This window comes from Amblyomma mixtum, chromosome 9 (genome assembly GCF_055824585.1).
Source record: "Amblyomma mixtum isolate Tamu chromosome 9, ASM5582458v1, whole genome shotgun sequence".
In the NCBI taxonomy this organism is placed as follows: domain Eukaryota; kingdom Metazoa; phylum Arthropoda; class Arachnida; order Ixodida; family Ixodidae; genus Amblyomma; species Amblyomma mixtum.
Genome location: NC_143020.1, coordinates 93419863 through 93475733, shown reverse-complemented (window position 1 = coordinate 93475733; position 55871 = coordinate 93419863). Strand labels below are relative to the sequence as shown.

Genomic DNA, 55871 nt, shown 5'->3' with positions numbered 1-55871 from the left:
AGGATGGCTCCTGGTAAGGGGCCTCCCCTACTTATGAGACGCCTTGAGGTCTATGCACTGTCTGCTGCCAAATCAGGAAGTAATTATTCCGGTTTTACATTTACGAGTGCAGCCTTTTACAAAAAAATCCTCCGTTTCCCCTCCCGAGATGTCATGGTCGTCAGTCGCATGTAATGACGTCATCGAATAGCGACGTCGCATGGCCCTCTTGTCGCTCCAGCAAGATCGGACTAATGCTGACTCATGCTTGTAAAAGCACGAATGCGTTCTGGGAACAACTCCTGGAAAATACATTACGCTTAGTCGCGGCTCAGTGTACCGAGGCTGGGCCAGATACCATGCCTTTAGGGGTCGCATACACACAAACAACTGTCGCTCAAAACTCGTAAATTATGTAAGCGCGCTTTCAACTTTTTTCTACTGTTATATCTTGCCTGACCTGCTTTTCAGTTGGCTGTCAATATCACCGTTTCTAATGACCTGGCTTCTCTGGATGATCTTTTTGCACTGCGTGTGTTAAGGAAGCTTCTGATTGTATTGACAAGGTTTTCATAGCTGCCCTTAATTGTGCTGTAAATGTTGTTATGTACATGATGTCTTTCCTTTTTTTTAAAGAATTCCGCAAGCAGCGTCATAATGTCTTCCAAATATTTCTACCGCGACTATGGAACGGCCCTATCGCAGCGTCCTACCAACAACTGACGCGTCAAAAAAGCTTTAAATGTGCCTTGCAAAGAGAGGCATCGCTGAAACGCAGGCTTACCTGTTGGCTCTGAAAAACCTGTACCATTTACCGGCATCATTGACGTGTTTTCTCCTTAGTTTTTTTCGCAACCGAGTTGAAGATATCTTCATGAAAATGTGTCACATGAATAAAAAAAAATCTCAGCACCTGTGTTACTCCACAAACGTTTTTCAGCCTTCACGACATGGCTCTTAGGATTGAAAAATCAGAAAAATAAGAAAAAATCAGTTTTTCAGTTGCTTCATTTCTCTATCTCCTGCTCTGCCTCTAGGCTTCGAGTGGACAGGAATAAGACCTCAATTCCAATTTTGAAAAAGGATGAGATTAGTTTGTGTCAAGAATTCCACTACTATGCAAATTACTCGCTGTATATGGCAAGTTTCAAGCCCCATTTGCTGTCTGTACTTTCTTCTTACTCTAAACTGACTTTTGTTCGATAAGTGTGCTGCTGTTGGCTATGTTCTTAGATTTTTCTTCATTAACAAGCTTCTTGGTAGAAGGAAGAAGTAATGTCCCAAGGATAGGACGTCTGGAGGTTTTCTTCAGCACTCCCTCTTTGCGGACGTTAATAAGCACTGAGACATATCGGCACGGCACGGGCAGTAATATCGTACAACACATACAGATGTGCGTCTGTATTGACTGCAGTCTTTCTGCCTTTGCACAGTCATTCAAATCGGGAAGCGCCTCTTAGAAGACTGCTTCGAATACATGAACACGACGAACCCAGCTCTGCAACGCGACATCTCCTCCGTACTGGATGTGGTGAATGTGACATTCCTCCTGGCAAGTGAATCGTCCAGCACTGCCCTTGTGCGTGCCTCGGCCATCTCATTCACCACCGGCCTCCACAGCGCGATCGTCATAGCTCGCAGGAAGCGTGACCGAGGCGCATACCTCCATCTCCTCAACGCGCCGTCGATACGCCAAGAACTGCGAGCGGAACCGACGGACAAGTACGTCGAAGCTTACGTCAAAGACGTCGTCCGGCAAGTGTCAGCAGCCAGCGATGCCACTGTCATCGCCCGAGACGTGCTGGACGCCGACAGCGAGGTGGAATCTTTCGCTGAACTGGACGTGCGGCACCAGTGGCTCACATATGGCAAGATCAAGGAGGATGCTGAATTCCCAAAGGGCGTCTGGAGCAGTGTTTTCCAGCAGTTCGGAGAAGCAGGCCTTAGCGCGGCAGACACTGATGTCGTCCTCTTCACCGGCTATGAGCCAACGCAGAGGGTCTTTCAGAACCTCACCTCTGCTCCCGTTCGGACAACGGTGTGGTACCTCACCGTGACCCTCCTTGCACAGGTAAGAGGCAGCGTGGAATTTTACTGCGGAGCGAGGACTTATAGATGTGTCACCATTTTTTTTTCGACTCAGGTGGCAAATTGTTTTCGGTTTCTGCTTCAAAGAATGTTCTTTGTTGAAGCATGTTTAAGGTCTTCTTTCTCTACACTGTATGCAAAAATACACAAAATGAGACAAACCCCACAACTTTGCCCTATGACGAACAGTCAGTCTATAAGGGCAAAAAATAAAGATAAGCTCTTCTTGTGCCTGATTTTAAAGGGAACAATGGCGGTCCTTTGAAGTGCTAATAGTTGTGGCACCACAGTTAGCCCCTGAAAGAATAGCTTAGCATCTTTTTTAGTCCTTCTGGCTCAGAATCGGAGAGCCTTGCAGGGGACGGAGTATTTACTGTTGTGCTGCAATTTAGATAGTTGTTTAGGGCGGTATCTATATGAGGGCCGTGTAATAGACTAAGCGATTCCTCATTGTCATCGCAGTACCTCTAACTCTACCATTCACTTCCCATACAGGCTCTCCGCTACGACTTCGCCAGGCGCTTCCGGTCCGCCTACTACCGTGAGACGTCGTACCTCTGTTTCGACGCCGTCAGCCGCGCCCTCCAGCTGCAATGGCACTTCGTGTTGCGTGAGCTGGCCGTTGGCAACCTCGTTGATGGCATCAGCGAGCTTAGCTCTATGTTCCACCAAATCCATCAGATCTCCCTACCGGACTGGTTTGACAACGACACAGCGCATAAAGCGCACCAAAAGATTGGCCAGACGTCTTTAGAAATTTTGGCGCCGTCCCGGAGCGCAGTCAGCGGGGACGTCAACACGACGTACCTGCAGCACGCTTCAGAATCTATAGCAAGATCCGACCGCCATTTTACCGGAAGTTACGTCACATTGCGCGTGGCATCACAGCGGGAGGCCATGCTGCGGGAGCCTCCGAACGCGGTGACCGCCCGCATGACTTCGCTGTGGGCTCACAAGGGGCCCGTTTACGACGTTCTTTACGACAAGGTTTTCCTTCCGCCAGTCTATCTTGCGGCCCCATTGCTCTACGATGACCACAAAGCGCCACCGTTTCTGTACGGCACAGTTGGAGCAGCGCTGGCCAAGGCCCTGGCTGATGCCGTTGGTCCTTACTCAAGGTTAGTATGCTTATCTATGGCGCGGTCAGTTTTGGTTCTTCGAGTATGGCTTCAACAGTCTTTTTCAAGTTCATGGTCTACTCCCGTAACTTTCAAGTTTATATATGTTTTTTTTTTCACTTTACCTTGAGCAATAAATAGCCTCTCTGATATCTAAAAGAAACCCTGCTTTTCAAGAATGTGAACCACTCTGTATTCGAGGACAACTCTCTGTTGCACTGGGGCCAAAACTATTGGACCGAAGCGCCAGCGTGACTGTCCGGCGTAGTACGGTCCCGAAGAGAATTTACCTTTGCCTAGAGGCCCGTGTACTGTGCGTTGTCAGTGCACGTTAAAGAACCCCAGGTGGTCGAAATTTCCGGAGCCCTCCACTACGGCGTCTCTCATAGCCTTAGCCGCTTCGGGACGTTAAACCCCATAAACCAAACCAAACCTTTGCCACCTCATTTCAGGTGTGAAGGCCAATAAAACTAAGCTACTTGTTGACATGTTCTCAACGTGGGTTACCAAGACATAACCAGCTAACAGTAGTGATATTAGTAACCTCCTTTTTTCTTTGCATTTCTCGCCGAGTCGCGCCTAGAGGCTGGTTTCCTCGAGCATCGCGAAGGGCCCCGGCCTCGCTCAGGCAGACCCGTTTTAACTAGAATCCAGCTTAGCGGCAGAATACGCACCTTTCCGAGAGCTTCACCTTGCAGACTTCTTTGTAAACAGTACTTAGCTTTTCCACCTCGGACCTTAAAATAAAGCTGGGAACGGACGTACGAAAAAAACTGAACAGAAAGAAAACTTTTACAGGCAGGACTACTTGGCACACTGACACAGGGGAAGAGGCATCGTCCCTTTAGTGCTTACCCTTGCCTGCATGGCTACAGAATGTTGGCCCGCAAGTGCCGGCTCTCTCTGCAATACTAGAAACATAAAATTTCCTGAAACACAGCCGGTTAATATCTAAGCATCCACATGGTTTAAGTTGTCCACAATTGTCATATAGATGTAATCGGAAACAGAATATATCATGAGCATTCTCCAGCTGAGTTTGTAACCTTATTCCTGCAGCGTAAATGGAATTCCCACACATATGTACCCCCTTCACTTTTCGACAAATTGCAACCGGCAGCATTTTTGTTCCACATCCTTCACTATCATTCTGTTCATGTAACTTTCCCGGAACCTTTCTTATATACGCTGCAGCAAGGCAGGACCAAGATTCAATATGGCCACCTTCTCTCCTCCAATTAAATATCCACCGCTTTTTTTTCTTTAATGAGAGCTGCTGGCCAAGCCAGTGTTATGGTTTTTTGTCACTGAAGTGTTTCATGTGAGTTGGTGGCCAACGAAAATCTTTGCACAGCAAGCGCTGTAATAAGGAGCCCTCCCCGAACGATTCACGACGCACACCATAAACATTTTGTCAAGCGACCACCACGTGATTGGTCAAGTGATGGTCAAGTGTTCAGTGCTGGACACCTGACCATGCGCCCGTTTCAACTGATGTGATAGCTCTGGCTATCACAAAGTGTGTATGTTGTAAACTTTGCTTTAGAAGTAAGTCATCATCAAAAGCCGGAGAAAACACAGCGAGGGCTTTCGCTTAGTTTATATGGCATTACGCAGCACAGCCTAAGCACTTGGCAATTTTCTTTATAGCCCGAGCCACGCGCGGAAGGCCAAGTGCGGTAGAGACCGGGAGCACCCGACAGTATTTCATATGCAATCATATGATCGTGGATTGCTGGGAGTCTGCTTACTAATGAGGGAAAGAGAAGGCGATAGGGAGGACACAACAGAGCTGTCGGGAGAGGGGCGGAAAGTAGCGAAACGCCTCCACTTAGGCTTTTTCCTTTTTCAGGTGGAACGCTACCGCACCACACACGTCACACAAAACTTGGTGGACGTGGAGTAAAGTGTTCGACACCCAGCTGAGGCTGGGTTGCCTGCGAAATCGCGCCGACGAGGACGTGCTCCGCCACCCGCAGCGGGACATCCACCCGAGGACGTCGGAGGCGTTCAAGAGCAGCGCCTTCGGGTGGCTTCGTGCGGCCAGGGTAGCTCACGACGCCATGAAGGCCGCCCACTACGACCGCGGAAACAGGTTCACGCGCGACAAGTACTGGCCCAGGGCTCAGAGGCAGTTCTTCAAGCGTTTCTGCCTGCTGTCCTGCGGAACGGAGCGCCAGGACCCCCTTAGGCCCCGAGAGCGTTGCTCGTGGCCGCTCATCAGCATGCCGGAGTTCGTGGCGGCGTTCGAATGCCGCAACGAGACTTACAAGCTGTTGCAAGAGTCGTGCAACCCTTTTTGACTCGGCCTGTCCGTCGCCTGCTGTTCACAAGTTCCTTAGACTGCCGGTGCTTGTAAATTATTTTACTTCCTCAATAATTTCTGCGCAGTTTATTACATAGTAACCTGCATTACAAGAAAATATAGGTGATTAAAAACATTGACACTGCCATGTTTCTTGCACACGGCGTGATTTACTGATGCAGGAAACCACAGGATCGACGGGGATATATCAGAAGCAGGTGCTCGAGTTTGCGCGTCTTTGAGGCGTGTTGCATGATTACCAGTCAGAATGTTGCGCCATAATTAAAGCATAACTGCACATGTGCACAAGACGCTATTCGGATTAAGGATGCCACGGTCTTGCTGTCCGTAATTCCTCGCCTGTGCAATTCTTGCATTGTTCAGAAATGGAAAATAATGCCACCAAAAATCTTCCTGGATGCTTCCGAAGCCAAAAATGCGTGCTTAGGTTACCTACTTGAAGGCGCTGGTATGCGCGGGATGCACAGCCATGTTCGGAAAGGCTGTTTTGTATCTTGTGAAGAACGAAAAGGGCGTGGTCGAAAACGTGACAAGCTTACATAATCGGTCGGGTAGGTCATGCATTCGGCTGGGTACCGAAGCGTGTCACGCAGTCGGCGCTGCAAAGCAGCTTTCGTAGTTTAAGGCCAAGCGTGTTCCTGCATATACTTAGTGTGTTAAAGGTTGCTGTCTATCCGCGACAAGTCCAACGTCAGCGTTTACACCCTCTTTAGTCACAACTACGAGTGTTTGTCCAGGGAGCGCACTGCTACTGAGACCTCTGTTAGCTATGAAATGTTAATTTTGTTTATACTTCAAAAATCCTCAAAAAATTTAAGGCTCATACATCCTCTAACAGTAGGACATCACGACTGCGCACAGCCATAAGTTGAAACTTGACATTGACCAAAAGTGTGCCCATTCCTCCACCTCTGGTAAGTGCAGCATCATTTTTTGTGCAAAGAAAGTGCAAATTCAATATCTGTTATGTTTGTTTGCTGGAATGCAAGGCCATTCACGATAGCTGTCAAAGCTATGACTGCTGCCCAAACCCCAATTCCTTTAGAACGCATTCCAAAACCAGCACAACCTGTACTTTTTTTGTTAATGCAAGCCGCAGCGCTCGCTTCAAAATGGGAGCCCTCTTGACACCCTAGTTCTCTTAGTTGCCGCGGCACGGCGCTAGTCATGTGAAGCGATTTTACGTTTTACGATCCCAAATGAAAATTGTATCAGAAGATGGCGGGTCTGAGTCACACGGTGTGGGCCTTCCCAAACAGTCCGCCTGACGATCGAAATGCAGTGCCAACAACTAAAAGGTGGGAGGCTGCCCTGTTTAGCTTTGAACTCGATGACCAAAATGCCCTCTTATCACGAGCACGGACAGAAGCGGCAACCACTGGAGTCCCGCAATAGGGACTCCATCTACACATCCCCTTCCCAGATGTCCCCATAATGTTCTTCATTCATGCATTTTAAGTGTTGATGCTTGTACCAATATCCGAGGTAGCTTCCGGTCACTTGCAACTGCTTGATTACATCGACGTTCCGTCGTAGGGCGCCACCAAGAGACCTCTGTCCCTCACAGCCGTGAAGCAGGCGTGGAGACTAGCCTTCATGCCAGGTTAGGGATGGAGTTTTGGTTTATGGGGTTTAACGTCCCAATGCGGCTAAGGCAAGGGATGGAGAATATAGGAGACGGCCTTGATAGCATGTATCAACCGCATCTGGCTGGCACTGAAAAAAATTTAGAACGTGTTGCCTAAACATACGAAGACTGATTTTCGTTGCTTAACGCCGTTTCGCTAACCGGCATTATTGCATGCGGAGGTCTTGTAGGGCTCCGCAATTAGAGCAATTCTTCCCACATTTGTTTCACCCTGTTTGCTTTCACTCAGTTAACACTTCCGTAGCTTCCATAGTTGCGACAGTTTATTTGTACCATTCCAACGTTTTTATTTATTTAGATTCCAGTTAACACACACTACCATTGTCAAGAAATCAAGCTGTGAAACACTAGAGATGTGTTCGGCAATTCCTCTCGCTGCTTCCCAGAAAGCTGGCGCCGTTGCGTAGAGAGCAATGTCGGCTACCATTCGACACCGTTCTTCAGCTCTTCGCAAGGTAAATGTGGAACATCTTGCACTCGTTCACTTCTTTGCCGTTAATGGCTTGGAACTTGACCCGAAATGTGCCGTTCTGCAAGAATACCAAAAAAAAAGTAAATGTTTTTTAAGAAACCCATTACGAGATGTTCCTTCGAAGCAATAGCTAGCATTGCATACTCGGGCGTTATTTATTTATTTATTCAAAATACCTTACAGGGCCCAGAAGGGCATTGAGTAAGGGGGGCAAAACAATAGATTAAGCAAATAGGAAGAATAAATTAAAAACAACACGTGATACCAGGCAAAAATTAAACACAATTATAAATATACAGGGCAAAACGAAACTACAAGACATACATCACCGCGGGCAACAAAAATTAAAATAGTAGCAAGAATGCATCGCATGTGCCCACAAAATTGTCTCTCTGCTGTATTTTTCTAATCTTATTCTCTTTTTGTCACTCCCCTTCTGTAATGCATCTGGAACTGAGGGGTGTGATAAATAAAAAATAAATAAATTATTAGGGGAAAAAAGCACGAAAGGGAACACACCGAAGAAGAAAAAATTACAAGGAAAGTCCTTAGCTCTCAACGGGAGTTTATTCGAGAAAGAGAGGCGTATAAATAGGAACACAAAGTGCAAAACAAAAAACACAAAGGCAGCAATCGTCACATGAGACACCACGAGAAGAAAACTAAAGCACTAATAGATTATCATTGACACCCAAGTTAAGAAGCTAAATATTCGAATCCTTTTTTTTTTTCGAGAAGTCTGCCATGAGGCATAAGTACAGAAAGGGGGAGTGGAATGTAGGATATAAAAAGTTAAAAGAAGGCGTGGAGACAAGTTTCGGCGAGGTAGTCGCATAGGTTGCAGGTGAACCAGTTGTTGATAGACCACTTCCCACAGTCTCCCTATCAGCCAGTCCTACGGAAGTTTGACTGGTACAATTAGCACTATTTAAGCGCATGTGAAAGGCTTCCATGAGGTCTCGAACCAATTAGCCACTGTCCCTTAAGTCTGCATTCACTATGACTTCACTCAATCTTCCTTAGGACTGACTGATAGGTAATACGAATTTATAGCCCCATCACTTGGGTTTGAAAGATAATTTTTAGTGCTTTGGATTTCTGCTCGTTCTGTCTAATGTGGTAATTGTTGCCTTTATGTTGCTTTTTTCTGTCGTGTGAGTTCCTATTTTTCCTATTTATACGCGTATTCATTTTAGCTCTTTTTTTCAGATATTCATCTAAACCAACTTGCCCCACTTTCCGCTCTTATTATTAAATAAGTTCATAATATATAATAAGTTATCTAATAAGTTTATAATCAGTTTATAAATGCCTTATAATAAGTTTATAATAAGCGAACCTGCATCTTTTTCCTCCCTACCATCGCAATCGGCTTAGAGCTGAGGAAGATCGTGGAGCAGATGGAGCGCCACGGGTTATACGTTGAGTACTATATTGGAATATCGTCAAGACTTCGTTAATGCAACCAGCAGATCCCATTGTTTATCCTACTAAATATTGTCCCAAATTGTGTTGAGATTTTCAGTGTTATTGTCTTATTATTCTCTATGAATTCCGTGACACTTACCCCTCGTACATACTTGGCCGCGGCAATCACTGGCAGTTTCATGAATATCATGTACATTCCCGGTTTGATAGGACAAGTGTTGTTCCAGCTTTCGCTGCCCATTTTCTCAATTTCCGTGGTTCCGTCGCAAGCCCTGTACGTGCTGCGCAAAAACAAGGAAAAAAAACGACTTTGCTTATCGCACCCAAACAGAATGTAAGCGCGGTACGGACGCAGAAAGAGTTCACAGCGTGTATCCCATTTTCCATGCTCGTGTCCTGTTCCAGTACTAGAAATAGCCTTCAGAACTGGATACTAAGAAATAAATTATGATACTCAAGTAATTTTTAAAATAAATAACGGAAACCACAGAGGAAAAGGTGCGGAAGTATACTTAATTTATAACGCACTATTTCTGTCAACACCTAACTACTGCTGTGGCACCTCAAGGACAAGGACGGAGACGGAGTGACGTCAACACAAGTGCTCACTAACAACTGAAGAAATTGATTAAAAGCACAAAATACATAAAAAAAACAACGGTTGCATGCACAGTCTTGAGCAAGGTTACAAAAGCACCAGGCAATTACACTTTATTACGCGTAGACTTTTAATAAATTTTTGTCAGTTGTTAGTGAGCACTTGTGTTCTCGTCACTCCGTCTCCGTCATTGTGATGTCACAGCAGTATGTAATCTAGTCAACTACGTCAAAAGAAAACGTAGACAAACTTGAAATCTTTCAGAAGCGTGCCTTGCGTGCAATTGCGTATATTCCTTGTTATTCACATAGTTCTGATTACTTCTTGCAATGTAAGCTTCTTTCCGTGGAATTCATCTACCCTTACCGTCTAACTGACGCATGTCGCTCGTCCATTTCGGCGCTTAATTACAGCATCCTGAATTTCATGAACGTTAGCCCCCGCACTTACATCTGCTATACACGTCATAAGGAAGCATGAGTGGTGCTTGATTGTCGTACAGAGTACGGTCGCCAGTCCATTTCTTACCATGCTGCTGTCCTTCTAAACAGCCTTGCACTCATCGATATCTACCCGGAAGAGATGCGAATACGAGCAATACATGCACATTTCCTTATGGCCAACGTCTCATGATTTCTTATATACTTATGTTTGTACTTTTTTCGTGTCCTTGGGGCCTCTATTATTTCACGCTTATTTTGATGTCGTGCTTCGATTTGCTTTAAATGCCTTCTAATTCTAAATGGCTATAAAGTTTACCAGAATTTTAAAACTTATGTTTCTTAAGCTGAATATGTTTCAAACTGAATATGTTTTCAACTTTGTTATATTTAAAACCTAATGCTATTCAGATTGATAGTGTTTCTGATGTACTTTGAACTCAGTTTGTTTTCTTCTGAAATTTTTTGATTTGGTTTGGTTTATTGCGGTTTAACGTCCCAAAGCGACTAAGGCTATGAGAGACGCCGTAGTGGAGGGCTTCGGAAATTTCGACCACCTGGGGTTCTTTAACGTGCACTGACATCGCACAGCACACGGGCCTCTAGAATTTCTCCTCCAAAGAAATTCTAGCCGCCGCGGCCGGGATCGAACCCGCGTCTTTCGGGTCAGCAGCCGAGCACCATAGCCACTGATTTTTTTATTTCTAAAGGGCTGTTTTGGTCCTCCACCTGAAGCATGAATCTCAATCCGGTATAATGTCGTTTCTAGCATTTTACTAGACTTACTGCCTTACTGTACATAGAGGGGCACAGGCTCTGTCAAGCCGCAGTTATGCGGCTTTTACTTGTCAGCTCCTTTTCTACTTGACAGAAAAAATAGTTTTATTTGGTTTGACTGGAACTTCCGCATGCAGCAAAACCAGTTTATGCACTTACACTGCAGTCCATTTTGAGCCCATTGCATAGGGAATAAGTCCCTAAGTCGTTTCGCAGTCTACCCATCCCCGTGTCTTTCACATCGTTTCTAAACAGCCCTTTAACCTAATATGCTTCAGCGAATTGGTAACGAAAAACAGTGGTGCATAAAGTGCGCTTTAAGATATTCTCATAGACTGTGGCGCCAGCTTTTCCTCTAGGACATATTGAGAAACTATATGGTTCACCCGAGGCGAAGTTTTTAATGACGGTATAAGTCAATTCTGGCGCTACAGATCACAAGGGGTGAAGGATACAGAGCGCGGCCTTCAACTAAGAGAAATTGGAGGGGTCACTTAAGTTCCGCCTTAAGGGTACGACGCGATAGAGTATTGGGTTAATTGCCATTATATGCAGAAGGCCATTCTATGCTTTTAATTCATAGATCCATGGGAGTCCTCATACTCATTCTGGCACAGTGAGAGAGAGAGATAGACTTTAATGAATAATGGATAGGTCTGCCTGGTTATAGGCCTGGCATGCTACAGTGGTGGAGTGGTTAAGCGATGTGCCACTGCCCTGCAATGGCAGCTGCTCCCAGCGGTAGGCCTTGTGCGGCCCAGGCTGCTCTTCCTGAGTGGCCAATCATTCACTGCCATCTCCCATAGTGGTCAGTTTGATCACTACCCAGGGCCCAGGCCGTGATGACGCTGCAAGTTCACGTGCCCTAAGGGGTCCACCTGCCTCCTAGGTTGCTCTCTGGGGACCACCTGCCAGAGTCATGCTTGTGATTTTTCGCTCAAAACGCAGACGCCGGAGTTTCTAGGAAACGGGGCCTTTAAGCCCTCTCCTTTAACTCTATCACGTTGAAATGAGAGAAGCAATTTTGTGAAGGCAGGAAACATTAAAGAATCATGAAGTTCTTTTTTTTTCACTGACACGATTCCGGCCGGATCCTTTCATCGCTTTCCTCCTGCCATAGCAAAAAAAACTTTCAGTCCTGTTCTCTTTCGAGCAAGCGGCACATGAGGTGCACTGTAGTGGTGGTCGCCATGCTATTTTAGACCGCGCGGGGTAATTAAACAAGCACTGCAGCGTAAGACCACAAATCTATTGCATTCCGGTCCCATAAAGACGCAGCGACTGCCGTGTAGCACACCGGAAACAAGTAACACTGGACACTGAGGCAGACAAGATGCTCACAGGCAGCGGTATCTATGTACGCGCCATTAGAATTGAACTGCCGTTACCAGCTGCCGTAGTCTGCGATACAGGGCATCTGTAAGTTGTTTGAATTCCACATGGTGAACTTCAAAGCCGGCTTGCCATTGGTCTCTTCGAGCAGCCGACCGCTAAAGTTGATCTTCATATCTCGGCCCAGTGCAAGATCTTCTATGACCAAGTCCTCGAGCTCCAAGGTCCTCTTAGTGGCTGTTGGCGGCGAAGGAGATGGCAGTAAAGCAATATGAATTAGTCATAATGCACGCCTTGGTCACAGGTAAAAAGCCCACGTGGTTTATTTTGATTGTGCAGTGAGGCCTTTGCAGAATCTGTTGATGTCCTAACTTTCGGATAGGGGAGGAAGGTAGTCCACCCACGTTTATGGGATTCGAAGCACTGCTGGTGCATAATGAGCACGACGTCTAGGCCCAGAATAAAAACAGCTTGAATGGCTGTACATTGCTCGCACAGTTCTTGGGCTCCTTTTGGGCGTGCCTTGATTGTGCCTAATGCTTTAATTAACCCTACGTTGGTTGCAAATGTTGCTTTCCTAAAGCCTTGATTGCACCTAACGCCTCCCCGAAGAACTGGCTCTACCCAACACCTTCACAAGTTCTCCGGGTCATAAAAAAATTAAAACTGCGAACCTTCATTCATAGAAGCGTCTCTTTCCTTCAATTCCGGTGTCTTCACTCGACTCAAGGCCGCTCTGGAGTTCCAGGAATTAGACTGTGCTCTCGTTGTAATATAACTAGAGTCACTTTCCCAATGCGCTGCCTATTATCATTTACTACGCCAGGCATTACCTCACTACCCAGCAATTGTGCCCACTCTTCCCACCTATTTCACGCAATTCAACGTTAGCCCAACGACTGTTACGAAGCCAGTCCGCTGGCATATTTTCAAAGATATCCATGCCCACAGTTAGTGGTGCACGCCACCTGAAAATTTTTTGAAAGTGGCATCCAAGCTCATCTCAGTAAGCACGTCTGGAGACGAGGGCTTGAACATGAGTAGGCCATATTATCTATTTGCCTCTCGCACACTTTTTTCGCCACCGCAAAAGCACAAAAACCACGAATGGCGGCATTTTATCTTAACTGGCTGCCCAAAACGACGCTTCATTACCACTAAGTATCGCCTGGTCTAAAAAATTGCAAGATAAGTTTTACTAAAATTTTCGCTACGCATTAAAAACATTTCAGCCATTCCTCAAACTGTGGTGTAGAAGATCTCAGCCGTCCTGCGGTCTTTGAAAATTGCCTGTGTCACGCAGACGTCTATTTCTTAGCATCTTATCACGAGTCAGGTTAAGCTTGCAAGCCAAATAAGATGTACGCATTCATTCAACCTATTATAAGGGAAAAATCAATTCGGCAGATACATAAGACTTCTTGCGTGTGGGGAATGCAGAAGCACTGCTGTTCCTGGGTGCATTGACACCTACGGACACACAGACGCGTATATCACCCGGAACTCTGTACCATGAAAGGTGGCACTACGAGCACTGGTTTTTGAAGGAAGGAAATGGCGCAGTAATCCTCACATCTTGGTGGACATCTCAAATGCGCCTTAAGGGAAGAGGTAAAGGGTTTGGAAATGCATACAAATGAAGGTGCATAAGTCGTCGGTTTGAATCCCTGTCGCAAGTTAGCCTCTAACGTGACTGTGACACCACCGGGAACAGTATAACCGTTTGTTGCACCACAATTTTATTACGGATGTTGTCGAGAAATGTGCGCCACATTGAGGCCGGCCCATGGGGAGTACGTATAGAGGAATGACATGTATAGGATTCTCTGTATTGGCGGTGCTCGGTTTGCTGTGTGTCATACGGCCACTTGATGACGTCATCCTATTTTTCTTGCCATCGCCGGGATTTTCTTTACCATCTGCTACTACACACACTAACACACACACGCCACCGGCTGTTATCGTAATGGGGCTAGTATTGCTTTCGCATTAAAAAACAACTTCTATTCGCTTTGCCTAGAGGGTTGCGGGGAGATGTGGGTTTTCTTCAAACGTTTCACCAGCTGTACACATGTTCCAGCATCCAGCTGCTTCTTTCTAGGATGTGTGACAAAACACTCGAGACAGCCCCTTGTCATTAGTGGTGAAACTGAAAGCCTGCGGCATGAAAAGGGCGCCCATTGAAGTGCTTCATGGTGAAATCGTCAACTTTATTTAAACAGGCTGAGCCCTCCTGACGACGTTTTTCATCGGGTTGTTTTGAACGATGTGTTTTCATGGACTTATCTGCCTACGGTTGTACTTTATATACCTGGAAAAAACATTGCAGCCGTACCGTTTCAAGAAGGGGCTTTTACTTTTTTTTCTCGTTTTTCCTAAGCAAGCCATCCCCTTGAACGCAATAGCGCGACACCTACAAGTCTAGTTTGTAGCCAAGCAAAAATTTCGCGAACTATCCGCACGCTTGTCAACCATGTAACACATGCGGGCCCAGAACTCACTCGCACATTGAGTCATCGCTGGTCTCTGGACTGCGCAGAATCCCATCAACATCGTAGCCGCCACAGTGACTGCACCAATCCACCAGAGTGCTGCCATCATCGAGCGGTGAGCATCACGAAATGCGCAGCAGTTGTAAGCGAAGTCTACGCCAAAGGCGAGATAGTTGCTGACAACTATCTCGCCGAAGTTTCATTGACGAAAACAAGTGAATAAATAAAATAGCCCTGCGCGTGCGACGCCATAGAATGGAAAATACTACCGGCACGATTAACGACGGCGACGTCGCTTGATTAACGGTTTCCAAGACAGCCGCTTCGTCATTCCTGTTTTCGTTCCCGAGTGGAATTTTCAAGTTCCTGTGTCGCCCGGCCGCCTGTGTCCACGCTGTCGATACGGTGCTGGGTCGGATGGAATTCACGGCACCAATCGAGCTATGCATCTCCGCTCCTGAGCCTTTTGTCAGAGACAGGTTGCATAATGAGTACTGACGCGGCACTGAACACTATTTATGCTGCATAAAGGTCGCTGCAACTGCACCAACACGGCATGGCTTATTGTGGTTGGAAAATACTGCCTCGTTCGTACAGAGCCAGGTGCAGCGTATTTCATGGTCCTTATTTTGGTACAGTATATATATCTCAAGCCGCCATTACGGCTTTATTTCGCTGTAGTAGAATGGAAAGTTGGGCCAGTTGGTATACGTTCATTTTGGGTGAAAAACACAGCGCGAAAGGGACGGAAGACAAAGGTGAAGGAAACCACACGGACGAGCGCTGACTCGCAATTATCTTTTATTCAGAAAAAACAGACATTTATAGTTAAAAAAAGTCACATGACCTGACGTCGCCCGCGCACATGCCCAGAGTACAACAGTCTAAGAACTATGTCATGAGTCAATAATAAAACCTTACAACAGGTTAACTGTAAATGTCTGTTTTTTCTGGGGGTTTAATGTCCCAAAGCTATCTCAGGCTATGAGGGACGCCGTAGTGAAGGGCTCCGGAAATTTCGACCACCTTGGGTTCTTTAACGAGCACTAACATCGCACAGTATACACGGGCCTCTAGAATTTCGCCTCCATCGAAATTCGAACGCCGAGGCCGGGATCGAACCCGCGTCTTTCGGGTCAGCAGCCGAGCCCAATAACCAATGAGCCGCCAAGCGGCTGGCATTATTTGAGATTGTCTTGAATAACTTGAGGTGATGAATAATTTAAGACGTATAACGCAATCCTCTTCAAGCCAAACAAAGGCAGAGGAGTATTACGCGATGAACTCTGACATCACGGTTTTGTTCGCAGAAACAACATTTAACCATTTTGAAGGGGCTCAAACTTTTCTTATCTCCTGACAGCCGGCTATGGAAAATCAGTTGAATATACCCATAAATGACAATGGAATTGCAGGCACAGCAGCTATTGATTATGGAAATGTGGTTAAGCGCAGTACAGTTGTAGCTGTCAGCTTCTCTCATGACATGTGCGCTTATCTAGTGAGTACGATCAATGTTGTTCTGTTTACCTCCTTTTAACGAGCTCTAAAGAGTTTGGAGTTTGCGCCTGCACCTTGTGGATGGCATGCAAACAAAGCAAGCAGATTCACAATCAAACCAACAGGCTTTAAATTACTTTTAAGCCCTCAGCACGCTACGGGCATAAAACCATTGAATCTTACGTAATGTAGGACAATTTAACAAAACTTGTAGGACAAACTGTTTTGTTTTTCTGCCGTGACGACAGATTTTTGTAATATTGTAGTATTTTTGTGAATTACAATATTTTTCAGAAATATTTTTCAGCAGCTCTGTCGCGGCAACCACGGGCACCACAATGTTTAAGATCATTGTGTTGTTACAATGTCGATTTGGTTATAACTGCAAGTTGATGGGCCAAAATAGTACGAAAAGTTTGTTGGGACGGCAGAACATTTTCTTTTGCGTTTTTCGACCGAGTAGGTCTATTAAAAGTGCTACTATCGCACTTGAACGCACATAGCAGCGAAGACAGGAACTTACTTGTACCATATATTTGAAAATTTCACTTGTTTCCTCATAAATGACGTTCCCCAGCAAACAGCCAAAAGTTGGAAACTCAGCCGAAGATATCTCAGCCATGCTTTATAAGTTAAGTTGCCATACCTAAAACGTTCGAACAAAACTGTGCACTCAATTTGCACTCTGCATCTCATGAGGCTACCACGAGCACAATTCTTGAGGCTTCATCTAAGCAAGCCTTATACCATCCGTCTTAAGTACATTAGGTTAAATGTGTTATGGGAGCCTGTCCGAGCTTGCCTTCCCTATTCAGTGCATTTTCAGGCGAAAGTCTTTGATGGCTCATACTGTCGTCCGTTAGCAAAGCCTGTCGCACGCGTTTAACTCGGGAACTAAAAAAGATATAATAAAAGCAATGGTTGCTTCAGATAGAGGGGGAAAATTCAACATAGAAGCCAAGTTTGATGACTGTAGTTACATTAGTTAATTAATTATAGGACAAAACTTCGAAATTGCGTCGAAATAGCGCTTTCGTCGATATAGCTGTGGGAACGGTGTGACGTCACATCCACCGGAAGTCGTCACGGCATAGTGAAAATTGTCACAGAATGGCCGCAAAAACTACAGATTTGTGTCAAATTAGATGGAGAAATGTGTAATTAAGCGTAATTACAACTTAAGATCTCCGAAAGATGTACAATTTGGGTATCGATATAGCCACAGGAACAGTGTGACGTCACATCAACCGGAAGACGTCACGGCATAGTGTCCTCGGCTTTCGCCTCTCAAAACTTTAGTTGCCAAAGTGTCCACGAAATTTTTAAACAGCCCCAGGTTGTCGAAATTTCCTGAGCCCTGCACTACGGCGTCCCCCATAGCCTGAGTCGCTATGGGACGTTAAACTCCCCATAAACACAATAACCGAAACCGAAGGCAGTGAGAGGCGCACAGAGGGAAGGGGTGGCCCCCTGACCAGTGTGTCGACCTCCTCGGTAGCAGATGATGGAGCACGTCACCACCTCCCGCTAAAAGTAAGCGGGTCCACTTCCTTCAGGGACCTAAACCGCATAAACCGCCGCACGTGATTGACCGCTTGGTTGTTCCAACACTACCGTTTATGAAGCTGTGAAGACTGGTTCAAGGTGGCGTTCAGTATGGCATCCGCCGTGCGGTGTTAAATGCTACGCGTCCACAAAAGGCAACGGAGGCCAAGTGCGAACAGTTGATTGCCACCGTGCTTACGTATATGCAGTTGCGAGGACTGGTTTACAGTGGCGTTCAGTATACCATCCGCGACGAGGTCTTGAATGCTACGCCTCCACAACAAGCGGCGGTGTCGGCCAACAGCCGCGTATTAGGTATGCTAATGATTTTATGGACGGATTAGATTGGGATTTATAAAACCAAGGGTATGACTAGCATTGATTAGCCTTGATTAGATTGCGAGCAAACTGACCGCAATGGCAGATGGCAGCTGAATTAGATTCGTCGCTCAGGAACAAGAATCCGAGCCACACAAACCCCACCGGCAGCAGCACCTGCCATCGCAGTGCTATGGCGAATAGCTTAACCACCCCACTACTCCGCCAAGGGTGGAATGATGACTTCCACGAATCTACAAGTGTGAAGTCTAGAATGACCAACGCAAGATTGTGGCCATTAACCCATTGCGCTGTGGCGTCATACCCTTAACGCAAAGATAGAGTGTACCATCCAATTTTTTTTTATGGTGCCCCTTCATGTACTATATATCTATGTGCACAATTGCTGAGAAACCTTCATGGCAGATATGTTTTTTTCGGCTGGCGCCCCTGAAGCTGTAAACCTCTGTAAGGTGAAGACAACTCCCATTCTGAAGCCTTAAGACATGTCGGCGATTTGGAGGGCCGTATCGGCTCTATTATTAGGCTCATGAGCTAACAGCAACTCCTGAAAACTTTTATTCAAGGCTGTATAATTCTTAAAGGGTCAGTCTACTGAATTTTATCGACCATATTTTCTTTGCGGCAACCGATAGCTCTTTACTCAAATTATCGTTTAGCCAGCTGTGGTGCCAAGAAGTGCGGTAGAACATTTTAAAATAGAATTTATTGATGTGGGAACACATCTGTATCAGATGGTAGTCTCATCTGGCAACCATCTGGATTTCCGCCGCGCGGCGACAAACATGGCGGCGCCCGTCGAAGCCGGACCTCTCGCTTCGGACTGAATTCTCGTTGTTGCTGCCTTTTTCAGCGCGTTCACTGGCCATAAATGGGGCGCCTGTCTTTCGCTTCGTCTCATCTCGCCTATAAGAAAACGTATAAGAAATAAATTTGCTTTATTTTAATAACTGGAGTGACGATTCTGCCGCTCATAGGCTTAAGTGGAGAGTCGGTTTGTTTACAGCAATGGTTCCCGTCCTGAAAACCAGATGGCGCCACTATAGCCTGAGTTTATTTTTGCGTCTCTGCTAGCATACGCTGAACTAAAAGTGGGACTGTGCCTGCGTTTTGCGTACGTCTAACTATAAATATTCATGTGATTTACAGAAAAAGCGAGCGGTACGCCTTCTACAGTTTACTAGAACAAAACGTGCGTTTCTCTGACATTGGGGCATACAGATGTACAGTCTTTGTCATTAGTTTAGAGCCGAGAGGGTTTGCTTCTAAGCCTCGCAGTGGGACTCCTGCATCATTCGTGGAAGTCCTACCCATTGGAGGAGGAAGGACGAAAAATCTTCTTACCTTCAGAAAATTTGGAGCGCTGGAGATCCATTACGAACCAGACAGTGCGCTTCAGAAGCAAACCCCCTGGGCTCCAAACTTTTGACAAAGACTGTACGTAGTATATTCACTTATGCTTCTACAAAAAAATACTACCACCTTCTTGAACAAAATGAACGTTTGGGGTCGCTACCATGCATTTTTACGCGACTTTTAACAAAGAAATAAAATATAAATTCCTGCCTAAACCAGGATCAGTTCCCTCGTTATTGATGTTATAGGGTGCCAACTACCAGAATATGCCATTATTTATACACTCATCTCGGTGAGCAGACTGACCCTTTAATGAGAAGTGTACGTTTAAATCTATACTTACCCAACGGCGGTCTTGGGCGCGATTTCAGTAGAAATGGCAGCGAGATATCCTGTGGAGTCAGCCGATATAGCGCACTACCGTCGACCGCCAACTCAAGAAATGTCGGCGAATCCGTTAACTCGGACTTTATGTATTATTTCAAGCAAACTGCCCTTGAAAACCAGAATATAAACAAAGCATTAATAAGCGAGATGACAGTACACGCCAATGTCTTCGCTTGGAACCTACAGGAATTTTTCAAGCTGCAGGCATTGGCGGTTGCTGTTCTCAAAATAGGAAAAAACCGCTATGCAAGCGCAGCGGGAACCACAATCAAATATAATATACAGCGGCAGGCAGCGTGCCGCATCGGGGATTTGCACGTGCTTGCATGTTCTCTTTCAAGTTGCCTGCACCCGCACTCGGACATCACTCACAAGTAGTGGGCGCATATGTTTTATTAAGCATGAAATGCTTTTAGCTCTCGTTGTCAGCACTGTGGTGACGTCACGCCGAGACCGAGAGCCAACATCCGGGCACTGAATTCTACTCATCCGGGCACTGAATTCTACTCATCCGGGCTCTGAAACGAGAACATCCGGGCACCGTACGAGATTTAACGAGTTTCAACGAGACTCTCTAAGCCCTCCTACGGGACCGGCATACAAGCGCCGGTTGCTCTCCAAACGAGTCACAAAAAATAACTGCTGCAAGTGTCTTCTCAATGTTCATCAAGATATCACTCGAGCTGCGCATTCGATAATGCACGGAATTATAATTTCCGATTTCTAATAACGCGTGCGAAAAGCACATAAATACCACGATACACTTCGTTGTCATACTTGATCTCTTAGGGGCTTCGCGCATCGAAGCAAAGCCGCGCAGGCGCACAGGGGCCCGTGGGAGGAGCTTCGTGTCGTCTGCTACCGCGCTGGCGCGCACCTCGCTTGAGGTGCGCGCAGCGCTGTAGCAGACGACACGAAGCTCCTGCCCCTGGCCCCTGTGCGCCTGCGCGGCTTTGCTTTGATGCGCGAACGCGCCGGGTCCGCTGGCACTCCGCGTAGCGCGGCCACGCGGAGCTGTGTTCGCACTTAGAGTGGACCACCCTGTACATTATTGTCAGGCCTTGGTCAGGCCTGCGTCTCGTCGTGCCCGCGTACGCTTCTGCATCGTCCTGGATTTCAATGCCGCCACCGTCACAGCTGCTTAAGCCGAGCAATGGAGCCTGTGTTAGGCCCGTAAACATTTCATGCTTACTCTACTCTCGGTTACGGGAGAGGCGCAATTTTTGTTCTTCTAGTACAGTTTTTTTTACTAATAATTAGTGCATTTGCTAACGTTAAGTGGGTAAAATTATAGCCATTGGGGATTCGTCGAAAATTCCATCCGCAAACTTCTACAGCGTAGCAAGAAATATCGAGTGGTGCCTTATTAACAGAGCTCTTTTGCGGACAGAGCAGACGTTGCATTGGAAATCTTAAAAGCTAATGGGTCGTACAATCCACATTTTGGGCCGACAACGCCTTAGAACTTTTTCCGCTCTGCTTCGGTCCGCTTTCTCTTGCTGCCGCTTTGCATCTTGTGTGCATAGCAGAACGTCCGGGATCAAAGGGTCTCTAACCACCTCTCAATACAGCTTATTACTGTGCATAATAAATGTTTACTACTACTACTATTGGATCCATGCCTCTAGAAAACAGCTCACCTGCCACACCACACAAGGCAAGTAACTAGAGCTACCACATGCGAATCGCTCCGAACATCTAGAAGCAAACTAGCACGTGCGGCACAGGTCTGTGGTGCCCTCTGTGCTCATCTGGGCAAACTACGTTTGGCGGTGTGAACAGAGCGCGATATCATCCCCTACCCAACGAAGCGACCACACCGCGAGGGGCAATGAAGCGGCCTGAAAGGTCAAAGAAAGTTGAAATACTGAAAGATATTGCATCTCCTATAACCCTCACGCAAAATTTTTGCTTTATAGTAGGATACAACTTTTAAAAAAATGGTTGTGGTTTAGCTTTGGTTAAACCTGGAGACCTGGAGTGACGCAAGAGCTCCGCCGAGCTGTCTACTTATACAGCTGCGACACCTCTCCCCATCTCCACTGTATAAAAACTGTCTAAAAACACGTAAAAGAAGGAGAAGAATAAGAATGGGTGGAGCGCCTATGGCAGGTTATCTCAGACCATGAATGGTAGTTTACCAATATCCCTCAAAAGAAAAGGATACAACAGATGTATCTTACCGGTACTCACCTTTGGAGCACAAACGTGGAGGCTAACGAAAAGGGTTCAGCTTAAGTTAAGGACAACGCAGCGAGCTATGGAATGAAAAATGATAGGTGTAACGTTAAGAGACCAGAACCAGCCAGAGTGGATGTGGGAACAAACGCGGGTTATTGACATCCTAGTGGAAATGGAGAGGAACAAATGGGCTTGGTCAGGGCATCTAATCTAAAAACAAGATAACCGTAGGTCCTTAAGGGTAACGGAGTGGATTGCAAGGGAAGGCAAGCGTAGCAGGAGGCGGCAGAAAGTTAGGTGCGCTGATTAGTGTATGAAAGTTTGCGGGGATATGTTGGCCGCAACTGGTGAAGGACAGGGTAAATTGGAGAGACATGTTGGAGGTCTTTGCTGCGCAGTGGGCGTAGTCAGGCCGATGATGATGATTATGACGCGAAAACACCTAGCGCCACACCTGGCGGATTGTTGCAACTGCGCCTGGCCGCAATTTTCTCGTACACTGCTATTTCGACGGTAATGCGCAAGCACCGTAGGAGAACCGGTTACGTCATTTTTGTTAAATGCGTGGTGCGAGAGGCTAGTATGCAGATCAGCAAACACGCCCCAAGATGCTGCCTCTCGAGGAATGACACACGTTCTGCGTCGCACAGAAGTAGGACATCGCCTCCGTGATTTTTTCCGAGAGAAAAAAAGACAGTAGTCTTAACAAGCAGGACCACGGCAACGAGTCATTATAAAACATTACTGTTGCTACACCAACTCAGAAGCACCTGCATTTCACCAACAACCTGTGTTTATAGGTAGCGCCAGTTCTCATCAAGTAAGAACGTTTTCGTCATTGTCTAATCATTGATATGCACAGCGCTACGAGCAAGACCAGCATACCAGGATACCGAGGAATCAACAGAAATGTATGTGCTTCAACCGGCGTGCAAGCACTGGCAAAATTTATTTCCGTTTGCAACTCCAGCAGAACGAAATGTTCCACAGTATCCCGCGAATAGTGCACGAACATCAAGCCCGGGACAAACGGAAAATCATGGCGTGAGCTTCTTCTCCTTATCTCTTTGTACGACTATAAATAATATCAGGTTGTTTTCGAAACGGCCACCACACCACAACACACACAGACGGGGTATATTCACTTAACAGCATTCACAACAGCGGGATTTATGGAATTTCTTTCCAACATTACTAGTAAAGAACAAGCGAAACGCGGGCTGATGCAGACAGACGGTCGCCGACAGGCTACAGTTTGTTGTTTCCTGCCACCTTTTATTTTACGATTATTACTTGGCTGGCCTTGGAATTTCTTGTATTAACTCTAGAGATTAATGAATAAGATTCAACTCGCCCAACTTTCCACCTTACTACTGTATATTTCTTCTACAAAAGCGCTCGTGTAGTGTCTTCTCTCCTACTTTGGTCCTCGTTTTTGGCGCTAACTTCATCATGAATCTAGAGATTAAGGTTCTTCAGGAGGGCACGTTTTCCTCTTCTTTTCTTGGCTTACAACCATCTGTTATGAAAAAACACTGAACTGCCTGGTGTCGATGCGAAAGCAAGTACAACAGTAAATCAAATCACTCGCTCCCTGTGCGACGTCCGTCGCGGAAAACAGCAACATCAGCGCATCCTAAGACACAGGATACACTGAAGGCCCAACTCCATGGGCCCGTTTCGGCACGCATCTTACGCGCTTGGGCGCCCACTCGCCTGCCGGAGGAAGTCTGAGCATGCGAGCCGCGTCGCCTGCCGCCGAGAGTGCCCACGGGCTATTGCCGGCGCACTAGCATCGACCAGTCAGTGGGCGTTCTGCTTCTGTGTCTTCCGGGGCGCGTGCTCACGCCATGCGCTTTTTTTTGCGCGTCGGGGCATGGCGCGCACGATGCATGGAGCTTAGGACGCAGAAGTGTCTATGGAGTCGGGCCTTAATTCGTTCACCGCGAGGACCAAAGTCGGAGATTTACATTTGAGGACGAAAAGAGCACTGCCGAAAAGTGCGTCCCTGCTTTCTCTTGACGCGGAAACACGCCAACGCGAAATCATTTCACTCGCTTGCAGTGCGGTTTTGTTTTTGAAAACACCAACCTGGTGACGCCCGCATGTGCACTGCCGGCGGATCGCGGCTGCACACGAAAAAAAATTACTAGTGCTAAGCTTACCGACTCAGCGCATTAATCAGGAAAAGCTGGTTGAAAGTAGATGTCTTTCAGGCAGGTAAGGATTCTCTGGTGCGTGCAAGCAGTGAGGTTTGGTTTATGGGGTTTAACGTCCCAAGGCAACTCGGGCTATCAGGGACGCCGTAGTGAAGGGCCCCGGAAATTTCGATCATCTTGGGTTCTTTTACATGCACTGACATCGCACAGTACACGCGGGCCTCTAGAATGTCGCCTCCATCGAAATTCTAAATCGTCACCTCCATCGAAGTGGGAGGTGACGCTGGCTGCACCCTGGAATACCAAGAGGCGCAGTCGCCATCGCCAAAGCGTCGGTGGAAGCTACTAGAGTCCTGGACTGAGGACCCCACCCACAATGAGCTCCGGTCTCCTTTTATATAATAAAAGTTTATTCTCACTCTCTCCCTAAAAACAGCTGTAGCGAACGCACATGACGTTGAGAACGTCATGCGATAATTAAGACAAAAAGTGCAAGTCCCTTAAGTTGCTGTGGAAATCGTGCCGTGACGCTGAAGGCTTCGACTGGGAGCATTTGCGACGGCCAGGAAAATCGACGTTGGTTTTCCCTGCAGTGTTTTTGGAAGTGACACAGCTTGTTGAAATAAAATAAAACAATAGAGGCAAAGCTTAAGGTAAGTGCTGTGAGATTGTATACCGTCTCACTTTTCAATAAAAATATCAAAGCTAACGCATTCGTATCGTCCCTTTTCTCCGACGCCCTCCACCTGGATGTTGAATGTGCCGTTCTGAAAGAAAAGTAAACATTTACAGGCGATCAATGCAGTTGAGGCAGCAGAGTATGCGTTAAGGTAAGACCAAACCAGCGGACACACTACCCAAGCCTATTTCTTCCTCAAAATCAAGAGGAAGAGATGGACTTCGGCGAGGCATATAATGCCAAGGTAACATATGGTCCCTAAGGGTAGCGGAGTGGATTCCAAGAAGGCAATCGTTGCAGGGGATGCCAGAAAGTTAAGTGGGCGGATGAGATTACGAAGTCTGTGGGGTTACGGTGGCCGCAGCTGGCAAAGGACACGGTTAATTGGAGAGACATGCGAGAGGCCTTTGCACTGCAGTGGGCGTAGTCCGGCTGATGATTACACTAGCAGAAATATGCGTGCCGCGAAAGGAACGGTCATACCGGCGACAAAGAGGTCGCGAGAAAGCGCTGTCTAGCAAAGTTTTCTTCATGCCAAACCGGACGATATGCCTCCGAGATTACCTGCGCGCGCTCGGGGGCTATGACTGATCATATGTAATTTTTTTAGGAGCCGAGAGGTGGCGGCTGTGATGCTTCCCGCGTGACTAAGTCGTACGCCCCTCATTGGTCTCTCCCCTCCGCGGCACGCAGCAAGCGGCTGAAAATGGTTCCTCGACCCTTTCGTTGCGCAGTAGATCAACCTGCCGCAGCGGCTGGCTTCGCAGCAAGCGGCTTGCCGCTGGCGGCGCGCCGCGCTCGTTTTTCCACCAGTGTGTCTGGTGTTCCCGCCTGCTGACTCAGGTTTCACGCAGAGCGAGCAGGTGGCGTCACGTAGTCTACGAATCGCCGAGTAGCACTCCATGGTCCCTGTCCACTCTCCCGATCTAATCCAGCAATTAGAATAATTACTTGCCGCCCGTTGCCTCCCTCAACCACTTTCCCTTTCCGTCCTCTCCCCTAAAAGTCGAACGCGAAATTTCCCTCATTCCACACTCCCACCTCCCAACCGAGGCCTCAGACGCACGTACGGACAGAATTTTCCAACGTGGGAATCCCTATGCTACAGCAGTAAAAGAAAGCAGTAAGAACCTATTGGAATGGTACAGCGGAGCCGGTAGATAGACCATACAATTCGGTCACCACTGGGTGACTCAAGGGGTGCAGCATTTGACTCACGAGGAGCTAGCTTTCACTGTTTCTGTCTAGGTCACCGCTGTCCCATTTTGAAGCAGGCGAAATATGTATAAATGGCTTCGTACTGTTATCACAGTGCACCTTGAGGGATACCAGGCATCACCTATTAGTTCACAGGTCATGCACTGCGGCATGCCTCATTGTCCATAGGGTTGATTTACTACATGAAAACCCGACATCCATGCAAATTTTCATGAGCATTTCCATCACGCTAATCCAAAGTTCTAGTGATTATGAATATTAAGAGTTTTTGGCTTCAGCCATTAGTTCGAAAATAAATCCACGGCCTAACCGAATACGACCGAATCTGGGCAATCTGAGCCTAACTACGCACACTTCAAGGCAAAGGCCTCTCTCCCCACTGACCTCAAATAAACAGTGTACTGCGCCCGCAGCGGTTATCTAATCGCAGTAAACTTGCTAATCGCGTCTGCCTGTCTAACTCTCTTCCACTTTTTGCTACGTTTGCCTTCCCTTGAAATGTATTCCATTACCTTAAAGGACCATTGCCAATGCCTAGGCACATTTCTTCTTCTTGATTTCTACTAGGATATCATTAAGTCGCGTTTCTTCTAAGGTGAACCGCGCTCTCTTCTCTTTTCCTCTTCTCTGCGTTGTTCTGAACTTCATTTCAAGCCTCTTCTGTAGCCGCCAATTTTTTGCCCCTTAGGTGAGTATTGGCAATATACAACTATTACAAACCCTGTGACAGATACTTGCAAGTTGCTATTCATTCCTTCAGAGTACCTACGAAATGAATTCACATTTCTTTCTAATGGCGTGCATCTGCAATCACTTCCTGCCTTAGAAAGATGAATTTGATTACCTCTTCCGCTGCGCCTATCGTATACTTTTGTTCGTCTGACCCTGCTGAACATTGCATAAAGGGTCAGTCTACTGAATTTTATCGACCATATTTTCTTTGCGGCAACCGATAGCTCTTTACTCAAATTACCGTTTAGCCAGCTGTGGTGCCAAGGAGTGCGGTAGAACATTTTAAAATAGAATTTATTAATGTGGGAAAACATCTGTATGAGATGGTAGTCTCATCTGGCAACCATCTGGATTTCCGCCGCGCGGCGACAAACATGGCGGCGCCCGTCGAAGCCGGACCTCTCGCTTCGGACTGAATTCTCGTTGTTGCTGCCTTTTTCAGCGCGTTCACTGGCCATAAATGGGGCGCCTGTCTTTCGCTTCGTCTCATCTCGCCTATAAGAAAACGTATAAGAAATAAATTTGCTTTATTTTAATAACTGGAGTGACGATTCTGCCGCTCATAGGCTTAAGTGGAGAGTCGGTTTGTTTACAGCAATGGTTCCCGTCCTGACGACCAGATGGCGCCACGATAGGCTTAGTTTATTTTTGCGTCTCTGCTAGCATACGCTGAACTAAAAGTGGGAATGTGCCTGCGTTTTGCGTACGTGTAACTATAAATATTCATGTGATTTACAGAAAAAGCGAGCGGTACGCCTTCTACAGTTTACTAGAACAAAACGTGCGTTTCTCTGACATTGGACATACAAATGGTACGTAGTATATTCACTTATGCTTCTGCAAAAAAAGACTACCACTTTCTTGACCAAAATGAACGTTTGGGGTCGCCACCATGCATTTTTACGCGACTGTTAACGCCGAAATAAAATATAAATTCCTGCCTAAACCGGGCGCAGATCCCTCGTTATTGATGTTGTGGGGTGCCAACTACCAGAATATGCCATTATTTATACACTCATCTCGGTGAGTAGACTGACCCTTTAAGTTTCTTTCATAATAACTTTGAAATAGACCTTTTCTTTTAATCGTTTAAGGCGTAAGTCAGGCTCCGTAAATTGTCCCGCGCGTTGCCTACTCAAAACAGCAAAATACAGAGAGCCCTCTGGGGCCCTGGAGCCCCAGTCAAGCTCCACACATTGCCATTATTCCTTTAATTTAAGAACCACTTCGAATAAACTAGACCTTAGATTCAAGCGAGTTCACTTAACGAGATTTCATAGCATCTTGTTTCATAGCTCACATAATTAAGCCTTTTTTTTTCAAGTAACGGCGCAAGAATTGAAGAAATGACTGTTGTTGCCGCTGGAAATTGGTTGCCCTCTGCATTGAGGGCGCACTGAGGCTATTATATTAACTACAAGCAGGCTGAAAATTTCGGTTTGGTTTGGTTTTGTTTATTGGGGTTTAACGTCCCAAAGCGACTCAGGCAATGAGCGACGACGTAGAGAAAGGCTCCGGAAATTTCTAACACCTGCGATTCTTTAACGTGCACTGACATCGCACAGTACACGGGCCTCAAGAATTTCGCCTCCATCGAAAACCAGCCGCCGCGGCCGAGATCGAACCCTCGACTTTCGGGTCAGCAGCCGAGCGCCGTAACCACTGAGCCACCGCGGCGGGGCGCTGAAAACTTCGTGTTGCATAGATCCTGCATACCCACCCCCATGACGAGCAGCACTGCAGGGATGACTTTGAGAAGGATCGAGGACTGGTAGGTGCCCTTGGGGATGCGCTCGCAACTGTTGTTCCAGGCGGCGCCGATCAGACGCTCTGTCAACTTCGTCCCTCCGCATGCCTTGTAGGTGCTACCAAAAAAGAAATACCAAAAATAGCATATAAGCGTGAGACGCGGTGTTCAACACCCGCTGATATGTATTCCCACCAACTCCTTTTAGAAGCCTCCGAATTTTATCGATGTCCTTGGCTCTTTATTGACACCGGATGCGAAACTTCGCACATTTTTCCCTGCCTAGATACAAAGGGGGAGGTAATAATAATATATCTCTATTTATGTATCTACGAGTTCTGGTCCAAAGGAACACCGTGTTCAAACATATGGGCGCTGTGGAGAGACAGCCGCCAAGATTTTTGCGGCAGTCGCTCCTGGAGCCTTGCTGAATCGGCCTCGCATGCGGGAGGAGCGGGGTTCGAACCCCAGTGCCGCCGGGTACCCATCGGTGATACAATGGATACAAGCTTTCCTCATGAATGGTGACTGGCTTTTTTAGGGTGGAATGCTTGGGAAATGGGTATACTCAAACACCTTCGGCCATGGCACTTTTTGGCCCCACATGCCCTTGCGCCATAAAAATTCACAATCATCATCATCATTCTTGAGCCTTGTGGTTTAAATTCATGCCACGGTACGGCCAGCCGGACAAGGTGCGGTGAAGTCACAGGAAAGTGGAAAGCCAGCGGAAAGGACGCGTTCACAAGCAGGAGCGTTGTCCTGTATACTTCTGCTTGTGAACGCATCCTTTCCGCTGGTTTTCCACTTACAATGCACCAACTGACCACACAAGCTACGCTTCTTCAATACGTCACAGGAAGAACGCGGACACCTTTTGTTTCTAGGAGGCCCTGATGCAGCAAGACTCCTCGCCCGGTGAAACTCCCCTACCGGCCTGTGCCACCTATAACAGCGGCGCCGCTCGGCAGCATTCAAGCTCCAGCCATGAAGGCCTTGTACTCCGAACTTTTGGCAGAGACTGTACAAATTGCCGCCTCGCGAATGACCAGCGCATTCAAAGGTGCCTCGAAATGATGACTCGCACCTGTCTAGTAGTTTTATGAGCGAGTGTATAGCACCCTTAGCGAAAAAGAGGATGTGCTAAAAATGCATTTCAAACGTATTGTATTATTCTCATATTTATTTCGCATTTTTTTGTCCCTATGCTTAAACTCCAATACGAATGCTTTCTAAGTATAAGTATACTAGGAATAATTGTTTGAACGTTCTTAAAAATACGTGAAAAATACATTTTTCCCCGCTTAGCGTATTTATAATGCATTAAAAAATATACCTTACAAATAGACAAAAACACACATTGAATACATTAAAAATATATTTACTCGGGCTTAAAAAAAATGTCTACTGGGCGGCTCCATGGAATTAGACGGGTTAATGCTTCTTCAACTGGATAACAAATTGTACACGAGTATTTATCATCAATTAACAGGAGTCTGAAATTATGAGGTTACGTGGCTTAATGGGAACGGCAAATACCTACACACAGCATCCCAAGGCAATGGTGACGCAGCTAAAACTACATCTATTGACATGCGCTGTTGAGTGTGTGTTGTGACTGAGAGAAGGATGAAAAGGAAATTGCACGGGCCTGCTACTGGCTCGAGCCAAGCCACCACCGCTGCAGATAGAGGAGAGTTAAGAGATAGAGTTAAGAGATCAGAGGTACGAAAGAGGAATGGAAAGAAGCGCGTCGCAGCAACAACTGCGGACGCTGCTCAAGGAACAGATTAGCGGCCGAAGCCGCCCTCGCCGAAGCGAGAACAGATACAAACGAACGAGCATAACTTGGCTTGCCTATACCCAGCGAGAACGACGCACTATCTTGCCCGATGAGGCCTTTTTTTGCACAAAGACTGTGGGCTGCCAAATTATCGCAGAAGTACCTAACTAATCGCGTTCGAATCTGCGGCTAATCGAGAACGGAATTGCTAGTTGAAACTTGCGTCAAGCATAGGTCAGGAGTCGAACTGTCAACCAAAAGATACATACGCGTCTATAAAGAGCCGGTCGGCCTTGCCAGTCGGGGTCCGTTCCGCTGGCGTATTCGGGCCCAGAAGTACCGAAGGCGCTTTTGCTGGTATAATGCTATCACGTTCTCACACGCAAATGTTCAAATGACATCTGAGTCGAATACCATTCGAGAATTGGAATGACATTCGGAATCGACGGACTCCCGCGGTGCTACACGACACTTTCCAAACGCATTCGAAAGCCTCAGCTCGTTTTCAGTGTACAGCGACGACGACGGCGGCGGTCACACTAGTCCGACAACGGCAGTATATATCACGCCCAACAACAGCATGTGATTATAGTGAAATATCTAGTTTACTATAATATGATTGTAGAGGGACATGTTTTTCAGGCCAACGACTCCGACGAATCCGGTCGGCGGACGGTCAGCCTAGTCGGCGGCTGAGCGAGAGCACGGTGATGAGGCGACGGTGTGAATATGCTCGCGCTTCTAAATGAGCGAAACGAACGGTTATATTTCACATGTGCACACCTGAACACTCACCATCGATAAGCGCTTGCCAAATCAATTTCAGTCGACTACGGCTCTCTTCCCTTCCGCGATAACTAGGCCCAGCGAGTCCGCAGGGTTGGGTCAGTGATTGCGGCGGTTGTGAAGAGCGAATCACCAGCTTTAGCGAATGCAAATGGTCACCGGGTGTAGTTTTGGCAACAGTGACCTGAAATCAACTATTGCTTACATCGCAGGGCACGCGTACGATGAACGGGAAACGCCGGTGTGACCCGGACTGCCGAGCCGTGCTTTACGGCCAGCAGCAGTCGTCGCCGTCGCTAGCTTGTGGATAACAAGTTAGGCCGTTTCAGTTAAAGCGAACAGTCGCCAAACATACTTCTGGATAAAGTAGTTTAAAAAAAGTACTGGTCAGGTCGGAGAAACCCGGGACAAGAAGCGAGAAGCGCTGATCCTGCGCGATGCCAACAACCCGGCTGCCCAGTGTTTCTCAGGCGTGCGATCGCACCATCGCTTCCCACATATTGTCGCACTGCGTGAGCAAGCACGAATACAACCAGTAAAAAAGAAACCATATTGTTTAATAGAACTAAAGCGCAGATTGCGTTTTATGTTATGAAAAGAGCACTAGCTGTTCGTACGCAGCGATGTAAACAACAGTATGAGTGCAGTCGTCGTCATCGGCGCATTGCTGGGGAAATTTTATGCTGACGCGGTTAAATATTCATTGGCGTAATATTATCTTCAAGCACTCCCTTAGACAGAACACGTGTAGCAGCGTTAGATGACATTCGGTTGGAAGGCATTCGAAGCGCCCGTGTAGCAGAGGTACAGTGATGCCAACTCAGGTCAACGTTTTCTCCCTAAATTGAACCCCCAAAAATCCCTAGATTGAAGAAAAATCCCTAGCCTATAATTGTTTAATTGTTAATGCGACCATTTGAGCTTTAACAAAGTCTCAGCGCCGTTCACTGTTTCGTCTACTGGTTATACATTTTGTCAGACATGAATAAAAGCGTGTTAGCCACAATTGCACCTTTTTTTGTGTGTAGATTTACCTTACATAGAAGGCCCACAGATTGCGCCAGCTTTTACGGAGCCGCGTGGTCACTGGAGAGAAAGATAGTGAGCAACGACGCTCACGAGCAGACGACTCCCGTTTCACCGCACCGACTTTTGAGCAGCTCCTTCAGCCGGCTTATCTTTACGCGCAAAGAACCTATGCAGTCCTTTGAAAAATAAATGCAGTTGATACCAAGGTGAAAGAGCTGGCATTTTCTGCTAAGCCCCGTCAACACATGAAAGTATTTTATTCAGACACCATTAAGGGTTGTTTTAAGGATTGTTTTAAGAGGCACACAGAAAGACGTAAATGTTTGAATTAATGAAAGACCCCTTCTCGCCTCATAGAGAATATTGAGAAGCGGTGAAATGGCGTATCTCACCGCACAGTTATTTATTAATCACAGTCCCAATCAAAGACCGTCAAATAGTTTTGGAGCTACTAAGGATTGACGTCCCGAGAAACTGACATAACCAAAAATGTAATCTTGTTATAGTTACACAGCAATGATACAGACGTAAGATTGGTAATTACAAAATCAGAAAGTGATTCCTTACAACTTTGAATGTGTTTTTTGGTTGAACAGCACGCTTAAATCAAGTGTTCTGGCATACGTGGAGAATGCGAACTGTGGCACTTTTTGGTAAAGGTAAGCGGTGAGCGTAAACGTAGCGCGTTGATCCAGGCACTACAAGTAAAAATTCACATCGTCTTTCGTACAGGAGCAGTTACTCGAAGCGCCAGAGATGGCACGCACGTTAAACAGTTTGAAATTCACATGGTTTCGTTTTTCCTCCCTGTGCAGCAGTCGATAATTTCGCGTTGCAGAACTGCTTTCGCCCTCTCTCGGTTTGGCAGAATACTAAAAATAAAGGAGTAGTAATTAGCATTTTTCATAGTTTTTTCTGTTCCAAGCGCAAAATAATCAGATACACCGGCCATTAAGCCGCTTAGAGTAGCAATTCTACGGCCTCTCAAAGTCCCTAGATTTCACAAAAAGACGCTAGATCCCTGAAGCAAACAAAAAACCCCTAGATATAGGGATGAATCCCTAGGGTTGGCATCACTGCAGAGGTATAAGTGGTGATCACCCTCCTGCTAGAGGTTACCATAAACGAAAGGATGACAAGAAAGGGAAAGTTTTCACTCTTCGCTGAAACGTCATTTCGAGCCCTAGATAGTTCCACGGTATAGACCAGATTTTTTTACCCTCGCACGTAGGCTGCGGGCGCGCTCCTACTCTCGACACCACTCGCCATCTGTCGGCGCGCGCGGCCCGAGGGACTGCGGGACGCGCCGGCGCCGCGCGTAGAACGCATGTTTACGTGTTCGCTTCTGCCGTTGTTGTGCTCTGTCAGCTAACGTATGAGGGTGTGTGCTGTGCGTCACTACTCACATTTTCCCTCTTCCAGACAGTACTGCGGTTATCTTGCGCGCAGTTACTCGTTAACGTGACATCGAGGGTAGTCGACCAGGTAGTGTACGAACTGGAAACCGGCACTTCTAAGCAGATTTCTGCGCTGTCGTGTCGATTGTTGTCGCCTTTTACGTGCGCTATCATCTATGATAATTTTATGCATCAGAATGAAGATCTATTGATTTGACTCAGTGGAGTAGTAACTGGGTAGGCGAGCTGCAGACTGAAGGTTGTCCCGACGGAGCGCGTGTTTTCGATCACCAGTACGTGTTCGGCATTTTTGCGCTGAGCTTGCTCTTGTTCCCATTAAACACATTTCATGCACAGGATTGTAAGCACGACCGCTACCAATTTCAGCTTTTTTTTCCGCACGCATGTCAGAGGGATCTGGGGGGGTAAAGGTTTATCTATAGTATCTTTCTGCTGTTGGTATCGACCTTAGTTTTGTTTGGTTAATTAAGGTTTTACGCCCCAAAGCGACTCAGGCTATGAGGGACGCCGTAGTGAAGGGCTCCGGAAATTTCGACCACCTGGGGTTCTTTAACGTGCACTGACATCGCACAGTACACGGGCCTCTAGAATTTTGCCTCCATCGAAGTTCGGCCGCCACGGTCGGGATCGAATCCGCGCCTTTCGGGCCAGCAGCCGAGAGCCGTAACCACTGAGCCACCGCGGCGGGGCGGTATCTACCTTAATCATAGAAAAATATGCGCGATTTCATTACATTTTCCACACTTAGCCAAACGGCTACGCAACGCTCTCAAACGCGCGAGAGCTCCTAAATAAAATAACGCGACTTCGGACCTCAGAATTCGTGAAAGCTGGATTAGCTGCTCATATCTATTCAAGCTTTGATAAATTAAGCGAAAGTACGTTTTTATGCACCAGGTTGCATAAACCATGACAAAATTTGTTTTCTGTTGGCGCTGCGACTCAGTTGAGCTCACAGCGGTAATTTGTTGATAAACTGCCGCACCACGCACGCTACAAGAAAGCGCTGTTTGTCGAAGGGGTGGCTTTATGGCCGGCAGGAAGGAATAAGAGTGCATGGGAATTGGAACTGCATGCTAGCCACACACCTAATGCTTGATATTGAACAAAAAGTTTCTTTGCGGCGGAGCACCAAGACGGAAGCGATATAAGCACGAGCGCGTTCAAAGCGCCGGCTCAATTGACCTGAATGTCAAAATAAATGTCATAAAAACGCGTCAATGTTATCGCTTTGATAACGTAAATACTTCTTGCAACACAGCCACGCTGCGGAAGTATGCTCGGCAATGTTTTTTTAGCGCCCGAAGCGCGGCTATATGCAGGCGCGGCCGCGGAGCTGCCGCAGCCCCGCAGTCCCCAAAGAAACGCCCGCACCGCGGCGCGCCAGTCGGCGCAAAATGGCCGCGCCCAGGTGCGGCTCAAAATTCTGGTCTATAGCTTGAAGTGTAATGCAAATATGTTTACGCGGGCTACCCATTTGTTAGAATTTAAGTATACTTCAGACGGATTAATTGTGTATTTACGAAAGTACACTTTAAATACGTGGCCAACACCAAAATGCGATTTCCCGAAACTCGATTTCGAGCATTAGATTGTTCAACGACAGCTTGTAGTGCGCTGTAAAGTATTCTTTGGACGAATTAATTGCGCATTTGCGGAAGTACACTTCAAATACATTGACAACACGCAAATGCCATTTCCCCAAACGCGATTTCGAGCACTCGACTGTTCAACGGCAGCTAGAAGTGTGCTGCAAATACGTTAAAAAAAAACTGCCCGTTTGTTAGAATTGAAGTATACTTCGGATGAATTAATTTCATATTTACGACAGTACACTTTTAGTACATCGACAAAATGCTAAAACTGCATACATATACGTTTACAAGGACTGCCCGTTTTTTAGAATTGAAGTATACTTTGGATGAATTAATTTCATATTTCCGAAAATACACTTTTAATACACTGACAAGATGCTAAAACTGCATACATATTTTTTCACGTATTTGAAAAGTGCTCGAAGTATTCTTTAAGTCAGGTATTTTTGGCACATTTTAAAAATATATTTCGAATACCAAGCATGAAATTTCAGGAACGTATTTCCTACATATTTTTAGTGCATTCACGAATACAAAATATGTTCAAAATACAATTTAAATAGCCCACCGTATATTCCAAACGCATTAGTTTTTGCTAAGGGACGTACCAGGACCCGAAGTCGTCGACACAAGGCGTCCTCAGGCCGTTGGAGTTGTGAACGGTGAACTTGACGGCTGGCTTGCGTTCATCGTTTTCGCGGAGGACTTCCACGGTGTAGTTGACACGCATGTAGCGGCCCACCTTCGAGTCCTGGATGGTGAAGTCGCTGAGGCGAAAGCCCTGCTCGCCGGCTGAAACACGGCAAAATATGACGTCAGGAGATGAGCGGCCGCAGAAAAGAAAATGAATCGGCGGCTTTATTCGAATGCAGAGAGATGCACTCAAGGTACTGAGCGGCATATCCTCGAGGTACCGCTTGCATCCGCACTATAGATTTCGCGGGAATACATAACCTAGGTCCAACCTCACACTTGCTACCATATTCAAACTCTTGTCTTCATACTTCTACACGTATGTAAGATAGTCACGAAAAGCGTACACTGCTTACGTCGCTGCGGAATTTGCAGAATAAGTTACCCGTGTTAGCTTGTGGAGGTTAGAAGAATGGGCAGAAGAAGAAACACATAGCAGACGAAAAAGAAGATAGCCTATTTAAAATAATTCGCCTTCGCCTTCAAAATAACTCGCCCCCTTGAAAAGGAAACGAAGGCCAGAAGGAAAGCGCTGCAATTACCGCATTCATAAATTGCTCTATTTATATTTAAAAGCCGCTAGAGATAAACCTGGATGAGTTTTTTTTCCTGTTTGGATCTGCACCAAACCCTGACCAATCCCCTACCGAGGGTATATGCCATCGTTTTTGAGGCAACAACAACAACAATTTGAGACTGAAATGGCAATGGCGCCACAGCAAGACGTACACAGGGAAGACTGACGCAGGACGTCTTGTTGTACGGCTTGCTGTAGCGCTAATGCCATTTCAATCTCAAATAATGCACCATCTAGCCCATACTGACGTTCTTCTAAACAACAAGTGCAAACAACGGTAACTACATTCCTGCAATAGCTTTGTGCCCAATCTTTCTCAGTTGTTTCTGCACTTTTGTATATTGCTTTCCTGTCTCGCTCTGGGTCGAATATCACGTGAGCTGTAAGCGCTGATATACGAGCCTGGCATGAGATGCCGGTGCTGAACCACCCGCGGCTTTATTTGGTTACATCAAGGTTATGTGACACGATCTCCTCTTATTATTGCGTGGTCTGTATTGAGGCCGCTGGGTCACGTGATGGTTCACCGATGGCCTAGAACAACGATTCAGCCCATCAGTCAATTTCGCTCTAACGATTCCTCGTTCTAACGCGTTCTTCGTGACGTCATACTCGTTAAAGAACCTCAGATGGTCGAAACTGATGCAAAGCCCCTCCCCTACGACGTCTCCCGTATAAGGCACGTGCAACTTCGAGGTGTTTAACTATACATACCACATCTTTGACTTTGTGTTGGTTTTCAAAGACATGCGTACAGTTGTAATGACGGCTTCGTGTGTACAGAATCCTACTACACGCCGGTATGAAAGCAGATCCACCTCTGGCCCGCTGATAAGAGTGAAGGCATACAGCTACACATAAATAATGACATCAAGTTTACAGTGGATAACCTTTCCGAAAGCGGGTTTTCACTTACTCATGCAGGACTTGACCTCCGGCCTTTGGACCAAGTCTGTGGCGGCACAGAACATCGTTACAGCAGCCAATGACCACAGCGCCAAGATTCTCGACAGGCCTCGAAAACGTTGGAAAAACTTGGAAACCATCGCTTGCTGCGCCGCACGATGGGACGACCTCGCAGAACGAAGAAGCAGGTGCGAGTTTTAACTGAGCTGAAATCCCCAGTGGCCCTCGGAATGCCGAGACAATCCAAACAGCGCGTGACGCTTTATAATTTCCTCATGGCACCGTCCAGACTGCACCGGACAAAAACACAATGGGACTCAAATGAAGCTACAATTTTTCACTGTCTCCAACGGCGTCAACTCTGCTTCATTACTCTTCTCAGTGCACCTCTTGTGCCCTTTGTCGTAATGGTCTATACACTACTTCGTGCGCATACGATATGTGCCTGCCTGAAGAGCCCCTAGTGAGGTGTTTTTTAGGCGCTCTGATCAAACACTCCGCAATCGCCGCCGACGTTCGCGAAGCTGAACAATCAAAGGCGCGTGCCGAAGGATTCCGCCCGGCTCGGCTGGGACGTGTTTTCTTCGCCTGACTTCGAGAAGCTGGTTATCGATATGGTGGAAGTGCCTTGCTGGCGCTTCAGTAATCAATCAACGCTGCCGCTTAGGAGGCAGTGCACTGATGATATGAGAATAGGTTTATGTTTATTGACATTTAACGTCCCAAGGCAACTCAGGCTATGAGAGATGCCGTAGTGAAGGACTCCGGAAATTTCGACCCCCTCGGGTTCTTTAACATGCACTGACATCGCACAGTACACGGGCCTCTAGAATTTCGCCTTCATCGAAATTCGGCCGCCGCCGCCGGGTTCGAAACCACGTCTTTCGGGTCAGCAGTCGAGCGCCGTAACAAATGGGCCACCACGGCGGGCCGATGATATGAGAATATTAATGAATAATGAGTATAACACGGAAAAACACAATCTATATATATATATATATATATATATATATATATATATATATATATATATATATATATATATATATATATATATATATATATATATATATATATATATTGTAACGGCCTTTATTGACAGTTGTGAAGGCCGATTAGAGCGGGCAAGAAAAGGTCCGGTCCCAGAACAGTTCACGCTCTCGTCTCGCGCCGCGCGTCGGCTCTGGTGCTTCAGCTGCCGATCGTCGTCTTCTCGTCTGGCGCCTCGCGTCGGGTCTGCTGCTCCAACTGCAGATCGTCTTCCTCTTTATATATATATACAGCAGTCAAGAAAGTTTTTCATCGCAATATATATATATATATATATATATATATATATATATATATATATATATATATATATATATATATATATATAGCTACAGGGTGTCCAGGCTATCTTTAGCCAAGGGTTAAATAAGAAAATATGTTAGGAAGGCCAGGGAAACCACTTACATACACCTACCAACCGGCTTGCGCATCTTAGGCATTTTTTTATTTTGCATTTAATTAATGAGCAATTAAGATAATTTTTCTCAATGTGTAAATTGACTTTAGACCGCAGATGTGAATGGAAAAGTTGGAGAGCACCTTCAGAAGCCCCCATTCCATTTATTTGCGACAAAGAAAGCCTCAGGTGTATCTTTTTTCCGAGCTCCATAGAAAGCCCGCGAAATACAAAAAAAAATCACGTGACTGGCGCATTAGCACGCCACGATTGTGCTCCTGTCAACCGCGGCTTGAGTGAAAGAAATCAGTTGCTGGTATGGCGCGACGACGCGATTGCTCCGGCAGGCCGACATGTCGACGGTGGTTGCGACGCTCTCGCGAGCCAGTCTGCAAGCGTGACTGTGCACCTTGCACCGTCGTGCACCGTGTATGTATGTATGTATGTATGTATGTATGTATGTATGTATGTATGTATGTATGTATGTATGTATGTATGTATGTATGTATGTATGTATGTATGTATGTATGTATGTATGTATGTATGTATGTATGTATGTATGTATGTATGTATGTATGTATGTATGTATCGAAAATTATTTCTTGTCAGCCTTTTTCGAGTGTCAACTCGAAAAAGGCTGGTCCTCCCGCCGAAACGTCGTGAATTAAATCTTGTTATGTTTTTCAATTTCTGGAGACTTTATCTTATATATATATATATATATATATATATATATATATATATATATATATATATATATATATATATATTCTATATATACGCTATGAAGCCGGTGATCAAGCATGAAGGACTTCAGACATGTACGTACGAAAAACGGTAGCAGCCCGTAAACCTTACAGAACCAAAATAATATATTATGGTTAACTCTTGCATTGAATATGTAAAGCTAATTATTCATCACCAGGTCACATATAATTTGGCAGAAACCGGAATAGGAGATAATAAAGCCAACAGGAAATTAATCCACGACGTACTCATCACCTGTGCTGTTTTCTTCGCCAAAGCAAAGCAGCATTCTCAATCTATTGAAACATTGAGTGTCCATAAGCGCTACAGCTACCTTTAACGACGGAGTAGTGCGTCTTTTCTAGCGAACATGACGCCTGCAAATGGGACAAATGTTGGAAGAGCAAGTCGTGTAGGAAGACGGTGAAAATCGAGGCATTCGTGGCGTAACTGTTTTCGTCGTTACGGGTAGTCGATCCGGGTAAAGGTGATCGCCGATGGATGCTGTGGAGATTCTGAGTACTCTGGAGCCGCATCTAAAGGCACCGCCCTAGTCATTCAAATCGGTTCCTTAGGTGTTAGCGAAAGCTAGGTGGGCAGATGAGTTTAAGAGCTTTGCGGGAATAGGGGTCCGCAAATGGCAAAGGACTGGGTTAATTGGGGAGACATGGGAGAGGCCTTTGCCCTGCATGGTTCGTAGTCAGGCTGATGATAATGATAAGTCTTTCAAAATGGCTCTGACAATATCAATAGCATATGCGATCAATTTGCGATGCCATGGACCTCTTGTTGTACTCGCGGTAACGCTCTGTCAGACTACGGGTTTTTGTTTATCCATTAAACTACTCTTGACTTTACCGCCATAACCACCTTCCTCACACTATCCGCTTCTTTCTACCCGTGGCTGTCGCTCAGTAGAGATTCGATTACGCTGCTGCGCGTAAAAGCTCGCAGTTTCGGCTCTCTGGCAGCAGTGACCTCACTTCGTTTGAGAAGAACAGAAAGAAGCGGCCCTGTGATGACGTTTCAGTCGACGTTAAATGATGCCATGTGGTAGCAATTAAGCAGAAGCACGTCCACCATCTTCTTCCACCATTCCTTAGTATCCGGCCAGGTCTGTACAGATCGTTAGTATCATTTGATCGCTAACGAGTATCACTGGGCCATTCCTGCCATTATTTAGTTTCGGTAGGTTATGACGCTTAAGGTGGGTCATACGGTTTCACATCACAACATCTTCATGGAGCAGGTAGCCAATGAAGGTGTATTCTATTACAAGTTTACGGCGTGACAGAGCAGTATTAAGAAGAGAAGTGATCGATTATTGATACTTGAGATGTTATACAAAGCATACAAAGCAGTCGTAGCTGCATCAGCAACATAGAATAAACGAGGCCTGGCAAATTTGTTGAAATGGAAGCACGCGATCAGATTTTATTGGTCATTACACAAAAGCGACGTGATTAAACACATTTACTCCTCGAGATCTTACACTGCTCTCGCAACAGCTTCTCGCTGCCGTTTCCCAAGAAATTCCCTTATTGTTTTCTTACACCACACTCACTTCATCCTCTTGCATATAACTTTCCTAAAAAACAGGAACGAATAGGGGAACAGCATTCGACATGAAACCCTGTATTCGTCGCAGCTCGTAACTTACTACACCTCATATCAGTTCCTCACACGAATACCCCCCCTCCCCCCCCCCCAAAAAAAAGAAAGAAACTGTACGAAAATTGCTGGATTCAGAAAGCCACGCACGAGCTGTCATAACGCTCGAAAGTGCTGTTGCTGCAGCGGAAGACGTCCTGGAACTCCGGCATGCTTAACAGTGGCCACGTGCATCTTTCCAGCGGTGACATAGGGTCTGTGCGCTCCGACCCGCAGGACAGCAGGCAGAAGCGCTTGAAGAACACCCGTTGTGCTCTAATCCATCGGTCCGCGGCAATCTTCTCGCTCCAGAGATGGTCCCGAAGCGCGTCCAGAGCTACTCGGGCAGAGCGCATCCAGGAGAAGACGCTCGACTTGTAGGCGACGGATTTGCTTGGCGGAGGTTCACCTGGGTGGCTAAGGATGTAGGGGTCGGCGTGGCTCCGAAGACAGCTCGTCAAGATCGAGTACGAGAAGCCGGCGTCACTCTCCCAAAGCGTTTCTGACGACGACGCGTTCCACCTGCGTCGATTGGTTTAGTGGTTTACAAAGGTCCTTAACGCGTCATGAAGATACAAAGGCGCTTATGCTGGTACAGTGAATATCAACATGGCTAGCATAGATACGCCTCGACAGACATGCAGCTCGCCTGCGGCTCCGATGCATTAAGGTCATCCTTAGCTGTTTTAGAACAATACCTGGATGACGGGCTCTTCCGAGGCTAATCTGAGCTATCTAGGACACGCGGGCAGAAGTTTGGATTTCCCGAGAATGACTTATTTGTCCTCATATGAGGCTGAGGTGGATTTAGTTGATCAACAAATTGGTAGCAAGCTGATGTGAGGAAGAGAGTATCAGTTATCTTCGCCAACAAATCTACTAGGAGTATACCTCCAGCATTGAAGTACAGTATGCGTCACCCTTGTGTATAAAGCTCGAGCAGTCTGCACCATGCAGTCGAAAGTGAAATTAGAATGCAAGCCATGGTTCTCGGGCAATATTTTTGTGCTTACCTTGCTCTCAGGTTCATGTGGCTCTACTTTCACGCACGTGTAGCCTTTAAAAGTTAGACGCTACGACGAGGTGTCGACCCTTATGCGGGGAAGGGCGCACCACTCGAGCGCAATACCCAACGATGACGACTCTGTATATCTCGAAAATTACTACAGGTGTTGGAAAACAAGCACTTAAATCTTTCTTTCGCCCTCATCTCGCAGCTTTCATGCCTTTTCCTAAGAAATTACCGTCGGCACTAAAACAAACCTGGAGTAAGGCCCAACAGCCTCGGAAAGCGCCTTGGCCATCGCCACTCCCACTGTAGCGTAGTTCACCTCCGCGTTACTGGACAGGGCGTACATCAGGGGTCGCTCCAAGTACGGCACCGGCAAGATCACGTTACCGTGGGGCTCCCGGTAGACTGGCCATGGGTGAGCCCACAAGAGCGCCATATCCGCTTCCGCCGCTTCCGGTGGCGCCACTGATATCGTCTCTCGATGCGTGGTCAGGCGGAGCGCAAAGTAACTTCCGAGGAAAGCCCGGTCCGGAGCAGCAGACGTCCATTCGACGAAGTATGTCTGGTTGTCAACCCCTGGTAAGCATAGAGATGAAGAAAGTACAGGCTGGTAAGCATACAGATGAAGAAAGTGCAGGCAGAAGTACTAGTCAGACGCATTGCCTGTGTCCAGGCAAGGACTACTAACTTATTTTATTTCTTTCTTCCACCAAGTGACAGTGACCGCCACAACTTCCCGCTAGCCTTCGTAATTTTTACCCATCATGGCTTTCTTCTCTTAATTTCACACAACTATGATGCCATTTTATAAACCATTCCCTACTGAAGTCAAGAAATTAAGAACTGAAAAGGCTCGTCGTTGCGTTCGTTTGCTGTCCATGCTAAATTCTAAGTTTTTGTAATTTTTACGCGACAGCTTTATAAAAGCCAAGTTCACCAAGAAATCCGGTGTTGGCGTTGTCACCGAAAAATCACAGACATTCCTCTGGCCGGTGACTACCAGAGGGCAACCTAGGAGGCAGGAAGGCCACCTAGGTCACGTGACTTTGCGGGGTCATTCCAACCAGCCCATCGGATAGTGGGCAAACCACCTACCATGGTAGGTGGCAGTTAAATGACTGGTCGTTCAGGAAGAGAAACCTTGGCCGCACAGAGCCCACCGCTGGGAGCACCTGCCATCGCAGGGCAGTGGCGCATCGCTTAAGCGCTGCACCACTGCGCCAGGAAGGGCATGGGGACTTCCAGGAATCTATGAATATAAAGTCGAGAATGACCTTCTGCATATATGGGAATTAACCCATTACGCTATCGCGGTGTACTCTCAAGGCGGAACTAAAGTGCCCCTTGAATTTTTCCTTTGCTATTGAAGCACACCTGCGTACTAATGCTTTTCTGCATTCTGTGTATGCATTTCTTACCTTTCGTTATCCTTCGCGATGAGTGTAATAAGCCACTTTAAGGAACACCTCAATACAACGCTGCGGTGTTGCATCAGATGTGTGCACTCTTTTTCTACAGTCACCCTACAACACCAGTACCTGGTACTTGAACAGTGTCGTCGACGGTTGTAAGGAACCCCTTGAACGACGCAAGGCGCAGCTTTTCCTTGGCCAGCGATACCGTTGCGTTTCCCAGCCAATCCGGGACAATTCTTTCTCGGATGAGTTCGAACATGCTGGAGTCAAGCTGGGGTTCATCCGAATCCTCGGAGGAGCTGAGGTTTCGTACAAACACGTGCCAGTGAAGTTCGAGCGCTTGGTTTACGGCGTCCAGGCAGAGGTAGTCATCGTTTCGAATCCCCAGCGGAAAGTAACGCCTGGCGTAGTCGAACCGAAGAACCTGCGTGTGCCGTAGTTTCATATGTGTTCATTTCATTCCAACAAAAGCACACCCACAAACAGATCTCAGTCATATACCAAGCCTAGTTGGATCATGACTGTAATGCACATTATAAAGGGCAGCGGGACAGGAAAGGTAGCATGCTTGTTCCTGCCCCTACCCCACTGTGGGCTACCGTCATGTCTTCTACCACTGTGCGGCGCTGATTCGCAGCGGTCTGTTCATGACTCAATGGCTCGTTTGCGGTAATGAGACGAAATCGTGTCAAATTTCAGAACGCATGAGAGGCGTTTGTTAGTTCAGAAATGGCTGCAATGCACAATGCGTAGGGACCTACGTGTCCCAAATCCCATGGTCAATAAAGTTATTTCTCTCTCTCATCGTTCAACAAACGCAGTTAACCTCGCGCGTAGCTGGACTCACCAAACGACGTCTTTATTAATTAGCTACGGGTGGCACCAGAGAAGAAATCCCCAGGCTCGCGTTCTCTACGACAGCTACAAGGCGCACATTTCCGGCGCAGTGAAACGATTGCTCAAGCACATGCAGCCATATTGTCGGACATCTGCCCCAAGATAAAAAGAAAGCTACACTACCATCAGACCCTAGCAGTAGAGAAGACACAAGCGAACACATCGCACGGTCTGGTGACACTACGCGACTGCCACGCCTGAGAGGATGGTTCTTTTGCGAGAAACTGCCTAGCCGAAAATGGCAGCCTTAAATATGAGGAAACCACCTTGTTCGCTGTTCTCGCACCTGAGCCAAGAAGACAATCGTCAGGTACCAGATGGTCCTTCGCGTAGGGGACCCATCGAGGTACTTGTAGACGCCACGGGCCTGATTAAAGCCGGTGAAGAATATGTCATCCACCTCGGCCTCTGGGAGACCACTGGCGTGGAACAAGCGGAACGCGTCACTCCAGAGGCCCTCAGGGAACTCCGGATCCTGCTTCAGCAGCGCTGCATCCAGCCACACATCATCCATTTCTCCAGTGTCAAAAGATTCGACCACGCTGTCCACATCAATAACGTCGCCAGCTATAGTCCTTGCTTCGTCTATGGGGGATATCAGAAGTAGCACTCTCTTGAGGTAGTGTTCGAAGTTGTCGTCCGTGGATTCCGCTTGAAGTTGTTGGCGCACACTTGGTACTCGGTACAGGTGTAGGTATACACGCTCTTCTCTGCTTATCTTCCTGCGTGTGATGCCAACTACACTGTGCAAGCCCGTGGCGAAAGAAATGTTCAGGGCATGCACCATGGATGCCCTAGATGTTTCACTCGACACCAAGGTTGTTATGTCGAGGACGTCTAGCACAGTAGTGACGTCGCGTTGCAGGCTGAGGTCGAAAGAATTCATGTAGGCGATGCACTCTTCGAGCAATCTCTTACCGATTTGAAAACCTGCGTAGTGATAACACGGTCCTGGTTCAACATCAAAGTTTTATAAATTTATGACGTGAAGTTACTACTAAGGCATCAGCGTATATCCAAACGGCTTTGCTTATAGCTGTTGCAAATGGTACCATCTCCTAGCACAACCTCACCTTTCGATAGACGCGAGGTGACCACCTAAGTAAAACTTCGCTCTCATACTTCTTTGGAATGCCTACAAAAACCTATATAACTCGCCTTTGAGTGCTCTCCGGCTTACCTTGAAGTACGTTCGAAATGCAAGGAATATAAAAAAATGCTTGTTTTTTTTTTTACCTCTTACAGGTCGTTTCCTTCATTATTCAAGTTTAGATTAGAGGCATGATGATGATAAACCTTTATTTCGTCAATTATCACCCAATCGTCATTTCTTCGAGTCGTGTCAAGTTTTCTCTTCTCCTTTTCAAACTGTGATTCAACGAGCTGAAGCTCCCTTTTCATCCACCAAATTCTTATGCCCCCAGGAGCTGTATTCCACACATATCGCCTGACAGCAGCGAGGTTCCAACCACAGTGCGAATGTTGGTCTAGTTGGTGTTGCTTCTCGGAAAATATGTGAGCGCAAGTGTGCAAAGAAAACTATAAGTATTGACAGCACAGAGCATTCTTGCCAAGGCGCTCTGTGGCGCCCCTAGCTATATGTGCCCTAGCGTACTATTCCTTCTTAAAACAGCGCCAACATGAACGACGCACAGAAAAGACTTAGCGCTGTCATGTCCACTATAACACCGATGAAACATCGACACCAACAATTCCTTGGCTAGCACAACCTTTAAGGCTCAAGCTCACACAGAGAGCCAGCAGAAAAGCGAGGAAGTTCTCGGTTACAAGGTACAACGCCTGAAACGAAGGCAGTCTCTGCGGAGCAAGTTTCTTGTACCTTCAGCGTTGTCACCAAATGCGGAAGCGGGTGTCTGTAACACCCTTCCTACGAGGATCCGGAAGAACCTGTCGAAGGCATCCTTGAGGAAGCCCTCTCCGGCGTGCTGTTCGGTCCACCGGTAGCACACATGCCCGTAGAAGTCAGAACATGGGTCCACATCCGCCTTCACCACGGCGTCCAAGTAGCGTAGCTCAGGGGCACAGTCTGCAGACTGGCACTCCGCCAAGGCTACAACCTTCTGGTGGTGCCTGCGCTGACACGAGGCGAGTCGGAACGGGGACCCAACGCTCACATGTACCGTGGACACAAACTGAAGACCGGGGACCGCTTATTCAAAAAGGGAAAAATGGGTACGTAAGAGAGGACCACGTGATGAAGATTGTGTAGGACATTAGGCAGAACACTAGACAATAGACAACACGCAAATACACGGAAACAAGGAATCATGAGAGAACAGTACCTGGCGTGGTTGGCGATGGCCAGTGCCACGACGACTAGCACGGTGACTAAGATGACGGTGAAGCTGCAGCAACATGTGGCGTTGGCCACCCTGCGCTGGAAGGGCGTCATGTCCACGCTGGAACTCGGCGAGTGTGGCCTCTTCATCTCTGAAATGAGTCGGACAAGGTCGGTGGCCCTATAAAGGAAGCGATAGCAACGTCTAACGTATATAGCTAAGCTTTGTGCAACGTTTGCAGCAGATAACAACTTAGTGGAACGGCATCTCTATTCTGTGCTTCTTTAACTCTGCACGTACGCTTTCTCAAGTAGAGCGCCTACTGTGGAACCGTACCCCTGACTACATTAAGTTGACACCCTTGTTCGTGAAAGTGGATTGCATCCTTCTTATGTCCTATATTCAAGATTTCCTTTGTAAACCGGAGCGTAATGGCGGACTCGAAGAATGAAAAGAGCTCTTTTTATTCACTAAAACTCTCAAGAGCAAGCATATTCTTTCTGTCTCGGGCTTTCAGCAGTCAAAAAACTGGAATGAACCAAACTTAACAATAGTTTACAAAGCTCGAACAAGTCCATTGACACGTAAGATTATGAAAGAAAAGGGGGATAAGAAGACCAGGTCGCGCAAAATCACTCGTGTGAACTCAGTTTGTTTTTACTTAAATGTTCTGCAACATGAAAGGCAGCAATCATCCTAATTTTCGATATGAGTGAAAACAAGTGTTCTCTTCACGTCGTCGCCTTTCATAGATTTGGCATGTACCCCATTCTAATTTACCCTCGTATTCACAATCATATTTCGCTAGAAGATGCGCTGACTGGATTGCGTAACCAATATCATCAACTGCAGCAACTATTCCTGGATTTTCGTATTACACTAATGTGTCGTCGAAAATGAAAAGTTATTGCTACACAACTACGCCCTGTATGCCTCCGACAGGCCAGCAAATATCCTTTCTTCTTTTCGTTTCAATGGTAGTCTACTTGCTGTTTTCTTATATTTTTGCAGGTGACCTGACATTTCAACAGTTTTTTTCAAATGTGTGCGCATTTTCTTCTTTCTATTCGATGAATAATTTCATTCTATGACTGGCTTTTTACCCAAAGCATATCTTAAGTAACACAGAGCGTTGTCCACTCCAAAATCATGCTGCCAATCCCGAATTTCCCCTAGCGAAAGTGTCGTGAATGCAAGCCAATAAAATTCACGCATGTCTCATCCACTGTCATATCCGAGCAGTGATGATACCTGTGTCTCCTTGTTTCCTTGTTGGCTTGTTTGTCATAATTCTAAACATGTGGCGTGTTTATTTCAGCAATGTAAACCAACGGAATAGAGTTCGGCGCGTTATGTTCGCACATAATAACATCAAAGAATGCTTTAGAATCAGAACGAGTTACCGTCGCGAAAGACAGACAGCCTTTAGTAGACTGCACGGCGAATGTGCTTGCTTATATTTTCACGCTCAATACAAAGCCACGAGTTGTTTTTTTTTTGTTCATTGCACATTATTTTCTTCTTTCTTTCTTTATTGCTCTTGCTTCTTTTTTATTATCTTCGCCAGAAAGCCAACCGCGGCTGGCACAAACAGCCAAAGCAGCAGCTTCCGTCCAATCGCACACTGTGAACGATGCCCAATACGTAGCACAGAACTGCATCATGTAGCGTTCGGTTGCAATTTATCAAGAGACTGCACCCAGACTTTGACTTATTGCTTTATGTGTTCGGTCTACCTGCACACCAGTTCTACGTGCACTACAGAAAAGAAACACGTAGGCATATACCTACCCACTGGCGACACTTGTATAGGGTCCGGAGGAACTTGGTCTGTCACTTCTTTGACTGGAACGACCAGCTTCGCATTGCCACTTTGAGGGGGCGCTTGAAAAATTAGAAGAGACGACTGCTTTACATTGACTTAACACAATAATGTCCATTTTTAGCAGCTTAATTCTCCGAGAAGCAATGCTTACAAAAGTTGTGCTCGCACTTGAGCTCATAGATCGCATCCTGACGCATCTGTTGCGAAAAATTTACCTACTTATTTTTCTACGCCCTCAATTAAGATTGAATAGTAAAGAACACTGTCGTCACATACATAAGCGACAATGGGCGAAGCCGGATATCATGAGCAACGTATGTACTGTCATGGACATAAGTGCGTCGGGATATGCGGGAAAGAAAAAATATGTGGCACGATCAAGCACACCAGGTCAACGCAATGTTTACAAACGTGAGGAGACACACGAGCTCCATCTGCTAAAGCTACCACCTGACTGGCTAGCGAGGCAACGCCGAATTAATCTTATTTCCGTGGATCATCATCCCGCAAAGTACTATGCCCCAGCTTGCAGCAGCAGCTGCGGCAGGGCAGCATGCCACTTCTTCGGCAAAGGCGCCCATTGGTTGACCGCGGTCACATCACGACACACAGCCAATGAAATAATACAGCGGGCATTTTCTTTTTCCAGCTGTTTTGTCGACATGATACCCCCCACAAAAAGCTGCCGGTAGACGGCAATCAAACTTTACCCAAACAACGTCAGACTGCTACCTAAAAGCGATACACTCCTAGGGGAAACAAATATTGATTTGTCCTGTTTCGGATTTTCGTTAATAAAAGCAAAAAATTTGCTGGGGTTCAGCTTAGGTTAAACCTGGTAGGTTGCGTAAGCATCCATAGCGTTCCATTCGGGATCATCACCGGTTGTAGACGATTCGGTTTCGATAGAGGTGCGGTGCGCCCGTCTAGCAGCGTCTTGAGCGCGCCGCTTAGCAAGGCGCTGTTCGCGTTCTTCATCTGTCTCCGAAGCCCGTTGTCGTTTCCTGGCTTCGTCAAGCCGACGTAACCTCCCTTTCTGTTTATCAGGCGGAATAACGACGGAGCCGTTGTTGTTGTTGTTGTGATTGAGAGAAGGATGAAAAGGAAAATTGCACGGGCCTGCTACTGGCTCCAGCTGAGCCACCACCGCTGCCATCGTGCAGACAGAGGAGAGTTAAAAGATCAGAAGAAAGAGAAAAAGGAAAGAAAAGACCCACGTCGCAGCTAGCCGGCAAGCGAGCGAACGCATTTTATACCCCACCCCCGTTCTCCAGCCTCCTCTCCACACTCCGCAGCTGGCGAGAGCTCGACGAGGGCAGCGCCTCCACTCGGCAGCGGCGCGGCTACAGCTGTAGTGCGCCGCACCTCGCGGCCGCCCCGACGCGAATGGCTGAAACCTGCCGTAATATTGCTTACACAATAAAAAAAAAAATCCCTTCTCGTAACATTTGCCCCGTCGCTGTGCACGTCATGTGACTACAGAGAGCCAATAACGCAAGCAACACAGGTAATCGGCTCAATATTGAAAATGAATGGCTTCACTCTCGTCCTTTGTAGGGTCAATCTTTGCCAATACGCTACCAATATTGGACCGATGATCTGTGTTGCTTAGGAAGACACTGCCGACATTTTCTTTCTCGGGCTATTCTACAGCCTGCTCGCAATATAACCAAGAAGTTTTATTCACGTGAACAGAATCCAGATAAGAAATTGAGATAACAGCTCCCTGGGTACTGCACTGATAACGAAACTCAGCCTGCGGTTTCTGTATTATTAATTACAATATTACGCAGACTAGTCAAGCATTACAATTCGGGGACCACATCAAGTTATAAAGGCTACAAACTCACAGCTGCTCTCGCGCATTCGCGAAGGCTCCGACTCTTCCAGCTCGCTCGAGGACCCCATCGGGCTGTTGGAAGACGCTGGGCTGCTTCCTTGTTCTGCAAGAACCGGTTTTTCAGTCTTACAATACAGCAGGCTCTCGAATGTCGCAAAGATGACCGGAGCACTCACTGGGATTAGATTTTTCGGAGAAGGGGTTTATCTCTCGAAGAGCAGCCATGGTGGTTCTCTTTCTTTGTCTTCTTTGAATACGGCGCGTGTTTGAAAAACGTGCTCGGTTACGGGCGCTAAACTTCAACGCCTCCGATAGCAGCTGGAAGGCTGCGGAGAAGGCGAACGACTTTAATACAACACAAATCCCGTCGATAAGAATTCCGGATAGTGCAAAAGGCGCTAGTAGTCACCCGTGGTCTGTGCTCTATTAGTTTTGATAATGTTTACCAAAAGAGAATTCGCCAATGACGGGTTTTAGAGTTCCTGCTGAAGACATGCTGTGATTTAGATGCCTCTTAGCCTGTGCAGAGAGCCGTGCACGGAGAAGAATAGTTAGGAGAGCTGGCTCTGCTGATAAAAGCAAGTGCCTATAGCAGGATACAACTTAAATAAAACAGCAGTTCTTAACAGGGGCAAACATCTGCGACCATGATCATCAGCCACATCCGAAATCATTTCGAGAAAACGACCGACGACCAGTCTCCGCTGCTTACCGAACATACCGTATATAGAAGGCTATCGTCTAGCAAAATGCCCCGCCACCTAACTCGTGAGCCCTCAACGTTCGGCCTCTGATGTGTGCGTGATCTTTAAAAAAAAAAAAAAAGACGCACGATATATCGCGGTTAAAGCAGAAGCGAATTAGATGCGCTAGCATTTCGGTATTCATCCTCTCATCGGTCATTCTCTACTATACATTCATAGATTCCTGGGAGTCCACATACCACTCCTGGCGCAGTGGCGCAGCGGTTAAGCGATGCTGCACTGCGATGGCAGCTGCTGCCACCGGTGGGGCTTATGAAAGCCAGGTTAGTCGTCCAGAGCAACGACTCGCTACTAATCATTAATTGAACTGTCACCTGGAAAGGTGACAAAAGTAGCACCATCAAATCTACGCGATGAAGTCCGCATCTGACCTCAGGCCTTCTAGAGTTCAGATGTGCGAACACTTTACCGAAACCGAATACGAATACTGTAGCATTGCAACCGCATCGAATATGAATAGTGTAGGTAAGCTCCGTAGTAAATAAGAATGGAATAATAAAATGATTCAATCTAATACGAACCGAATGTTTGAGTGATTATTCAAAAAACGAATAGTCATGCCAAACAGCGAAGTTCTAGCGGAGGCATGGCAAGTAATGACGTTAAAGCTGCCGCTGCTGGAAGACGCAAAACTGATAACCACTAGGGAACACGCTACATGGTTAGTACGTTAACTCTAGGACCTGTCAAGTGAGACGCATAGTAAAATTTCATTTGGCAATAACGCTAGCAGGGAACAAACGAGCTTCAAATCTCCGAGGACGAGAATGATGGGAGTTTTAGCCATGGCCTTCGATATCGGGCGTGAAGACGGTCTTTCTAAACCTGGCTGAAGCATTGAGTAGCGCCCACTATTGAAGGCCAAATGCGTAAACAGCATAAACATCGACGCAAGATTAGACCACGTCGCAGCACTGAACTCTTTTCCTGGCACCTACGATCGTGACAGCATGAGTGGGTCTTGTTTCTGACTGAAACAGTTTTCGAAAAAAAAAAAATAATGGAGTACCCCTAATCGAACTTCGAGTCCATTATTCGAAAACTAATCGAAAAAAAATAATAAATAAAGAAAAGCTGAGCATGGTGGCAATTGCCACCACCCCGTTTCAAAGGGGGCGCTCCTATCCATCCATCCATCCATCCATCCATCCATCCATCCATCCATCCATCCATCCATCCATCCATCCATCCATCCATCCATCCATCCATCCATCCATCCATCCATCCATCCATCCATCCATCCATCCATCCATCCATCCATCCATCCATCCATCCATCCATCCATCCATCCATCCATCCATCCATCCATCCATCCATCCATCCATCCATCCATCCATCCATCCATCCATCCATCCATCCATCCATCCATCCATCCATCCATCCATCCATCCATCCATCCATCCATCCATCCATCCATCCATCCATCCATCCATCCATCCATCCATCCATCCATCCATCCATCCATCCATCCATCCATCCATCCATCCATCCATCCATCCATCCATCCATCCATCGTCTATTGCAGCGACGAAGCGCCGATTGAGAGTGGTGGACGCTGGTGCGACATTAGACCAGAAGCAAAATGGTGGTTTGAGCTAGTTGGTACATCTTTAAAATTTCACCAGCGCTGCGACTAGGAACAAGAAACAGAGAAGGAAGACAAGGACAAGCGCTTGTCCTTGTCTTCCTTCTCTGTTTCTTGTTCCTAGTCGCAGCGTTGGTGAAATTTTAAAGACATTAGACCAGTACTATTTCGTCGGTATTTGCGTGTGTGTTTGCCGCTTCGCGTTTGATAGTGGTGTGCGTGCGTGCGTGCGTGCGTGCGTGCGTGCGTGCGTGTGTGTGTGTGTGTGTGTGCGTGCGTGCGTGCGTGCGTGTGTGTGTGTGTGTGTGTGTGTGTGTGTGTGTGTGTGTGTGTGTGTGTGTGTGTGTGTGTGTGTGTGTGTGTATCCAGCCAGGGTACCTTTGGTAGGCGCCCGCCCGTTACAAAGGGAAGGCTACATCATCATCATCATCATCATCATCACCAAGTCGTGCATCCAAACATCCAAAGAAGCGACGCTGCGCGCGGCAAACAGAAGTACAGTGAACTAGAATATTTTCATAATATTCTAGTTCACTGTAACAGAAGGTGTTGTAGCTGCGTTTTTTACAGTATTCGCACCGCAGTAAGCGCAGCGTACACAAGCTTAGTGCGTTCTGTGTACTAAACTTGTCTACTGGTCAGGGTACTTTTGAAGCCACTGAGCCGACCGTTAGCAGAAAAGTAGTGAGCACGTCTTTATATACAGAGAAAAAGATGATTAAAGAGCATGTAGCACCTCACTGCAAAGAAATGCTTCCAATGCATGCGTATTTCTGTTTGCCAAATAAATGCTTCCAATGCATGCGTATATCTGTTTGTAATTAATGCTGGGGCATCTACCATCATCATCATCATTCGTTTTCGCCTTACGGTAACTTATTGTTACGGGAGATACGGTATGCTAAAACGTCTTCTAGCGTGCGCAGCGCTAACCGGAAACTCCAGCGTCCGGTAACACGGTAAACGGTAACGTAAACACGGTAACGATATGCTATAACTCTCTACCTTAAGCATACCGCGTACCGTGTTACCGTTACCGGTACAGTCGTACCGGGAGCCCGCGCGCAGCCAATGTGCATGCGCAAATCATTCTGATGGCGTCAGATGGCGCCAGGTACCCGGCAGTTGCACGCGCACCAGCAGCGTCGGCACTGTCAGCACGCGCTCACCGCCGGTGGGCGGGCTCCCGGTACTTTAACGGTACTACGGTATGCTAAGAGACAGAGAGAGAGAGAGACTCTTTAATGAAATACAGAGAATTTAGCCGGCGTTTCAATATCGCTGGCATGCTACTCTGCGTTGATGTAACCTATGGAATGATGGAGTGCATAGTCCGACAGATGGGCTAAGTTCACTGCATGAAGAATGCATGAAGGTAACGTGCAAGTGAATTTAAAGCTTATCGAGATGTCCAATGTCTTTTAAATATGTAAATAGAAAGTTCATTGCAAGTCTCTGCTGCCTGAAGCAGGCTAAGGGACCTAAAACTTTGTCCATTGTTAGGGGCACTGGGCAGGTGTCTATTTACCGACAGAACACTATGCGCGCTGCTTTGTATGTAGAATGCTTTTATGCTTTAATAAATATGTGCAGTGGTTGCTAGCGCGCAGTTATACTTCGAACAGTGCCTGGGCACTCGGGAGCTAGGGGCGTCATTTTTTTACTTTTTTTTCTTTCGTAATTAGTGCACGCATACATATCACCTATCATTTGTGCTATCGGTCTTTCCTGCCCTTTTCCTCGCTACGCTCTCTCTGTCCCTGCCCATTTTATTTCCGCCAGCGCCTGCTCTGGTGGTTCAGATATGAAACTGCATTCGGCCTGGGCTGCAATATCCTTTTCTTGTTTTTAGTATTATTTTTTAAGAAACCACACTCCTACAGGCACAGGAAGGGCGCTCGTACTAGACCCGTCTTGGTAATTAAGAACCATTCTTGGGTTAATTTTTCCGTCTGCGTTCGTGGCTCTGATTGTTTGTGACGATATTAGCTCTGTAACCTGAAAAGAGCCGCCTACCTATGGGTCTACGGCCGCATGACGCGACTTAGCGTTACCGAGCATCTGCAGGCATGCGATTTCTTTCTTTTTTTTTCTATTTCTTCTATTTCTTTTTTAAGTGCATTAACATTATAACCTCCATGTTGGAAAAACCTGTCCGCCTGTCTTCTGTCCTTCTAAATTATCCATTGGCGGGTGCCAAATGAAGAACGGAGTACGGCATATCACACAGCGAAACGGACTGGACCACTTACCCGCTCGCCGGGCATCGTGGTCCTGACAGCGACAGCGGCTCCTCCTTCCGGTTGGGAACATAAACGCCAACGCAAACCCCGCCGTATCAGTCGCATTGCGCATCTTCCCTTTTTTTTCCTTTTTAATTTCTACTTAGACAAAACACCGTCCTATGAAAGATGCCCTATCGCTACGAAGGGTGTAACGGTGACATAATTGTCATCACGCTCACGCAAAATGCTCCAGCCTTTCCGGTCGCTGTATGGCGCTGCATTTCGTCTCACAACAATGCCGGCAGGTGGCGCGTCGACTTAGTTGTGTCAGCGAAGAGCGTGGCAAAAGCGAGAAACCGTGCGCAAAGCACGTCCGCTAGAGAAAGGGGGTGGGTCTAATACCCTCAATCCTGACGTCAACACGGCATTATCAGCGCGTGTTGAATACAATGCGGCACGCTGGCCTTGGACCCTGTCGCAATCTTTAAACCCATGTACCCGAATGAATGCAGAAAAAATAGCCTGTCTAATAGTATATGCTAATGTGCTGCCGCTATAAAGATAGTTCAACCAAGCGTAGTTCGTTTGCGAAACACATATGCTTGCGTTCGCAACCACGCGTGTTTACCCAAAGCTTGGGCTGCTCGAGCCCTTGTGCGTACATGATTGCAGCCTTCTTCTACGACGTCATTTCGCGTGTATCAGTTCTAGAGGAGATGCATTGCAAGCACTATAAGTTCTCGGTGCTTTTTATTGAATCACAGGTTACCTAGCTTCTTACCTGAACCATTGGCGAGGAGCGCAGAGTACATCTGGTTGCACTGTCGGCGCCCTAG

At 46.8% G+C, this 55871-nt stretch overlaps 3 protein-coding genes across 3 annotated transcripts; 1 reads left to right on the top strand and 2 right to left on the bottom strand.

Moving 5' to 3' along the window:
- The first annotated feature begins 1456 nt into the window (after window positions 1–1456).
- On the top strand, window positions 1457–5488 carry LOC149330167 (uncharacterized). Its single transcript, XM_089560111.1, has 3 exons — window positions 1457–2050; window positions 2563–3185; window positions 5038–5488. The coding sequence occupies exons 1-3, from the start codon at window positions 1457–1459 to the stop codon at window positions 5486–5488; spliced, it is 1668 nt and encodes a 555-aa protein (XP_089416237.1).
- Window positions 5489–7421: 1933 nt separating this feature from the next.
- On the bottom strand, window positions 7422–14885 carry LOC149330166 (uncharacterized). The gene is made up of 4 exons (XM_089559755.1): window positions 14708–14885; window positions 12263–12443; window positions 9199–9340; window positions 7422–7689 (listed from the first exon to the last, which is right to left on the bottom strand). The coding sequence occupies exons 1-4, from the start codon at window positions 14805–14807 to the stop codon at window positions 7600–7602; spliced, it is 513 nt and encodes a 170-aa protein (XP_089415881.1). The 5' UTR covers window positions 14808–14885; the 3' UTR covers window positions 7422–7599.
- Window positions 14886–24527: 9642 nt separating this feature from the next.
- Window positions 24528–37610, bottom strand: LOC149330165 (uncharacterized). The gene is made up of 4 exons (XM_089559754.1): window positions 37339–37610; window positions 35761–35944; window positions 28515–28659; window positions 24528–24932 (listed from the first exon to the last, which is right to left on the bottom strand). Exons 1-4 carry the CDS (start codon window positions 37466–37468, stop codon window positions 24846–24848), a joined length of 546 nt encoding a protein of 181 aa, XP_089415880.1. The 5' UTR covers window positions 37469–37610; the 3' UTR covers window positions 24528–24845.
- Between the last annotated feature and the right edge of the window lie 18261 nt (window positions 37611–55871).

Excerpts from the sequence above, each read along its gene's own strand:
- LOC149330167 (XM_089560111.1), top strand. The coding sequence starts at position 1,457 with ATGAACACGACGAACCCAGCTCTGCAACGCGACATCTCCTCCGTACTG. Across the intron at positions 2,051-2,562 it reads CCGTGACCCTCCTTGCACAG|GCTCTCCGCTACGACTTCGC; the intron begins GTAAGAGGCAGC and ends CTTCCCATACAG. Across the intron at positions 3,186-5,037 it reads GCCGTTGGTCCTTACTCAAG|GTGGAACGCTACCGCACCAC; the intron begins GTTAGTATGCTT and ends TTCCTTTTTCAG.
- LOC149330165 (XM_089559754.1), bottom strand. The coding sequence starts at position 37,468 with ATGGTTTCCAAGTTTTTCCAACGTTTTCGAGGCCTGTCGAGAATCTTG. Across the intron at positions 28,660-35,760 it reads GTCGACGACTTCGGGTCCTG|CACCTACAAGGCATGCGGAG; the intron begins GTACGTCCCTTA and ends CTTTTTTGGTAG. Across the intron at positions 24,933-28,514 it reads CAGTGCTGCTCGTCATGGGG|AACGGCACATTCAACATCCA; the intron begins GTGGGTATGCAG and ends CTTTTCTTTCAG.
- LOC149330166 (XM_089559755.1), bottom strand. The coding sequence starts at position 14,807 with ATGATGGCAGCACTCTGGTGGATTGGTGCAGTCACTGTGGCGGCTACG. Across the intron at positions 12,444-14,707 it reads AGCGATGACTCAATGTGCGA|CCACTAAGAGGACCTTGGAG; the intron begins GTGAGTTCTGGG and ends CGCCGCCAACAG. Across the intron at positions 9,341-12,262 it reads ATCGCAGACTACGGCAGCTG|CACGTACAGGGCTTGCGACG; the intron begins GTAACGGCAGTT and ends GTTTTTGCGCAG.